Source organism: Schistocerca serialis, chromosome 10 (genome assembly GCF_023864345.2).
Source record: "Schistocerca serialis cubense isolate TAMUIC-IGC-003099 chromosome 10, iqSchSeri2.2, whole genome shotgun sequence".
NCBI classification, from domain to species: Eukaryota; Metazoa; Arthropoda; class Insecta; order Orthoptera; family Acrididae; genus Schistocerca; species Schistocerca serialis.
The window spans coordinates 199499822-199571910 of record NC_064647.1 but is presented as its reverse complement, the minus strand read 5'-3'; positions in this window follow the sequence as shown (position 1 = coordinate 199571910).

The following is a 72089-nucleotide window of genomic DNA, read 5'->3' as shown; positions in this document are numbered from 1 at the left end:
ATTGGAATTATTATATTCTTCTTGAAGTCTGAAGGTATTTCACCTGTCTCATACATCTTGCTCACCAGATGGTAGAGTTTTGTCAGGGCTGGCTCTCCCAAGGCTATCAGTAGTTTTAATGGAATGTTGTCTGCTCCTGGGGCCTTGTTTCAACTTAGGTCTTTTAGTGCTCTGTCAAACTCTTCACGCCATATCATATCTCCATTTTATCTTCATCTACATCCTCTTCAATTACCATAATATTGTCCTCAAGAACTTCACCCTTGTATAGGCCCTCTATATGCCCCTTCCACCTTTCTGCTTTCCCTTTGTAATCTCCCCACGGAAAATTACCCTCTACCACGCAATAATTAATAATGGTCAATCAAATCATCCACATTTATTCACTTTTGAAAAGTATCTGATTGGATTTTCTAGTAATATATGCGCCGACAGCTCGTCGACGCCAAGGTATTTTTCTAGTACGTTTATTCTTTGGAATAACAGAGATACATATATGGATTCTCCATGGTTATTATAGACAGATAACTAGGACAGCTTCGGAAGTATCTGTTGGAAGATTGTCGGGTTGCTAAAAGAGACATATTTGCTCTTCTTCTCGCTAAAGCGAGCTATTAACGTTTGTGCCACTAGCAGGTTATTTGAAGAGAGAGAAAAATTGTAAATGCCAATTAAGTAAGACTGGGAATCAACAGAAAACGGAACATGTAATGGAGATGGATTGAATATACAATTTTCCTCAGAAATAAGGTTTGTGACCCTTTTATTCTAGAGTGAATGACGAATGAGTTCTCTGTCTGAATCATTGATGATTGCCTTGGCCCTGTAATTAGTGGGGAAGTTTCAGTTGTGACGAAGAGAGCCTGCAATCACTGAGATTTTATAAAATCGTCCAAAATGGCTTCGGACACATCTGAAATTCTAAATCTGTCGTAAAATGAACAAATTGTTCAAATGATCGATTTTCCCAACTGAATGCAGCGCTTAACAATAATAATAGATATAAAGATCTTTTACAGCAAGCCAGCCGCTGAATATTAAGACGAAGGGCTCCACCAGAGATTCTATTGGGCTGAGTTCACGTAATGAAATATTATATTTAAAACTGTATATAGATAAAGGACAGAGAGAGAGAGAGAGAGTGAGTGAATGAAATTAGAGAAAATACGCAGAATCCTCCATTAGTATAATTGTTTGCCTGTCATATCACGGATCAGCCTAAAGATAAAACAGGAGGCCCTTACTTTACTGTACTGGTTTATGTGTGAGAGACATTACACCAAGTTAGCGGCAAGCTGCATTCACATACTTTCATCATTTACAGTATAATCCATTATACCTTCTTTGCTTAGAACTGGTTTTCCATCGGAGCTCTTGATATTGATGCAAGTGGTTCCCTTTTCTCCAAAGGTCTCTTTAGTTTCCTGTAGGCAGTATCTATCTTTTCCCTAGTGATATACGCCTCTATGTCCTTACATTTGTCCTCTAGCCATCCCTGCTTAGCCATTTTGCACTTCCTGTCAATCTCATTTTTGAGAAGTTTGTATTCCTTTTCGACTGCTTCATTAACTGCATTTTGTATTTTCTCCTTTCATCAATTAAATTCAATATCTCTTCTGTTACCCAAGGATTTCTACAAGCCCTCGTCTTTTTACATACTTGATCCTCTGCTGCCTTCACTATTTCATCTCTCAAAGCTACCCATTCTTCTTCTACAGTATTTCTTTCCCCCATTCTTGTCAATCGGTCCCTAATGCTCTCTCTGAAACTCTCTACAACCTCTGGTTCTTTCAGTTAATCCAGGTCCCATCTCCTTAAATTCCCATCTTTTTGCAGTTTCTTTAGTTTTAGTCCACAGTTCATACCCAGTAGATTGTGGTCAGAGTCCACATCTTCCCCCGGAAATGTCTTACAGTTTAAAACCTGGTTCCTAAATCTCTGTCTTACCATTATATAATGTATCTGAGACCTGTCAGTATCTCCAGGGTTCTTCCACGTATACAACCTTCTTTTATATTTCTTGAACCAAGTGTTAGCTATGACTAAGTTATGCTCTGTGCAAAATTCTACTAGGTGGCTTCGTCTTTCATTCCTTACCCTCATTCCATATTCACCTATTACATTTCCTTTTCTTCCTTTTCCTACTATCGAATTCCAGTCACTCATGACTATTAAATTTTGTCTCCCTTTACTATCTGAATAATTTCTTTTATCTCATCATACATTTCATCAATCTCTTCGTCATCTGCAGAGCTAGTCAGCATATAAACTTGTACTACTGTGGTAGTGGTGGGCTTTGTATCTATCTTGGCCACAATAATGTGTTTACTTTGTTGTTTGTAGTAGCTTACCCACATTCCTACTTTTTTAATTCCTTATTAAACCTACTCCTGCATTACCCCTATTTGATTTTCTATTTGTAACCCTGTATTCACCTGACCAAAAGTCTTTTTCATCCTGCCACTGAACTTCACTAATTCCCACTATATCTAACTTTAACCTATCCACTTCCCTTTTTAACTTTTCTAACCTACCTGCCCGATTAAGGGATCTGACATTCCACACTCCGACCCGTAGAATGCCAGTTTTCTTTCCCTTGATAACAATGTCCTCCTGAGTAGTCCCCGCCCGGAGATCTGAATGGTGGACTATTTTACCTCCGGAATATTTTACCCAAGAGGATGCCATCATCATTAAACCATACAATAAAGCTGCATGCCCTTGGGAAAAATTACAGCTGTAGTTTCCCCTTGCTTTCAGCCATTCGCAGTACCAGCACAGCACAGCACAGCAAGATCAGTCAAACATCCAGACTGTTGCCCCTGCAACTACTGAAAAGACTGCTGCCCCTCTTCAGGAATCACATGTTTGTCTGGCCTCTCAACAGATACCCCTCCGTTGTGGTTGCACCTACGGTACGGCTATCTGTATTGTTGAGGCACACAAGCCTCCCCACCAACGGCAAGGTCCATGGTTCATGGGGGGAGGCTATCTAGCCTTATCAGTTTGTAACACCAAAATTAATTGTTATGAAGTTTATTTTCTCTATTTTGATGAATAGTTCCATTGACCGAGATTTGATGGTAAGTTTCCTATATGTGAAACAAGTCTACACATACAATATACAGGATGTTAAAAAAACTGAATAATTTGAGACATGACAGTACTCATTAGTATAAGAGAACAGGTCCAATAAATGGGGATCAAAAATGTGCACTCTCTGAGATAAGAACATTTGTTCATAAGAGAGCTCAGTGTGATGACCATCCATGACAATTTGGCTCTTAGTCATTCAGAATTGGGAATCACCCTTGCTTTGAAGTTGACCCTTTTGCCATGCATTGAAGATATGATCCTGTCGTGTATAAATAGTAAGGACTGGAGTGATGTAGACCATTTCTTCAAGTGTCCCCATAGCCAGAAGTTCTGTGGTCTGGAGAATGAGGAGGCTCCTATTTGGCACCACTCTAACCAGTTCTGTGGTTTTGAAATGTCGGTGGCAGTTTTACACCCACACAGGTGCAAAATTGTGCCAGTGTGCCATTATGTGTGAACATCATCTGTAGTCCTTGCTGTGATGGCACATCCTCAAGCTCTGTGGACAAATACATTACTGACAAAATGAGCCCTATTTAATCTCTGTGGCAGCATACATGGCCATATTAATCTATCACCAAGAACACCTGCCTATAGGTTGGTAGAGTAACTGTTCTGATGTCCACTTTCTGCCATTGGATGGGGACTTTAATCATCACATATGTGCTGCTTTGAAAATTAAAATTATTGTCCCTTATCAACTCCACCTCATCAGCAAATAAAATCTTAGATGCAAAAAGTGGGTCTGCACTACAATTTTGCAAGCACCATTGACAGAACTGCAGTCTGCCATGGTGATTTTGTGGCCTTAGAGTCTGCATCCACTGAAGATGGTGTGGATACATAAATTGCTCTTGAATTATTATTCAGACAGTAGTACAAACCACACTTCCGCAAATTACTGCACACTGATTTCTGGCTTTTCTTTCATTAAGTGTAGATATTCTTTCATCTCAGGTGTACTGACAGAGTGAAGCCTTCCACTGTTTACCATTTGGAGTGCTGGTGAATCAGTGCCTATAAGACACTGGAAATGTTGGCTGACCAATGTGTCAGGTGTTACTCTGAGAAATAGATATTTTTCAACATGGAGGGTACAGCCTTGAAGGCTCTTTCCATTTGCTAAATCATAGCAGAAGACCATAACCCTCTTTATCACTTGTGTAATAGTGGGATTCTATTGCTTATAAGTGGCTGGAATGCAGAAAAGAAAATGTATGGTACCCTCTGCATTTGAACCTACAAAGATCACAATGACAGTGAACACTGAAGTGAAGTAATCTGTGTAAGTATGTAGATAACACTACATATACCATGAGTTGTGAGCAATTTACTGTACAATAATACACACTAAAAGACTATACTACAGTGGAATGCAACTGACTGCAGACTACCTAATGCTTGGACTGACATGTATCCATAGCACTATGACATATAAAGACATCAAATTACTATTGATGTAATGGACGCAGCACCAAGCAATGACTGTGCTCATAGCCACAACCAAACATTTTTCCGCTTTTCCTACAAACCAGTGTTCAGGTCCCAGAAAGGATTATTGAAAGAGTTTCCTTGTTCCAGTGAGTACTACAGCTTCTCATTATATTTGACACTATTTTAATGGCCTGTAATTATCAGTATTATCAATATACAGATACAACATAAGTATAACAGTGAGAGTGTAGTAATAAACTTCACAAGGAGTGGTGTGTTCACCATTATTTTTTGTTTGTGATAATAGATTAAAATACATATTATGATGCATGGTTATTAGAGCATGTGACACAGAATTAGCCAAAGATTACATTAAATAAAGAAGCAATTGTCAGTAACATCAAAGTAGTGGGTTGGATGAGGGGAACTGACAGTACATAGCTCAAAAAAATACAAGATACCAATAAGAGTATGGCAAAAGTGAAGCCAAGAACATTGTGAAACAAACTGTTGATTATATCTTATGACTGTTTATGCTGTCTGTATGTTACAAACAATAACATCACTGAAAGAAGGCTGACAGTAACAGGTAATAGCCCATACTTTGTAGTTCTCTGCCATATGAATCGAAATCATTGCTGGGGAGGAATTTCAGAAACTAATTTTATTGAAATTCCCATCTAACATGGAAGTGACATGAATGTACCTTAGGAACATAAAGGAAAACTTCCTTAAATGTAATTATAAATATAACACACATATGGGATACATAACTGTTTTAAACATTCCTCTCTACTGTTCTCTGGAGCTTCTGTGGCATTGCATAAAGTCACAATTGTGGCTGTGGCCAGAATCCATGAACTCTTTTCACTGTGTAGCATGTGAGGCAAATTACATGATGCACTACTCCACAGATGTAATTGGAAACATTTACTTGTGGACTTAGATTAATTCTGTGATACAAATATTAAATGAGCCTAGCTTAGACATACAAGGTATGGTAAACATCTCACTTCTTCAGTGTCAATATTCAAAGACATGTAGCAATCCAACTAATTTCAGAAAGGTTCTGAAAGCTAACCACTGGACTGGAACAGGTGTGCTGCTAACATTCCATTACACCACTTTCAGCTGGCTCCTACAAATTTCTGTGATAGCCTGCACCACAGTAAACCACGAATACAGTTCAAAAGCAAAATGGAAAGGGTCACACAAACACACATCACTCAAATTTCCACAGAAATAGTTATAATCCATTCACTGAACACATCTGTTCAGCTGGGTGCTTGGCATCACAACATAATTTGAAGTCACTGCCTGTTGACAGTCTGCACATTTGCTAAACAGCAACTCACTTAGGGAACTGGATGGTTCCACTCGATATGCTCAACCGTGCATGGGAACACACTTTTGAAAGCTTTCAGTTTTCTATGCTTCAAGAAATAGCTCCATAGACAGTGAAGCATCACCCTGTTTTGACTTTTCAAGTGTGCTACAGAAGCATCACCTCCTCTCAAAAGAACACACAGTGTCTAAACTCCATGAGGACTGCTGGCCAAGTGCTCAATTTTGTGAGTTACAAACTGGCCCACAAAATTATTTAACATTTAGACCTTTCAGCCAGTCAGCATCAGGAGCAGAATTCAGGTATTTTCATTGCCCATATCCTGCTCCCATTTACTATTCTTCTGTAAGCTACAGCTTCCTGCCAGGACAATTATAAGTTTTTCTGCTGAGGTCATAATGAGGAAATTATTTGACATTAAGCTGGCCTACTGTGCACACACTGCCATCCATTTGGGAGGAATGTAGAAAGATCGACTTCTTAGCTGTAGGGGAGACAGCTTCCTTCCCTCAAAAACTGACCCTGTCATAAGCAATAGCCACAGGAAGAGCACACAGGTGTATCCAGGGAATGGTATGATACATTTTGTGTAGAAAAAAGTAAATAAATAATCTGTATATAAAGCCTTTATGTCATTCACTCTTTAATTCCTGGCCCTGTGGAATATTGGCAGAAAAAGGTATTGCTTTGTATATCAAGCTCAAATATAGAAAAATTAGTTGCCAGCTCTGAAGTTTGTATTAGGCATGAAACGAAGCTTCCATTTGAAGTAGCACCTCCAGCTCCAATAGTTTTCTAATGGAGATTTTACTGAAGATAAAGGCTCAAAGTTTTAACTTGAAACTCAACAAATCAAAACATCAAGTAGTGGCTGCAGCACCAGCTCTACTCCCCAGACAGTTGAGAGACATTGCTGCCTCCAGAGCTGTTTCAGCCCACCACAGGGGAATGACCACTGCTGTTAAAAAATCAGGAACACTGCACAAGTGGCTTTCAGCTGACAGTTAGAGGTGCAAACAGACTTTAAAACCAGTCTTTAAGTGCAGTCTATCTTGCAACGCCTGTTACTCTGTGTGTGACACAGTCTGCAGTTAACAGCTGATCCTGAATCTGAAAGCCTATCACAATGAATCATAAGAGAAGCATGATGCAGAACTACTTCAGTGAAGTCAGCACAAATACTACATACTCTAAGATTTTCCAGAGGAGGTATTCAAAACCAAATTCTATGACTACATGTTTGGTGGACAACCAGAAGCCCACAGTCCAAACCCAGTCCATGATTGATGTCAATGTGGTATGCACAAGAAATCTGTGTGTGAGAGAGTGAGGCACTGTAGGATTTTGTGATAGTAATTTTTAAGACAGCTAGTTGAAAATTCCGTAAGCAAAAAAATGCAGGGTTATTCTAAATGATGGACCCATTTTCAAAACTTTTTATGTATTCAAGTACAAATCCAAAATGAACAAGCCTTATACCAATGAAAAGAGAAAGTTTCAAAGTTTTTGGAGGGTGGCAGCAGGCAGGCAGTGATGGTTTCAGAAGGGGCCAGTAGAGTTCACATGGCAATAGCACAATCATTCAATTTCACTGTCATTTGTGAGTGAGATGGCGACTGTGGAGCAGAAGGTTTTCTGCGTTCTCGAGTTCACAAAAAGTGAGTTGCAAATTGCAGTGCAATGGGCATTTTGTACCAAGTTCAGTATTCAACCACCAACTCACAAAACCATTAGCCATTGCTTTAAGCAATTTAAACAGACTGGGAGTGTGTGCAAAAGAAAAAGCATAGGCCAACTGCATATGTTAGAGGATGATTTTCCACAGATTCAAGAAAGTTCTGTGTGTAGTCACAGTAAATCTGTCAATAGAGACAGTCAAGAACTTGGAATACCTCAACTAACTGTATGGAAAGTTCTGAAATGATGTTTGCTGTACAAGCCCTCCCACTTACAACTTGTGCAGGCCCTCAATCCCAATGGCAAAGAGCAGTGTCTCACATTTTGTGGTTATGTGCTAGCAAAGATTGAGGATGATGCATTTATACAGTGTTTATGGACCATTTATCTTTGTGGAAAGAACTGTAATGAAAATGTTGGCACAATGGCTGTTCCCTCAAGTTATGGAAGCTTCCAGGACTTCATTTTCCAACTGGATGGAGCTCAGCCCATTGTCACCGTGATGTACAAGGCTTTTTGAATGAGTCCCTTTCTCAGCACTGGATCAGTCACAGGGGACTTGAGGACCTGGCTCTACACTTCTGGCCACTGAGATCTCCTAATCTCACACCCTGGAACTATTTCTTATGGGATTCTGTGAAGGAAGCTGTTTACGTCCCAACTCTACCAACCACTCTCAACTATCTGCACAATCAGGTCACTGCTACCATGCCATCAGTAACAGTAGATATGCTGTCACATGTGTGGAACAAGTTTGAGTAACATGTCAATGTTTACCATGCAGCCAACAGTGGCCACATTAAACAAATATAACATTTATCACATGTCTAATTATTAAATAATTACATACATCAAAAAAAGTTTTGCATCACCTCGGTTCCCAGAACTCCTGAAGACAGATGTTGACTGTGGATATCATATCACAGATACAGTCCCTTTGACTGTTCAGAGATGTCACTAGACCGACCCAAAGATGTAAACAACCATGCATGAGCAGCACCTATTAGACGGAGGGGGTCTGACATCCGATCAGTTCCAGTCATTCCACCATGAAAGAGGTACACGGCTTGTGTTGTCTGTAGTTCAACCATGCCTAGATGGTCAATACCATGGTTCAATCACATCTGCATTGTTGCTTTGGGCCAGGAAAGGCTCTCAACAAAGGAACTGTCCAGGCATCCTAAAGTGAACCGAAGCAATGTTGTTCGGACATGGAGGAGATACAGAGAGAAAGGAACTGTTGATGACATGCCTTGCTCAGGCCACCCAAGGGCTACTACTGCAGTGAATGACCACTACCTACGGATTATGGCTTGGAGGAAACCTAACAGCAATGCCACCATGTTGAATAATGTTTTTCATGCAGCCACAGGATGTCGTGTTATGGCTCAAACTGTGTGGAGTAGGCTGCATGATGCACAACTTCACTCCCGACATCATGATGAGGTCCATCTTTACAACCATGACACCATGCAGTGTGGTACAGATGCGCCCAGCAACATGCCGAATGGACTGCTCAGGACTGGCATCACTTTCTCTTCACCGATGATTGTCACATATGCCTTCAACCAGAAAATTGTCAGATACATGTTTGGAGGCAACCTGGTCAGGCTGAACTCCTTAGAAACACTGTCCAGTGAGTGCAGCAAGGTGGAGGTTCCCTGCTGTTTTGGGGTGGCATTATGTGGGCCCGACATACGCTGCTGGTGATCGTGGAAGGTGCCGTAATGGCTGTACGATACATGAAAGCCACCCTCCGACCAAAAGTGCTACCATATCGGCAGCATATTGGCAAGGCATTCGTCTTCATGGATGACAATTCACACCCTCCATCATGCACATCTTGTGAATGACTTCCTTCAGGATAATGACATCGCTCAACTAGAGTGGCCAGTGTGTTCTCCCTACATGAACCCCATCGAACATACCTGGGGTAAAGAAACTTCCTGGCAGATTAAAACAGTGTGTCCGACCGAGACTCGAACTCAGGACCTTTGCCTTTCGCGGGCAAGTGCTCTACCATCTGAGCTACCGAAGCATGACTCACGCCCGGTACTCACAGCTTCGGTAGCTCAGATGGTCGAGCACTTGCCCGCGAAAGGCAAAGGTCCCAAGTTCGAGTCTCGGTCGGGCACACAGTTTTAATCTGCCAGGAAGTTTCATATCAGCACACACTCTGCTGCAGAGTGAAAATCTCATTCTGGAGTTCAAGTTTTGCTTCACATATCTGGATGACATACTCATTTTCAGCAAGTCAGCTGAAGAACATGAAAATCATTTATCCATGGTTCTTCAGACCTTGAACTCCAACGGCGTCGAGGTCAACAAAGAAAAATTCCAGCTGCGTCAGCTTTCCATCAGTTTCTGGGGTTACACCATCTCCAACCAAGGAGTGCAGCCTCCCAAATCTCACATGCATGCCATCAGTTCACTTCCACCCCTTGCTACCTGCAAAGAATTCCGACATTTCCTGGGCACAATAATTACTGCCATTGTCACCTGCCTTCTGCCGCCGCTGTGCAGACCCCACTGACAGACTCACTGTCGGGTAAACAGACTTCAGGACTCAAACCCATTCGCTGGACTGCACCTATGCTGGAGGCTTTCAATGCATTAAAGGCTTCCTTAGTTCATGCCGTGACACTCGCTCACCCTGACCCCTCGGCTTAGTTGTTCATTACTACGAATGCCAGTGATAGCACAGTGGGAGGGGTGCTACAACAACGCAAGGCTGCAAGGCAGACAAGGTTTCCCCTCTTCATTTCTTCTCTAAAAGATTATCAACAGCTCAGAAGAAATACTCTGCTTTTGATAGAGAACTTCTTGCAGTCTACGATGCCGTCAAGCACTTCCACCCTGACGTGGAATGTCACTCATTCTTCATCCTCACGGATCACAAACCACTTGCAGATGCAACCCCACTGAGGGCCCACCCACTTGGCGTTGCCATCACTTTGATCTATTTTCCCAATTCACAACTGACATTCACTACATCAAAGGCACAGACACCACTGCCGCATATTTTTTTCGCGGATCAATACTATTTCACTCCTCATTGACTTATCCAACCTGGCCGCCCTAAAAGCCTCCGACGAGGAATCTCAAGTTCTCCTCATGTCCCCATGGACTCTCAAACATCCCTTTTGTTTACTAAAGCTAAATTCACCGGTATTGTGGACGAGGTGTGGTGCGACTCTTCTACCAGTACCTTAGGCCGTTACTCCCACCCACCCCTACTCCAGCAGGCCTTCGACACTCTGCATAACCTCGCTCACCCTAGCGTCTGCACCAATACATGGCTCGTCTCTGATCGTTTCATTTGGAAAATATAAAACAGGACTGTCAGACCTGGGCACGCAGCTGCATCCCCTGCCAATGCATCAAAATCAGCAGCCACACCACCCTACCACTGGGCAAGTTCGACATCCCTCCAGGATGATATCATCATGTACATATCAATCTTATCAGTCCTCTTCCACCATCAGAGGGCCATGGGTACATTCTATCCACAGTTGACCACATGTCCCGCTGCATAGAGGCAGTCCCCTTACCTAACATCAATGCCGAGACCGTGGCCAAGGGTCTTATCTACTCATGGATCGCTAAGTTCGGTTATCTGACCACCACCACCACCGACCAGGGTTGGCAGTTTGAGTCTTCCCTGTTCACCATTTTATGTAACGTCTGTGGCATAAAGAAAATTCACACCATAGCCTACCACCCACAAAGCAATGGGTCAGTGGAACGGTGGCACCGCACTCCAAAAATGGCGCTCAGGTGCCACGAGTGCCTCTGGTCCGAAGCACTTCCATGGGGGCCAAAATAAGCGGCTGTCAGTTATACTCAAACATACAACTTTATTTATTTGACCAAACATTACAAGAACCAAGAAAATTTTTAAAAAACACAGCATTAATTTTTGAGACTTAATTACTGGCTGAATGTGCCATACAATCTGATGCCTTAAAGGTAAGACCACTTTAATTTAAAATCGGCTGAAAGCCAATAACTTAAGACTCAAACCAAAATAATATATTTAAAAGGCAGACGGCCTTATCTTATATCAGGTCTTTCAATTAGGCTGAAGGCCAAAACAATCCCATGTCTTAAGACTCAAACCAAAATAAATTTTTAAAAGCCCAAAGGCCTTACCTTAAGACAGTTCTTTAAATTAGGCTGAAGGTCCAAAAAATCTTATGCCCTAAGGCCAAAACAACCTTAATTTAAAAATCAGCTAGAAGCCATACAAACATAAACAACAAGAACCAATAAGAAAAGGCAGTACACTCAACGGCACTCGGAAGTTTTCGAGGGTCGGCCTGGAATTCAAGAAAAGGCAGTACACTCAACAGCACTCAGAAGTTTCCGAGGGTTGGACTGGAACTCAAAAAACTAACACTCACTTAGGTGAGAAAGGCAGTCGGCCCAACCATTCTCAATCTGACGACAACCAAACCAACAGTCAACGGACCCATCGACAAGATAACTTCCACTGCAGCCGACCAGCACACAACAGGGAGTTCAATGGAACAACGTAGAAGGTATTGGCACCCACAACCAATTATACCTTGAGCTGTCAAACTACACACCGTGCTGGACAGTGACAACACGGTGAGGCAAATACACTGCCTGAATTTACGTCAATGGCCAGGGCAGGTAACTGGAATGTTAATGGCCACGATGCAGAAGATTCCGCTGGTGCACTTCAATTCAAAATAACCAAGTACAGCTAAACTCCACCTGGGGTGGCTAAAATTTGACAACTTGAAAGCACAAGTTGTTGCTCGCAGGAATGTCCCAAAAGCTGACAACAAAATCCAAATGACACAATGTGAACAGTTGTGACTTGCCGGTAGATTAAGTCAAAACTCAACTTTCATGCCCAGGATCGGAGAGCCACAGACCTCATAGTAATGGCAACTGCACTACACACTGCGATCACTTCTGGACTCCACCAGCGGCCTCGGCCATACTACATGCCGTGGAGATTTCCCCACTGCTCCATGCTAACCAACCAACTGCCCAGGCCCGAAAATGGTGAAAGGGCCAAATATATGCTGGCGGATGAGATGACCAACTGAATGACCCACCAACAGTCATCCCGCTCCAATCTCCCTCCGTCGTACAGTTCATGTGTGTCGCCAGTGGTGGGTGAGCACTGGCTGTGTGTGCCTCACCGGCGCTCTCTCCCTGACTTCACTGCTGCTGCATCCCGACTGCACTGCTGGTCCATCTCCAACTGACTGCCAGACACACATTGACCCAGAAAAATACTATCGGTCTCTCCAGAGATGGTGCGACAGTGCACTTATCGATATGTGCTGCTGCTGCCGCTCACGGGCAAGTAAGGAAGTTAGTGATACCAGTAAATGAAATAAGATAATGAGGTGGCAGTACCATAATAGAAGATGACAATCAATAAATAGCATGAACTGGGCACAGCTCAAATATGTTACAGACTATAATGCTTATGAGCGACAATAATAGCATGTCAGAAAATGAACAGGATAAGTGTATTTTGTAATTTTATTTGTATTTTACTATGTTATGTGTACAGTATGTGGAAAGGGCACTCCAGAAACTTTATGTGAGGCAACTGTATGAAAGACACTCAAAAACAAAGTATAAAAACATATGAAACCTGGCTGCAAAGTGTTAAGTGTACATGTGTTAAAACAATATGTGGGTGTGCATGTGGTAAACTAAAAATGGCAATACTTCATGTAACATGAATTTTCTGTGCTCAACAACATCGTAAAAGCAGCAAGGAACTGACTTTGTCGATGGATGTTGAATGTACGGCTGGTCTCCCCACTGAATAAGTGAGAGCGACAAGGTGAAATAAATTCCTCGGGTTGGGCCGCTGATATGGAAACCAGTTGTCACCACATTGATGATTTCAAAAAGGATCACACTGAATTTGTGCAGTGAAAGCCACTGTAAACACATGACATAGACACTCTCGCCATGTACTGGACATGTGAACATGAACTGTGACGATAATGGATGTCTGACTGTTTGCCCATATTTTGCACTGTGCAGATCCTGACTGACAATAATGGGACTATGCGGTTACAGCATGCACTTTGTTCAGGATAATTCCAATGGCCAAAAATAAAAGTTATGCCCATACTGGTCAGGATGATCAAACCTCAAGAAGGGAAATAAGCTGAGCCACTGTGCACCTCAGTATGATGTCAGTGCATGGAGTGGGGTGGGGAGGGGGGGGGGGGGGAATTGTATTGAATCATATCATTTCTTTGTTCATTTCTTTTCTTACATGTAAGCTTTATGTTAACTGAATGAGTTACAGATACCACCAAAGATAAATTAATGAGTTGTTTTGTGGCAAGGATAATGTTCTGATACATCGTTAAATATCTATATGAAACAAAGTAAGAAATACAGTTTTCATTTTATTAATTCCTATGCCTTCACCCCTTTTCTTTTGGGAAGTAGAGCATATGGACGTACACTTGGATCCATTGTACCAGCATTGTTAATAATGTGTATTTTAACTGTTCACCAAAAGTATTATAAAAAAGTTATTAGAAAAGGAACATTTATTCACATGGTTATAAGTTCAACTCCTATCTGTTCATCATTTCACTCACCACTGAGATCCTGCATCAAGAGGTTTGGTACAGACAAGAATAATTATCGCCATATCCGGAGGAGTGTTGCATCGACATTGAAACACTCAAGACTAAACATAATGAAATTAATGTGAAGGTAATGGCTCAGACGTGATAGGCACCTATTGAATTTGGTTTACTTACACTAAAAATATTGTGCTATGTGTGTTTAAGAACTTATAGACAGACTCACAATTTCAATGGTTGCGGTGGATATTTGGTACCGCACTCTACTGGAAGCAGCAGTACATAATGCAAATTATGTTTATTGATTATGAATGTAATGATATTCATGGTCTGTTGATACTCATATCAGTTAAAGTTCACTCAAGATTGTGCACAGATTCATAAATTACCTTCAAAATTTTCTCAGCTATTCTTTCCAATACATTTTTCCAGTTAGTCAAGCAATTATTCATAAATTTCCATTTCCACCTCCTGATTCGTGTACCATTTTCAGCTCTCCACAAACCCAGGAGAATGGTGTCCTACAGGCTCCAAATAAAATATTCTTCTTTTCTCATTGTTGTTAATAGATTTGTGGCCTCCGTCAGACCTTTGGTCACCTCTGCTTCATATACGGATGATTTCTGTATTTGTGTTAGCTCCCACTTGGTGGCCTTTGCAGAGCAACAGCTCCAGGTTGCCATCCGGTGTGCCTCTGCATGGACACTCTCACATGATTTCCAGTTCTGTCCACTTACATCCAGGGCAGCACATCTCTGTCACCGTACTAAAGTCCATCCTGAACCGGAGCTCTACCTCGAAGCCCAATACTTGACTGTGGTCCTCCAGTTCCATTTCTTGGTTCATCTTTTTGACAACAACCTTACTTGGTTGTCTCATGTGCATCATATGAAGGTTGGCTGTTTTCGTAAACTCAGTGTCCATTGCTTCTTTGCCTGTACCCCTTAGGGTGCCGAGTGCTCGACCCTTCTCCGTATTTATTGGGCATTAGCTGTGTCTCGTCTGGACTATGATTGTCAAGTTTATGGGTCCCTCTTCCACACTGCTTCTGTTGGAACCTGTTCACATTTGTGGTATCTGTTTAGCTACTGCTGTCTTTTGCAATAGCCCTGTCGATAGTCTTCTGGTTGATGCTGGGAACCCTCCCCTGTCAATTCAGTGATCCAAGCTCCTACTTTTCTACCCATTGCTATCCATTCTTCCCCTGTTTGCTCCTCTTATTCCATTCTTTTCATGGCTTCAGTGTGCCACCTGTGCATTGCGCGCCCTCAGCTGAGTTTACCGGATGGACTCTGTCTTGCTTCTTCCACTGTTACTTCCATCTCCCCTCCTTGTCCTCTTCCCCACATTCTCTCCTCACCACTCCCCTTGGTTAGTTCCTTGGCTTGTGTTTCAGATGGATCTCTTCTGGTGTCCAAAAGCCTCCTTTGCTAAAGTGGTGTTCTGTTGTTTGTTCTGCCTGCTTTTATGTGAGTTTCAGATTGGTAATGTTTTTCACACCAATGACTTTAGATCCACCAATCACATGTGATACGCCTTCACATCTTCTGTTAACACAGAGCTTCATCTCTTGCCTGCCATGTGTGGAGTGTTTACTGTGGAATTGAGGGCCATCTATTGGGTCCTCTGCCTTATTAAATGATCCTTCCTTCCTCAATGAGAGGCCTTCAGGCTATTGCTTGGTGTTTTTCCTGCCACCCCTTGGTCACACTCGATGTGACCTTATAGCTGATCTTGGCAATGGTGCTTGTTCCATTGAATTCCTTTTGATTCCCAGCCATGTAGGTACTCCAGGTAATGAAATTTCAGATCGTTTGGCATGGGGAGGGGGGGGGGGGGGGTACGGTGGTGGCGGCCACCTATCCCTCATTCTCCATGACCCCTCTGGGGTCAGATTTGTGGCTTTATGTCAAATAAATTTTTTCTCAGTCATGGGTCAACTTTTGGGGGACTACCATTTTGTCTAAGAAAATTTGTGCAATCAAGGAGACTTGGATCATGCAACATTCTTTCCTCTGCCTCTCCTGGAGGGAATCTACCATTGTCTGCTGTCTTCCTATAAATCACACTAGGAAGACCCATGGTTTTTTACTCCACAGTGAACCCCCTGCCACTTTGTAGTTGCAGGGTCCCCCTCATTCTGACCCATATTTTTTCCTGCCTTTTGGCCCCTCACACTAAATATTCCCTCCCACCTTCCTTGTCCCAGGTGTTAGTAGACGACCTTCTCGTGGTTATGTCTGTCATTGGTTTTCTTTCTCCTAGGTTTAAGTCCTTGAAATCTTATATGGAACTGGAGTCCTTCAATTATCATTGGTGTTGGTTATGGAGGCCTTGGCCGTGCCTGCACACCAGCCAGGTGCTCCCCCCTTTTTTCGTATGTTTTCTCTGATCATTTGTGCAGTTTTGTTTCCCCTTTTCATCCACTTCTTCCCCTGGTGTAGTCCTCATTGTGTTGTATCATGATGTGGTAAGGGGATGGAGACAGGTTGATGGCAGTGCTGGTGCCCCAACATGCATAGCATTTCTGGGGCACCCCTGGTCTCACTGTTTCTCCCCACCCCCCATTCCTGTTTTTTTCTCATCATTCCCTGACGTTCCTTTTATCCCTTTGTTTCTCCATTTTCCCTTCCCCTTGACTGGATTGTGCTGTTTGTGTTGTTCCTCCCTTGGTTTCTGCAACCTTAGGTCTTGAGACCAATGAACTAGCTGTTTGGTGCCCTCTGCCAATTAGTCAACCAACCAGCCATCTTTTGTAAATATTTCTGATTTTGTTTTCTTGCCATCAGTTTCAGTTTCTGCCTCCTCCATGACTGTTTGGACACTAAATTTGGTACCATTAACAGCTTTTTCAAGTGATCTGAATTTTTGTTTATTTATTAGGGTTACATATTCCAATCTTACCCTCCCACACGTCACCATTAAAGTTCTCATTCTTTGCACAACTTTTGAGAATTATTAGAGGAGTAAGATTACAAAAGAAGAACTTATTACTTATCTTGATTATCTCATTGTTGTTGTAGGTGACTCAAAGTCTTGCCTAGAAGTACTTTCTTGCAGCTGAATTTCTCGATTTCTTAGGTCCTTGATGACAAAATAACTGTTGAAGAGTTGCCTGTTGCTGTTAGTATCCTTTTATTTTATCCCATTCTTCCAAATTAACAACTTTCACATTCAAAAAACCAGTAATTACATTGTTGTTGACAAGTTTAGCAAAATACGTGTGTTTCCATCAGAGTCATGCCCAGCGCTTCATTCATTCTGCATTACTCATATTATTCCAAAGAGTTTACAAAACAAAAGGTGAATTATTGCTAAAGTATATCATTATTTCATAAATAAATCCAGAAATGAATTTAATAATTGGTGTTAGATTGTGCAATTAATAATGTTAATTTTAAGGATGCCATACATTTTGTAATTTCAAATATTTTTAAAAGAATAGTAATTTCAACTGTTAGTAGATATCGATTATAACACATTAATTTCTTTTTCATACATTTGAGCTTGAAATATAATACAGCATATACAAAATCATATAAATTCCTTTAACGAAACAGCTGAGATGATTTTAAGCTATGCGAGATTTGAGATTATAGATGGATCAGTGATCTCTATAAAGAAGGTAATGTTAGAGAAGGATGCTTCATTACAATAACCCCCTCATAAAATTTTGAAACACAGTGTTTACAATATTTTGTGACAGACTATAAGGTTTGCCAAACAGTGTACAAAATGATGCCCAGGATAGCAGATAAATATGTAGAAGTACCTGATACATAACATATTACAGAGAACGTAAGAAAAATATCTACTATAAATTCATAATCTATAAATATATCAGGATACGGCATTCAGATTTTCAGATCTGTGGAACATACTGTCACAAGACAAATAACGCAAGGTCAAAACTGCAACATCACACGACAAAACTATAGAAATAAATACAGAGACAGTGTAAATTACTAGAAATTGAAAAAAAAGTTAATATCTATACAATCAAACCTTCAAAGTCTTCAAAAGAGAAGAAAAAAATTTCAGAGCCTAAGTGTACAATGAGTGAGCCAACTCAAAAAACTCGCAACAGGTACAGACCAGCAGAATATACTCGATAATGTATAGGAATCAATCAGCTATATAAACTGTGGTGTCACCGCCAGACACCACACTTGCTAGGTGGTAGTTTTAAATCGGCCGCGGTCCATTAGTACATGTCGGACCCGCGTGTCGCCTCTGTGTGATCGCAGACTGAGCGCCACCACAAGGCAGGTCTCGAGATACGGATTAGCACTCTCCCCAGTTGTATGGACGACGTAGCTAGCGATGCACACTGATGAAGCCTCGCTCATTTGCAGAGCAGATAGTTAGAATAGCCTTCAGCTAAGTCAATGGCTATGACCTAGCAAGGCGCCATTAGTAACATTGCATGTATCTAAAGAGTCTCACTTGTATTGCCACAATCTCCAGATGTACCAAAAGGATGGATTAAAGTTAAGTATTCCAGAAGCTACGTACTTTTCTTTATAGCATTCATAACGTATCCTGTTTCAGACCTCACGCACCCTGCTTTGGCTTAGCGCGTGCCTTTCGGTTTCCTCTCATTGTGTCTAGGCTGTCTTGTCTAGACACAACATAAACCATAGTATTTAAGAATATGTTGACTCATGAAAGAACAAAATAATGGAAAAGTATTAGGGCCTAAGTTTACAATGCGGGGATCGACCCATGAATCCAAACCTCATCGGGTACAAACCAGCAAAAAACTTCAATACAACAAAATGAATAAAGTTCATAATCATATCAGTAAATTCATACATATGCAAAGAGTAATTGTGAGAAGCTTCTAGCTTCAATCAGTGGTTGTACGCTCTCCTTGAGAACACACACAGAGTTGCGATGACCAGGGATACCCAAAACAGAGCTAAGTGTGAGTCTGTCCACAACTCAAGACCCAATCAGATACAATGTTACAATATTCAGGATAAATTCAGGTAAACCTAGTCATAGTTAGCTTGGAATGATGACACTTACCCAGTAGCTTGACAACCAAAGTCATAGCATGAAAGCAAACATGTATAAATCTTGTTACATTGTCAATAATAGTAAATGCCTTCCACACTAACCTATGTACACATAGGTTACAATTAAAAAAGAAATATATAGTGATTGAAAGTAATATAATGATTGGAGAGTCAATCCCTCAATAAAAAAAATGCATTTATGTTGAATAACATTGTCTTTAGCAGTCTTGTCTAACAATTTACAAATATTAGTCACAACACATATCCAGTTAGCAAATGCTCGAGTCCATACCCAGCACCCACAATCTGTTGCAAAATGACTGGTCCAGCAGGGTACAGCCATACAGCAGCGTGGGGAGTGAATCTACCCACATCTTTCAGCTTATTCCGAGTTACCATCACACACTTCAATGTATAGATAACCTCCTGCCTAGCATTCACATCAAATCCTGAACCATTGTTTTGTGTACTAAATATGCTGTTCAATACCTCCTTCACATCACACAAGATATTGTATGTTCACCTTAGAAACTTTTACATAGTCAATTATATGGCATTTATTACAGGTGTGACTAAAAGTGTTCACATATGAAACATTAATAAACAAAGTTAAATGGAATTAAAAAGTGTACACAGATATGCTCAGATACTATTCCTAACCTTTACAGCACAAATTATGAATATTGTCCTGTTTCAAAACTGTAAAAAGCTCTACTCATTTAGTCTCATGGCATCTATACATTTAATTCTAAAGCACAAATCCATTGCAGAACACAATTATAGAGTGTATCATAGACTTTAACCCAGTTAATAGATAAGACAAAACTTCAAAAATCACATCACCTTACATACTAAAATCCAGAAAAAAACACAGTTATATAGTCTTATGAATCTACAGATAGATGTAAACTCAGTCAATGGATAAGATAAAACTCTAGAAACTAGATGATATTACATATTAAGTTCATGACAATGGGAGAAGAACAAACAAACAAAAATTAGATTCTTATGGATCATGTCTATATGCTTTCAGTTCAGTGATATTGCATACTCCAGACGTCTTCTTAGATTTTGGATTCACAAGTCTGTATAAATTTGGATGTGGATTTTTTAAGAACTTCAAACGGTCCAGTATAAATATAGAAAAATTTCTTTATCTCAGACGTCAACACTTTAGATTTCTCTTTGGTTTCCACCAACAAAATATCTCCTACTTCAAACTTAGAAAATCTACTTTTACCATCATGTCTCTGCTTTCTCCTATCCCCCTGTTTTTTCATCACCTCTCTAACACATTCTTCACTCTCTTGTGGTGACAGAATTTTACATGGTGGAAACTCAACATTTTCAGAAATAAAGTTAGCTGGTGTATGATTAAACATGATTTCAAATGGAAAAAACCTATTGAATAATGTTGTAAGCTGTTCATAATATCCTCAAAGTCACTGGCATAATCTATCCAACTGGTATGATTCTTACTACAATATGTTCTAAACAGTCTCCCAATCTCTCTCATATATCTTTATGCAGGGCTACTCAAAGGATGGTACACCGAGGTTAGAATATGTCTTATTTTTGTGTGATCAACAAAATCTTTCTAAGCTTGTGATGTAAACTGAGAACCATTACCAGATAAAATTGTTTTAGTAATACCCACCTGAAAAAAAATATGTTTTCAAACTTAGAGATGATTTGCTTACTGGTAGTTTTCTTGAGAGGAAACAACTTTATGAACTTCAAAAATATATCAACCACCACAAAAACATAACAAAATGTATTCTTAGGTAAAGGTCCATAAACATCCACAGACATGAGATCTAGGTTACTATTGGGCAATATGTTTTGCATTTGGCCTCTACTTGTTTGGTTACTTACCTTCAATCTTTGACATCTGTCACAGCTGGCAACCTTCTTCTTGACTCTTCTTCCTAAGTTGTCAAAATAGATGTTTTCCTGAATATTTTGTATGTATTTGGTTATTCCACAATGACCAAAACTCTTATGTGTAAAAGTAATTGAAGCATCAATACATTGTTCCGGCCAACATAGTTTCCAATCCCCTGAGTCAGTCTTGTCTCCTGAATAAAATACCCTTATGTACCATATAATACTGTTCTGTCTTTTCTCCTCCTTTCTTACCCATCATGCTCTTAACCAATCTCCAATTTTTATCATAATTTTGATATCTATGGATGTCTTTGCAAATTTTCAAGATCTCTTTTCCCACTTTTACACCTTTCAAGTACATTCCACCATTTCTCTTACTTACTACAACTAAAGGATTATTGTAAGCACTCCTACTTCTCTCTATTACACCCCATATTTCCATTTTCTGAATTTCTTTCTCTACATCTTTCCTTTTTGAAAATGGTATATTATATGATCTGAGAAAGAAAGGTTGATGATCTTTAAGGCAAAGCATGCACTGGTAGGCTTTTACCAAGTTTTTCACTAAATTCATTTCTAAACTAGAATAACAATTTTCTGGCCTGCCGGGGTGGCCGAGCGGTTCTAGGCGCTACAGTCTGGAACCGCGTGACCGCTACGGTCGCAGGTTCGAGTCCTGCCTCGGGCATGGACGTGTGTGATGTACGTAGATTAGTTAGGTTTAAGTAGTTCTAAGTTCTAGGGTACTAATGACCTCAGAAGTTAAGTCTCATAGTGCTCAGAGCCATTTGAACCATCTGAACAATTTTCTGTTGTTCCTTTTGTATGTCATCGAGAGTCATAGCTTCCCTTACTTTAGAATCCACTACACTTTCAAAATACTTATCCTCAGTCTCATAAAAATCTATATCATCATCAAATACCTGGTACTCACATTGGTTCACAATGTTTTGCAAACAGTTACAACTTTTCCCATAGTTTAAGATACAGAAATTAGTTTTCGCGTAAGTATTACTTTTAGGTTTCAAAATAAACAATACTTTAGCATTGCATCCAAAACAAACCTCAACTTTCACTGTCCAATCCACACTGAGAATTATATTTTCTTCAGGACTTGGGATCACTAGGCTTCCATGTTCAAAGATTTTCCCTTTTATACTAAATGGTAAAAGTACTTGAGATTTTACCAATTTGTTTTGCTTACCTGTAGTTCCTCTTATCTTTGCATCTACAATGAGCATTTCCACAAAATTCTTTCTATACTGGATTTTGTCTCTAAATTGTTCAGGTATAGCACAAATTGAGCTACCTGTATCAATCAAACAGTTCCCTTCCCACTGCTCTATCTTAATCTTAATGTAAGAACATCCAAAATCTGAATTATCATCTCTGTTATTAGACACTTCATGTAAAAGATCACTTTCAATTTCATCAAATGCTACATCTACACTGTTTTTGCAAGGTTTAAACAACTTCACCGGTATCATAACATTACTTTGGTTACACATGTTGTCAGGTAAAGATTGAACACACTGGAATGGTTCCATAGCACAATTAACATCACTTATTACAGAAGGAACACAAAATACCTTATTGCCAAAATTACACTTCCTACTTAGATCTTCTTTCACTTCATTCCATCAATTTTGATACAAATATTTTGACTAACCACAGCTAACTTATTCTAGAACGGAAATTTATCTATGTTATCATCTATATGGTCCCAAACAAATTTCATAAAAATTTCACCTTTATTCTCTAAGCTTACAGATAACCCGCCTTTACTGTTTGGATCATTACTGTGCATGACATTAATGAAAAACTGCTTTGACTGGACTGGTATTCCATGACTCTCAGTTACATCATAACAAACATCACTTACCTTACCTGTATTCACAAATATCTCTGAAACTTCATTATTCTTAAACTCCAGTAAAACCTGATACTCATCATCATCATCATCATCATCATCATTTTGATCATTATATTCTTCCAAACTACTTAATGAATAACATCATTAACAAGACAAGTCTCGTCATTATCAAAGGCGCACACCTCACCTACATTCGTTTTCAATAAGCTACCAGTCTCAGACTTATCAACCTCAGTCATTTCACAGCTCTCTTTCACATTTATGTTTAAAAATACCACCTAATTCAGATCCAATACAGTCGTCACTTGCTTTACACATATCAATAACACTGTTTCCTGACCGAGAGAAGAAATCATTAGTAGACACTACATCAAAATTCTCATTACTCTCACATTCTGGTTTGTGATTTGTATCTACACTATTTTAATTAAACACAGTATTCGAAAACTTTTAATCAAAACATAAATGAGAAATCTGAAGTTCCTTCTGTTCAATTTCAAATACCTGTGTTACATTAATATTGTCTAAATGTACGTTTAAATTGGGGTTCCTGTACTTGTGTTTCCTCACCCCAAAACTTTGGACCTTCAGTGAGGCAGACCATTGTTTCCCAAATAGTTGCCTCTATGATTGTTTCTCCTATTATGTTGCCCATGGCTATCCCCATTATTCCTGTTCTGCTGAGGTTCAAAATTTCTGTCTCTATTACCATGTTGACCCTGGATAAAGTTACCACCAGCTCTGTTTCTGTAGTTGTTACCATTTTGATTTTGATTGTTATGGTACATGTCTCTTTTCTACTCCCCTATCAAGCCTGTCAGCATATCGTAAAAATTTTTCTAGACATTCGTCAGGTCCATGTACTAAATCCCACTGCAACCTTCCTCTGGTCACTAGATCAGCCTTAATCAAGTCCATCCATAGGGGTTCGAGGCCTTCCTTGAGATCTTTTCCCATCCACCTGTCTTTCCAAATTTAATTTGGCTGTTCTAGTTGGCTCCATTCTCATCACATGCCCATACCATCAAAGTCTAGATGAGCCAATTCGATCTAATAGGGATGTCTTTACTCTGGCTTCTTTCCTCACTTGCTCATTCCTTAACTTGTCAATCTTAGTCTTCTGGATGGTGGATCTAAGAAATTTAATCTCTGATGCTTGCAGCCTTGATGATTCTCTTTTTGAGAGGGTACATGTTTCAATCCCCCCCATGAACCATGGACCTTGCCGTTGGTGGGGAGGCTTGCATGCCTCAGCGATACAGATAGCCGTACCGTAGGTGCAACCACAACGGAGTGGTATCTGTTGAGAGGCCAGACAAACGTGTGGTTCCTGAAGAGGGGCAGCAGCCTTTTCAGTAGTTGCAAGGGCAACAGTCTGGATGATTGACTGATCTGGCCTTGTAACAATAAACAAAACGGCCTTGCTGTGCTGGTACTGCGAATGGTTGAAAGCAAGGGGAAACTACAGCCATAATTTATCCCGAGGGCATGCAGCTCTACTGTATGGTTAATGATGATGGCGTCCTCTTGGGTAAAATATTCTGGAGGTAAAATAGTCCCCCATTCAGATCTCTGCGCGGGGACTATTCAAGAGGACGTCATTATCATGAGAAAGGAAACTGGCGTTCTACAGATCGTAGCGTGGAATGTCAGATCCCTTAATCGAGCAGGTAGGTTAGAAAATTTAAAAAGGGAAATGGATAGGTTAAAGTTAGATATAGTGGGAATTAGTGAAGTTCGGTGGCAGGAGGAACACGACTTTTGGTCAGATGAATACAGGGTTATAAATACAAAGTCAAATAGGGGTAATGCAGGAGTAGGTTTAATAATGAATAAAAAAATAGGAGTGCGGGTAAGCTACTACAAACAGTATAGTGAACGCATTATTGTGGCCAAGATAGACACGAAGCCCATGCCTACTACAGTAGTACAAGTTTATATGCCAACTAGCTCTGCAGATGACGAAGAAATTGAAGAAATGTATGATGAAATAAAAGAAATTATTCAGATAGTGAAGGGAGACGAAAATTTAATAGTGATGGGTGACTGGAATTCGGTAGTAGGAAAAGGGAGAGAAGGAAACGTAGTAGGTGAATAAGGATTGGGGGTAAGAAATGAAAGAGGAAGCCCCCTGATAGATTTTTGCACAGAGCATAACTTAATCATAGCTAACACTTTGTTCACGAATCATAAAAGAAGGTTGTATACATGGAAGAATCCTGGAGATACTAGAAGGTATCAGATAGATTATATAATGGTAAGACAGAGATTTAGGAACCAGGTTTTAAATTGTAACACATTTCCAGGGGCAGATGTGGACTCTGACCACAATCTATTGGTTATGAACTGTAGATTAAAACTGAGGAAACTGCAAAAAGGTGGGAATTTAAGGAGATGGGACCTGGATAAACTGAAAGAACCAGAGGTTGTACAGAGTTTTAGGGAGAGCATAAAGGAACAATTGACAGGAATGGGGGAAAGAAATACAGTAGAAGAAGGATGGGTAGCTTTGAGGGATGAAGTAGTGAAGGCAGCAGAGGATCAAGTAGGTAAAAAGACGAGGGCTAGTAGAAATTCTTGGGTAACAGAAGAAATATTTAATTTAATTGACGAAAGGAGAAAATATAAAAATGCAGTCAATGAAGCAGGGAAAAAGGAATACAAACGTCTCTAAAATGAGATCGACAGGAAGTGCAAAATGGCTGAGCAGGGATGGCTAGACGACAAATGTAAGGATGTAGAGGCTTATCTCACTAGGGGTAAGATAGATACTGCCTACAGGAAAATTAAAGAGAACCACTTGTATGAATTTCAAGAGCTCAGATGGAAACCCAGTTCTAAGCAAACAAGGGAAAGTAGAAAGGTGGAAGTATGTAGAAGGTCTATACAAGAGCGATGTATTTGAGGACAATATTATGGAAATGGAAGAGGATGTAGATGAAGATGAAATGGGAGATATGATACTGTGTGAAGAGTTTGACAGAGCACTGAAAGACCTGAGTCGAAACAAGGCCCCGGGAGTAGATAAGATTCCGCTAGAACTACTGACAGCCTTGGGAGAGCCAGTCCTGACAAAACTCTACCATCTGGTGAGCAAGATGTATGAGACAGGCGAAATACCCTCAGACTTGAAGAAGAATATAATAATTCCAATCCCAAAGAAAGCAGGTGTTGACAGATGTGAAAATTACCGAACTATCAGTTTAATAAGTCACGGCTGCAAAATACTAACGCGAATTCTTTACAGACGAATGGAAAAACTAGTAGAAGCCGACCTTGGGGAAGATCAGTTTGGATTCCGTAGAAATATTGGAACACGTGAGGCAATACTGATCCTACGACTTATCTTGGAAGCTAGATTAAGGAAAGGCAAACGTACATTTCTAGCATTTGTACACTTAGAGAAAGCTTTTGACAATGTTGACTGGAATACTCTCTTTCAGATTCTGAAGGTGGCAGGGGTAAAATACAGGGAACGAAAGGCTATTTACAATTTGTACAGAAACCAAATGGCAGTTATAAGAGTTGAGGGGCGTGAAAGGGAAGCAGTGGTTGGGAAGGGAGTGAGACAGGGTTGTAGCCTCTCCTCGATGTTATTCAATCTGTATATTGAGCAAGCAGTGAAGGAAACAAAAGAAAAATTCGGAGTAGGTATTAAAACCCATGGAGAAGAAATAAAAACCTTGAGGTTTGCCGATGACATTGTAATTCTGTCAGAGACAGCAAAGGACTTGGAAGAGCAGTTGGATGGAATGGACAGTGTCTTGAGAGGAGTATATAAGATGAACATGAACAAAAGCAAAACGAGGATAATGGAATGTAGTCGAATTAAGTCGGGAGATGCTGAGGGTATTAGATTAGGAAGTGAGACACTTAAAGTAGTAAAGGAGTTTTGCTATTTGGGGAGCAAAATAACTGATGATGGTCGAAGCAGAGAGGATATAAAATGTAGACTGGCAATGGCAAGGAAATCATTTCTGAAGAAGAGAAATTTGTTAACATCAAGTATAGATTTAAGTGTCAGGAAGTCATTTCTGAAAGTATTTGTATGGAGTGTAGCCATGTATGGAAGTGAAACATGGACAATAAATAGTTTGGACAAGAAGAGAATAGAAGCTTTCGAAATATGGTGCTACAGAAGAATGCCGAAGATTAGATGGGTAGATCACATAACTAATGAGGAGATATTGAATAGGATTGGGGAGAAGAGAAGTTTGTGGCACAACTTGACTAGAAGAAGAGATCGATTGGTTCTAAGGCATCAAAGGATCACCAATTTAGCACTGGAGGGCAGCGTGGAGGGTAAAAATCATAGAGGGAGACCAAGAGATGAATACACCAAGCAGATTCAGAAGGATGTAGGTTGCAGTAGGTACTGGGAGATGAAGAAGCTTGCACAGGATAGGGTAGCATGGAGAGCTGCATCAAACCAGTCTCAGGACTGAAGACCACAACAACAACAACATGTTTCAATACCATAGGTCAATTTGGGTATGAAATAGCTATTAAATATCATCAGTTTGGCCATGATCCCATAAAAGTGATCTTACTTGTTGATAGGATTCAGATTGTTTGGTGATTTCATTTCTGACCAAATTATCACTGGTGATTACACTTCCAAGGTAAGGAAAACTGTCCACACACTCTATTTGGTGGTCTCCTAGTTTGTCACTTGCTGGTTGTCCATCTCTGTTGACTGCCATCACCACTGTCTTGGTCTTGCTGATGTTGAGGACATATTTCTGAAACTGAGATTTCCATTCATTGGGTCTAATCTGTACTTCCTCTTCAGTTTCAACCGTTATCGTGATGTCATTAGCAAAGGCAAATGCATGCAGTTCAGCTGACTTCTCCTTGACATTCTTCATTATAGTATCCATAACAGTGATGAATAATAGTGGGGACAGTGCACTTCCCTGCTGAACTCAACTCTTGGTCCCAAACCATGATGATCATCCTTCCCCAATTTGTACACAGTTAGTACAGTCTTCGTACAACATGTGAATTTTTCTCATTAATCCTTCCGGCACATTCTTTTTCCTCAGGCATTCAGAGATCTTATCTCTTATAACACTATCACAGGCTTTTTCTATATCCAGGAATATAATGACCAGGTTCTTGCCTTTATCCCAACACTTTTCCATCAACATGCCAGTGCTAAAAATTAGATCTATTATTGATCTGTTACTTTTGAAGCCATATTGTTCCTCCTCCAGGTATGGTTCTATGATAGTTTTCAGTCTCTTTTCTATGATCTTCTCAAGTATTTTTAGCCCATGAGACTATAGGATTATTCCTCTATAGTTGGTGGGTTTCTGCCTGCTACCTTTCTTAAACAGGGGAGTTATTACATCCTTGCTCCAATCTGCAGGTATTTTGTTATCTGCCCATATGACATTGAGTACTCGGTGCAGCCATTGTATGCCTTTGATACCTGCATCCTTTATCATAGGTGCATTCACTTCATCTGCATCTGAAGATTTTCCTTTAGGCATAGATTTTAAGGCTGCATCTGTTTCTGTCTAGGTGATGAGAGTTTCCTCATTGTAAATGTGGATTTCCAGTTCTGTATTTGGTTCTTCAACAGATCTATTTAATAGGTGGTCAAAATTGTTTTTCAGGACTTCTCTCATGTCACTTTCTGTCGTAACAAGATTTCCATTTTCATCTTCAAGTACTTTCATAGTATTCATTGGTTTCTTTTAATCTCTGATAACCCTATACAACAGTTTCTTATTGCCTCTACTGTCCTCCTCCTATTTCTGAGTGAATATCTTCAATGATTTAGTCTTTTATTCTATAACTGTTCTTTTAACTTCCAGTTTCTTGATTCAGTACATTTGTTCAGGGTTTCTGATCTTTGCCTCATCTCTAATAAATTCCAGTTTATTTTTCTCCCAATCCCTGTCTTTCTTGAAGAGATTTCTTTCTCTGATTACTGCTCTCACACTTTCATTCCACCAAGGTGTTTCCTGCTCTCTTGTCATCGTACTTGTCTTTCCACATACTTCTTTGGCTTCCTTTACCAATGTGTACCTTAGTCTCATCCATTCTACTCTCCATTTTTCCTTTCATCTCTTGGTAACAGGATTTTTATCTGGTTCTGATATTCAGTTCTCTTCTTTGTTTTCTGGAGTTCCCATACTTTGATTTTTGGCATTTTCTTTATCTGTAATTGTAGTGATTCGAGATTTTCTACGTAGATTCTGGAACCACTTGACCTGCTGCCTCAAACATGAGATGTTTTAAAGATAAGTTTGAGAGAGAGCCTATTTACTGCACAACACATGTCTGTGTGTGCAGGATGGACATTGGTCCTGGGAGGACAGGAGCTGTGACAGACAAGTGACGCTGACAAGTGTTTGCCGCTCGCTCCGTAGAACCTGTATGGAGGGTGCAAGGAGTAACTACGTATTATTCCTTGGTGGTCCAATAATTGTAATTGTTATAGACAATTGAAACATGATTTATCTAGAAACTCATACTTAATCTTGGTGTTAGACTTGCTAGAAGCAAGACCTGTTTTTGAATTTCTGGTGGTTATTAAACTCACCACATTGTAATTATATTTAATAGTACATAATGGTTACGATGCAGTTGACTTGCAAAAGCTTGTGTGAAACTTGTGGAAATGAAAATATACCTGAACTGAACCGAAAGTATTATGAGGGTACCGAGTAATTTCAATAGAGAGAGAGAGAGAGTCTTTTTTTTAAATTCTTCTAACCAGCATTATTTCTTCAGAGAAGAAGTTATGGAGATCAACACAGCTGAGTACCCAGAGAAGAGGATTGGCTAAACGTTTCAAGTAAGTCAACTGTAGTAAGAGAAGTGTGAAGTTTGGAATCCAGTTTTGCACCGCTTATCGTGTCATCAAAACCGTTAGAACGTGGCGACCGACATGGTCAGGATTCGAAGAAAGAGGAATTTTGAAATGAAATCGATATAAGAAGATATTGTGAGTTGCCATAGCAACCAATAGTAACAAGACAGGGAAATTGTTTTGCAGAGTTGGATTCTGCATAAACGGTGAAAAGGGGTGAAAAGTAATAAATACTGTACAAGAGAATACGCAAGGAAAATCTCAACAGCTTAGATTAAGAAGAGTTACAACGAGATCTATTCAATGATGAAGATTCAGTTTGGAGAGTAAGCAGCCCTCCCACACCTTGCGGAGGCATGGACCCCGTAACCAGCAACCGATGCCAGCTGCGCCAGCTGCTGCTCACCAGTGCTGACTACAAATCTGTTCACTGGCACCAATGCTGAAACCAACCTTCGGAGCTGCCGGCACCTGTGCTGTTCACCGGCACTGATTCCACACTGGCTCACCGACACACCCTAAACCTCTATGCCAGGTGAGTGAAAGACAATAATTATTTGAGTGTGAAGTTAAGGACACTGTTCAATAATAGACTGTTAGTACAGTTATTATACTCAGAGGTGAATTTTTTTAAATGACCACTAGATCTAAAAGTAAGAGGAATATGGATAAAACTCATAAAACTGGGGAAACATCAGAACCACACATGGCCACGATAGTGAGAAAAGAAATGCCAGACTGGACTGAGGTGGCAAATTTAATTAAAGCACTAAGCCTTAAATTAGACTCAGTGAATACTCAATTGAATGCTAGATTAGATGACCAAAGTGCAGCTGCAAATGCTCAAATTGCAACTTTAAGTGAAAAATTAGATGCACCGAGTGCAAAATCAGCTACTTTAAGACAAGAACTAAGACTCAAGTTAGATTCAGTAAATACTCAGTTAAATGATGGATTAGATGAACAGAATGCACACTCAGCTGCTACAAGAAAGGAACTAGGTGCTACTTTAAGTGAAAAACTAGAAGCACAGGGTGAGGTTTTAAATGCTAAGTTCAATGCCTTAATGATGAAGTGGAGAGTTTGCAGTTAGATTTAAAGAATGAATTAAGTAATTCCCTGACTATCCATGGAAACCAACTGTTCACTGACTTTAGTCAGACACAGAGTAACCAATTTCAGGACTTAGTTAAAAAACTAGAATTTCAAATTGAAGATAAATGTAATAATGTAGAATATGAACTTGGCAAAAAGTTAGGATCATTTCAAAGTGCATGCAATGTTACATTTGATGCTGTAAAGCAGAAGTTGCACACCTTGAAAGAGGATTTGGAAAAACAGGATAAATTAATACCTACGGTCCAATTGCAAATTGCAGGCATGAGCATTTGAGTAGATGACGTGGAATGAAATGTTAAAGAGAAACTAGTCACTTCATACATAGTAAATATAAGTAATCTGGAGGAACAGGTAGAGGAAATAATCGACTGAAAATTTGCCGAGAGGGTAACTCCTGACAACATTTCTTCAAATTTAGCTTCAGAACTCGATGATACTAAGAGAGGCATAGATAATTTATGGGAAGAATTCAAACTTATCCAGGATAAGGTAGAGAAGAAGGTGACTTCTCCTAACATGGTGTTAACCAGTCAGGTAATGACCAACCTACAATGGGGGGCAAATTCTGGACTATCCAGACAGTTTCCAAAGTTTAAGCCATTTTCTGAAATGATTTAACCAAACCTTGCCAAAAGCTGGCAAGATTCAAAGAAGATCAAATTTGTGTTAGGGTACATTTTAGGAGAAGCTTCAGAGTGGGGCCCAGTGAACATAGAGAATTTTTTGTCTTGGGCAGACTTCCAGAAAAAGTTTAAGGAGAAGTATTGGTCAGCTAGTGCCCAAGAAAAATTAATATCTGATTTGTGGTACCTGAAGTATTACAACAGTATGTGAGGCACGATGAGAAAATATTTTGACTGGCATTTAACATGTGTGAAGTACTTAGATAAGTCCATGGGGGAAGAAGCGTTAGTTCGTTTACCCATTTACGCCAGGAAAGATATATTGTGTAGTGGGTGGAAAACCGAAGAAGAACTGTTGTTTTTTGTGGATGCACTCGATGCCTTGAACAAGAACCGTAACGAGAGCATACACCAAAATGAAAATCAGACTTATAAAAGGAATAGTAATAACGATTTTAGAAAACATGAGGCTAATTTTGCTGGAGTATACCAATGTAATAGGAGTAATGGTAACGATAATTACCAAAAGAAGCATCCAACTTCAAATATAGGCCCAGTGATGTTGAAAGAATTTGTACCAAGTAGTAATAGAGTACAAAGTCGTATCATAATACCCCGATTCGGTAACCAACCAGTGATTACCGATAATGAGGAAAACGTAGTGCGATCTGGATCCAGGGCCAGGGCCCAGGTTGTAGAAATTCATTAGGAGGCCTAGTCCATAATAAGTATGTTAATTTCATATATAAAATACCAACCAAAGAGTGGTTGTTACTGGAGGACCCGAGCTTAACTACCATTAATCCAAAACCAATAATAACAGGAAAAGTAGAGGATTTTGAAGTTAACATATTTATAGATTCCGGGAGTGAAGTGTCACTTATTTCCAGCGTTTTCTTTAACACATTACAAACTAAATGTGTAACAGGAGTGTACATAGTTGGTATTACTGGAACAAAGAGAACAGTTGTAAAACACAAGGCCCATGTGAACTGCAACATTGAGAATATCCCATTCCATCAGACACTTTTAGCAATAGAAAATAAGAATAGGGATGTGTTATTTGGCCTAGACTGGCTATCAGAATTTAATGTCATATTGAATTTTGAGCATAATTTTCTTTATTTTGGAAAAGGTGACTACAAATATTGTGTAAAGTTTGTGACGGACAGCTATATTGGTAAACAAACAAATGAGAATCAATGTTTATGATTAACAGTGACAGCAAAATTGTCACCAGAGATTAAAAAGGTAAGTTACATGTCACATCATGTTGACATACAGGGCAAAGTAAATGAGTTGCCAATATTAACCAGTGAACAAAAACTAGATTTATATAAAATTATGATGCAATATGAAGAATTATTTTCCAACTGTCCCGGTAGCATTAGCAATTATGTATGTAAATTTAAAATCAGAGCCATATCCAATGCTGGTAAGTTTAAAAGAAGCAGTTAAGGAAGAAATTGACAACATGATTGACAATAACATAATAGCACATAGCTCTAGCATCATGAATAACCCCTTGGTAGTAGCAAAAAAGGCTACAGGAGGTGTGCAGTTAGTACTAGATGTGCATACTTTGAATAAGCATATAGAGACAGAATGAGACAGACCCATTAACATCCATGAATTATTGTCCAAATTTGAAAAAGCAAAGTATTTTAGCATGATGGACCTGACTGCTGGATTTGGCAAAGTTGATTACATCCTGAATCAAAGAAATATACTGCGTTTCTATTTGATGGGAAATTGTATCATGTTAATGTGTTACCATTCATGCTAAATATCTCAGTTACTGTGTTTATATGTGCACTGGACGAGGCATTAGGAAGGGAATTGTTAAAGGATTTAATAATATATCTAGATGATATACTTGTAACCTCATCTACCTGAGAAGAGCATTGCCTGACCTGGAGTAAAGCTATAAAAAGGTTTAAAGGAAAATATATTATAGTAAAATTATCTAAATTGGACTTTGCAAGGCAGGAGCTTAAGTTTTTAGGGCATATCGTAGGAGTGCTGGGAATTAGACGACATCCAGAATGTATAAAGGCAATTAAGGATTGTCCACTCCCTAGAAACATAAGACAATTGAAGGGATTTATTGGAATGGCTGGGTACTATAGACGATATATACGAAGTCAAGAGCTGAATGACCCAAGACTTTTACGTTTATTAAGAAAGGGAATGCTGTGGGTCTGGGACCAAGAGGTCAATAATGCATTTGAAAATGTAAATAGAGCACTGGTTGAATCACCCATATTACACCGTCTGGTTATGGGTGAGCCATTTAAAATTCCAACAGATGCATCCAACTCTGGTATAGCAGCAGAACTTTTCCAAGGAGAGTGGGATCTGGAATGTACAAATCACAGATTTATAGCTTTTGCTAGCCGGAGTCTTGACAAACATGAATTAAACTATACAGCCACAGTAGTATGGGGTATCAGAAAATTCCAAACATTAGTATGGGGGTCAGAAATACATGTATATAGGGACCACCAAGCTCTATCCTTTTTAATGATTAGTCAGTTATTACATAATAGATTAATGCAGTGGATGTTGTCACTACAGGAATATGACATTAAAATACAGTATGTAAAAGGTTCTGAAAATATTGTACCTGATGCTGTGTTTAGTTTACCTGTATGCATGAAAGAGTTAAAATGTACAGATGGGCCCAGCGCAATTTTTGTGATTAATTTTTTTACCATAGAATATCCACATAATAGGGTACAAACATAGCTTGAAGAATTACTGAAAACATCCATCATGAGACCTTCTTTACAGAAATATATACTATATGTAACAAGAATTCCTTACCTCTTAAGCAAGTAGGGAGGTGGAAAATCATAGGGCATAATTTATTTTGGAGAGACAGTATAACATCTCGACGGTGGCATTTATGCATCCCGAAGTTGATGAAGGACAAGATTGTGTGGTATGTTCATACTGGATATGGACACTTCAGAATAAAGAAATGTATTGTGCACATAAATAAGTTCTATTATTTTAAGAAACTAGGATATAAAGTAGCATCTTTAATTAGAGGTTGTGAAACCTGTCAGAAGGTAAAATGCTCATGTTACGTACAAAATGTATCCAATCAATCCTAAGGCATTACACGATCTTACAGCAGTGGATTTCTTAGGACCAGTTCCAAAAGGGAAGGGAGGAGTATTGTACATTTTTGTCCTCATATAGTGTAAGTTGAAGTATGTTAAGTTGTATCTTATTAAGAAAGCAAATACACCAACCATGATTCACTGTCTGCAGCAATACTTTCTCGAGGTAGGCAAACCAAAACGATTTATTACAGACAATAGCCCACAGTTTGTTAGTAATAAATTTAAAGAATTTTTAGTGTGGGAAGATGTTCATCAATTATTAATCTCCAACTGTAATCCATCTTCCAATCCATGTGAAAGGGTTATGAAAGAAACTGGGAAATTATGCCACACCTATTGCAGTGAAAAACATACATCATGGGCATCAAAAGGTAAGGACTTTGAGCTTATTTTAAATGAATTACCACATTTATCAACTGGATTAACACCTTTGGAAGTAATAGGCAAACCCTTTTTGGGAGAACCCCCTATTAAATGTTTTACTTGGCCGGAACAACCTACTGTGGATTACAAACTTAATCAGACAATAGTTTCTAAGAACTTGGTTGGAAGGACACAATAATGAGTAAGTAGACATAATGAGGAAGCTATCAAACATCAATACAAGGTCAATGACTTGGTTCTAGTAAAACAGCATCTTCAGAGTTCTGCCCTGAAGTGGGAGACACATAAATTTTTCCTAAAGTATGAAGGACCTTACTGAGTACATCCCAAAGCCTTAGTTTTAGTAGGTCCTACAACAGGGTCAGAAAAAGGAAAATACAATGTAAAAGACATATAGTTGTATATCTTCCAGGGATGTTAATGTTCTGTGTTAACAGGCAGGCAGAGTGACAACTGTCGGATCCCTAGTTGTTTTTGGTGTTTCTTCTGGAATAACATTTTCCTGCACAGAATTTCCCCAACTTCTTACATTATCCCCCTCCTTCTTACACTATCCCCCTACTTCTTACACTATCCCCCTACTTCTTATACTATCCTATTATCCATCGTTAGAGAAACATACCAGTGTGGAATTGGGATAACGTCACCCAAAACTGCTCTTGGTATGTGATTAAGTTGTCCTCAGTAGTTGGAGGATTGTTCCCACTAATAAATGTGATGAAGTCATCCTCGGTTGTTGGAGGATTGTGCCCCTAACTATTTGGAAGAAGTCATCCTCGGTTGTTAGAGTATTGTGCCTGTTAAGTATTTAAGTCATCTTCACACTCTGCTCTGGTTTCGATTATAATGTCAACAGCAGCTGATGTGGTCTCCATGTGTAGTTAGGTCTTATTTTTGCCTAGCCAGCCAGTCTCTCCCACCACCCACTTATGGGTAGGTCTTATTTTAGCCTAAGCTATTCTTTGAAAGTAATCTCTTATCCATTCTGTCTATGCAAACCTGGGTGCAAAGGTCTTAATAAACTACAAAGGATATTATATTAATAGAAGATCTGATATTGTATGAATAATTGCATAATTGTGATAATATGTTACATAATTTCATACTTAACGCAGAATGTTTTTTTACCTTTCACAAAATGTGATGTAAATGGGAGGGTTTGTATCAGTTTTGAAAGGGGTGGGTAGTTTAAGTAATAGCATGATTTAAACCAACAAATAAATCATGACTAACACTAAACACACATCACACCTTCCAAACGACCCTTGTAAACAAGTGTGAATCTTCATCATTTTCCATTCCATAGGGCTTGCTAAGATTTTTCTTCAGGGACCTCAAGAGTGAAGGTGAGAATGTCTGTTCTGTACGAGATGATTTAACACCATACCTCCTTCCGCTTCTCACTCAAGTACCGGCGTGGTAGGGATCCTGGGGAAAGGGGTGGGAAGGGTTTCCTGTCTCTGGCGCTATTTTCTTCCTCTTCTTTGACCTTAGCAACCATTTCTACTTTTTCCTGACTTTCTTCTCATTTGAGTACCTGTCTATCTTTCCCTCTTTACATATTCATGTACTTCTATTGCTGAAGTCCTTATTATTTTATGTGGTTTCCAATAACCTTCAACTTATTTCATATAAGTGGGCTGAAAAATCTGGATACACAGACACACCAAGTAGGAAGCATTAGTAATAAAGGAGAGCAGAAGCCAGAGAGGAAGGGTTTGTGATAATTGTTAAGGAAGGTCAGTCTGATAAATATTCTGATGACCGGTAGGATAGTGGGACTCTTATTACCCAAGCAAACACATTTTGTATGAATAGTATATAGAGGTAGAGTGTATACCAAGAGTATAAAAGTTGAAAAGTCCAGGAGGACTCTAGGGTACTAAATGAAGTATTAAAAAGAGAGTGTAAAGCATGAAATAGATTTTCTATTTTTACCAGAGGATATTTAATTATTGTGTGCATAAAGATGTATACTCAGGTAATGAACCTAGAGGCCTAATCATAAAGGATAAGGAGGGTGCACGCAGCATTTATTGGATACAAAGGGCAGAGAGGCAGACCTAAGAAAGGCTGACCTATACCGTGAGGACAGGGATGCCAAGAAGGGGATTGCCCCGTACTATAGGAGAATAGGAATTAAGAGGGGTGTACCTACTGAAGTGGAAGGAGGAAGTCCATTCACAGGGTCAACCCATGTGAAAGGTATAGATACTGATCCAAGGGGAAAAGGACAGTATCATGACAGAAGTCACACATTTTATAGGAATTATTGTGGTAAGTTTGAATTCTATATTTCACTAGCATTATTATGTTTTCTGAGTGTCAGTAGGAACACTTTTATTTTGCCCAGAGTTCCTCCAGACTACAGATTACTATAAGTAATGAGGTCATTACATACTATAGAGGTAGTACAGAGTATTAGAATAAAGGATGAAACATTCAAGGGTCCATGACACCTGTAATTTACAACTGGAAAAAGAGCAGAAAACAAAAATTTTGGTCCTCTCAATTTTTAGATATTAAAAGAGCTAACTCCAACGTGGACTGAAAGGTTCAAATTTTATAACTGTAGTAGAATGGAAAAAAGGGATGACCAAGCAATAAGAAGAAGAGTATTTAAGATTATTAGTAGAAAAAGATGTATTGTTGAAAAATGAAGTGTTATCCTATGTGATATCAATGTACAAGGTAATTATGTATAAAATATCATGTGTTCAATCTAAGGAAGGGGATATGTAGTGATTTGAGAATTTCCACATAAATTCTGGAACCACTTGACCTTCTGCCACCTCAAACATGCAATTTTTTAAAGATAAGTGTGAGAGAGAGCCTATTTACTGTGCAACATATGTCTGTGTGTGCAGGATGGACATTGGTCCTGGCAGGACAGGAGCTGCATCAGACGATTGACGCAGACAAGTGTTTGCTACGTGAGCCATAGAACCTGTACAGAGAGCAGCAAGGAGTAACTACATATTATTCCTTGGTGGTCAAATAATTGTAACTGTTATAGACAATTGAAACATGATTTTTCCAGAAACTCTTACTTAATCTTGGTGTTAGACTTGCTAGAAGCAGTATATCTGTTTTTGAATTTCTGGTGGTTATTAAACCCACCACAATGTAATTATATTTAATAGTATATAATGGTTCCCGATGCAGTTGACTTGCAAAAGTTTGTATGCTTATGTGAAGCTTGTGGAAATGAAAATATACATGAACTGAACTGAAAGTATTATGAGTGAGGGTACCAAGTTTTTTCAGGAGAGAGAGTTTTTTTTTAACCAGTGTTATTTCTCCGGAGAAGAAGTTGTGGAGTTCAACGCAGCCAAGTAGCCAGAGAAGAGGGTCGGCTCAACTGTATCAAGCTATCTTATGGCTCTGTCTCTTCTCAAACCAACTGTTTTTCACCACCAACCCATTCCTCATACAGAAGTCAAGGAGATGCTCACCTTCTATATTTCTCCTACCATATCCATGGGATCCCATTACATTCTCATATCCTGTTCTATCTGTCCCAATCTGTGCATTTAGGTCTCCTATAATGATCGCTCTCTGTTTACTAATGACTTGTTCCAAATCTTCAAGAAACTGGTTATTATACTCTTGACAACATCCAGTTTGAGGTGCATACACCTCTACTAAAGTTAGTTTTTCTTTTCCCTAAATGTACAGTCATCTTTATTATTCTCTCACTAATGTACCGAATGTCAGTGACTCCTAGATCTTTATTCGTGATGAAACCAACACCATTCTTCATCTATTTCTTATTTCCATTCCAATACAGTGTGTACTGTTTCCTTAATTTCTTCATGCCTTTCTCTTTCCATTTTGTTTCACTCATCCCCAGTATCATTAATTTTCTCCTTTCCATAAGGTCCACTAGTTCTTCACATTTACCCTATTTGTATAATTTGGACCATTCAAAAAGTCACTTTTAATTCTCCCTTGTTCAGCTTCTGACCGAAATTTATTTAAAAAACTTTTTTCAAAACTTTGATATGTCTCCCATGGACTTAAATTTAGATTTACCCAAGATAAAGCTTCACCTTCAAGACATCTTTCAACAAATTTAATTTTTTGATCATCACTCATGCCTGACACATAGTTATCTCTACAGTGGTGTAGAAAATCCACTGGATGGAAATTGCCTCATGGAAAAACATGTGATGAAGCAGGCTGGGATATCTTTACATGCCCTCTTGTTTTGCCATCTGCCTTCTTAAATTTGTTTTTTCAATTTTAACTGATTAGCATTAACATATGTGAGTATAACCTGCATTTTCATAAAAGAGAAAGACTGGCCAAAGTTTTAAAGACTATAACAGCAGATCTAATTTTGTGCTTAGTTTTATGTATGGAATTCATTTTCTAATTTATTTTGACTATTACTAGTTAGTATCTTTCATTATAGTGCAAAATCAGTACTTGTTTCGTAACTTAAATTCTATTCTTGATATATAAACAAATGTAAATTATGTACTAATTATAAACATTAGGACTAACAACTAATAGTATTCTTAAATAATATATTTGGATCCATTCGAAAACATGTTGGCAAATCCAGCCCTTTATTATCTCAAAAGTAATTAATAGTTTTGTCCAAAATATTGTTATGCATAAAATATCACATGTTCGATTTATATTTGTTAATTTCATCATTTAAACAAATAATTTGGCTTAACCCTTGGGGTAGAAGAAACTGTTAAAAAGATGGAATTTTTTGATGTCTTCACTTAATTTAGTGAGTTCAATTTTAATTGTAATTTCTGTAAATTTAACTTTGAACAATGTGTAGTTTCAGTACCCATTATTGTGAGGATATATAAGTGCCCGAACTTTTGTCCTGAGACAGTCAGTCCAGGGCCAAGTTTCAGATGCATCCACTTAACTGTGAAATAAGTGTTACACAATTAGGCCATGTGTTAAAACAATGACAGCGTCTGCTCCATATATACATTTCTATTCTTCAAGAACTGTGAACTTTGTGGTTAGGTTTTCACTGCTCGAAGATGTTCAATAGCAAACTATTGTAGCAGTATGCAGAGGTTTGCCTGCAAACTATTAATGAGGCTTATGGAAAGATTAAACAATAGTGCACTGGCCATATATAACTGTGTATTATTATGGGGGTTGTGAACAGTAAAGCACTGTAAAAGCGAATGTACATCTGTCAGCTACATTTAAAGTAGTCAGTGTTGTACTTTCACAACCCATTTTCCAGCCAGTGTAGCAATGCACAATGTTGACACCAAGGACAACAAACAAAGAAATAAAAGGAGGAATATTGTACATAACCACAATAAAATAGGACTCGCAAATTCTGAATAGTGAAATGAACAGTGGTTTACAGTACAGTGATGCAACAGCCAATCAGCACTTGGATTTCATGGCCACAGTATGAGAGCAGCCACTCAGTGAGTGGGTTCTATGGAAGCAGCCATTGAGTACAGAAGCAGCCAAGCAGACGCAGGCAGTCACAGCTGATAGAGATAAACAAGATGCCTAGCTGTGAGAATTACAGCTTGCAGTAGACGAAAAATTGAGATGACAACTGCAGCAGCAGCAGCAAGCAGCAGACGAGTAATTAAAAAACAGGATAATTTCATAGCAAAAGCTGTTTTGTATTAAGTGATACATAATATGTTGCCTTAACAAACAAGATAGTGTGACTGAGGACAAAGCTGTAGTGGTTAAGTTGTTAAATAAACAGAAAGAGTAAATAGGGACTAATTTGCAGGACAATAGTGGTAACGGAAAAGTTGAAATTATGTTAAGGCAAATTATGAGTATTTTGAGTAATGTAGGTACAAAAGAAGACATTAGTAGGGTGGAAAAGAAAACTGGTAGCATTGGAACTGACATGGTTATCTTAAAAGAAGAACTGAAGAAAGAAATTAGAAAGGAAATTAAGGTAGTTAGTACTACTCTTTCATAATTAAATGAGACATTTGATGCAGTAGTTAAAGACTGTGATAATACTAATGAGAAATTCACATTGAGTCATAAATGTGTGGAAGAGAGAAAGAAACTTTGTGATGACAATTGTAGGAATGTGGAGGTTTCCAGTAAACAATGTTCTGAAAATAGGGTTAAACTTGAGAACCAAATCAATCAGATTAAAAATGATTCAGAAACTGGGGCAGAAACCAAATGTGCAGTAGTGGTAGAAGAAAAACTGGAAAAAGTAAGTGAAAATGTAGATTCAAAATTGGCTAAAATAGAGAAAAACGTGGAATAAGTACAAAATCTAAAGCATAGAGAAAGTGACAGTGGATCTGACTCTGACAATAGTTTTAACGATGATAGCAATGATGAATCCAGTAGTGATGAGGATGAGGTGTTTGAATTTATAATTGCTAATGATGGCAATGTGTTAAGTAAAGAAAGAATAAAGGATGATAATATTAGACGTAACGAAGAGTTAGAGTTCGAGAGTGGTAATAAGAAAGAGGACCATGCTATCTGTCATTTGACTGTGTCTGATCATTTTGGTAAGCAGGTTGATAGTTTTTCCAGGGAAAACATTATTGAGGATTTGTTGTATGAAGAAAATCATATGGTAAGAAAAAATGAAGCGTGGTATCGTCTAATAACAGAAAGTGTACAAGGCATACATTTCAAATGTTTACGGGACAGTGGTAGTGATTTGAATGTCATTTCACAGTCATATATATATATAATGTTGTGTTAGTTATAAGCAATGGAATCATAAGATGAGAGAAGAAAGTACATTGGTACCATGGTTAAAGAATTTATGTTAAACAAAGAGGTAAGGTAAACTGAAGATGAAAGGCTCAGCATGTGTGGAGGATAATTAACATCTGAAGTAATCAGCTCATTTAGTGCAGCAGCAGAGGCAACACGCAGTAAAAATAATCTTAAATATGAGGTCTTAATATTAATTGTGGTATAATAGAACTGTTTGTGTTCAGTGCAGGTAGTATATGGAGATAACTATCTACCTATAGAAGTGTGTCACAGTATAGCCTTTTCTGACATTAAGAAATTATAACTTCAAACATAGTTTCCCAGAGTAATGTGTGTAAAGAATAAGCAAGATTTGTATGTATATCACCCTTCAGGCTAGAATATCATGCAATTTGATGGAATACAGTGAGATAATAGTTTTTATAAGTGAGGATTTTGTCTGATCAGTAATGAGACTTAAGTTTGCCTTAGCTTAAGGATCTGTTACTTAAAGTGTTTTTCAGTAGAGCCAATTTTGCATTAGATAAGCAGAGTAGGTGTTTATTTATTAGATAATGAAATAATGAAATAATAAAATAATGAATAATGTTAGAGTCTTCATGGTTAGGGAGCCTGTCTCTGATGTAGGGATATTTTTTGGGAATGCACTCCACTAGGTAACGAGGTAGGAAAGGCAAGTAAAATAAAGGAGCGGACAGACATGATTGAGCAATGAAAAAGATAACTCTATACAAACAAATTTGGTGTAACTGTATTGATGATCTAATTTTGAACTAGGCAACATCGGGTAATGTGTATATTGTGCAATTCATGACACTGGCAGCTGGGAATGAGAAAGTAGCAGAAAGAGCAAAATTTTAGTAAGGTACAAGTCATACAGTGCTGCATCATTGGATCTATAGGTTTCTGAGGAATTATGAGCTTAAAGTGGTAAGACTGAAACAAAGAACAGTAATTTTGATGATAAATTTCATTTTGTATTATTGCAAAGTTGAGGAGATAGTGCCACAAACATGATACATGAATTGGAGTGGCAATCATTAAAACAAAGGCATTTTTCATTGTCATGATATTTCCATCACCAGTTTTCTCCTCTGATGTGAAAACATTCTGTTGTCACTTACCTACATAGGGCAAAATGATCATCATGATAAAATAAGGGGTTTGCGCAGAAAAATATAAGTGCTCATTTTTTCTGCAGGCCATTTGAGAGTGGAATGGTAGAAAGACAGCTTGAAGGTGGTTCATTGAACCCTCTGCCTGGCACTTTATTGTGAACAGCAGAGTAATCATGTAGATGTAGATGTAGATGTAGATAAACTGATAAGTGTGTTGCTAGACTCATGTGAATATTCTGACAGGTCAACTATTTGGTAACATTTTGTGATTTTGTGAGGATTTAATTTTCTGGTTGAATGAGAGTATTACTCAGGGTTGAGTGGAGTAGGGCAAAGATTTGGTACAACTTCCACCCCTTAACCTTGATTTGAATAGCAATTAAGTTATGTGATGGTGACATTTTTTTTTTTTTTGTGATGTAATGATTAGTAAATCTATGCTACTGCACATCTTGAGTTTTTGCTATTTTGAAAATACTAAAGAAACAAAAATCTTTCAAGTTTAACCAGTCTGACAGTTACGGCTTATTAGAGTAATGTTTTGTAGAGTAATGTACACTTGATTTAAAATTTTTTTTGGTTCACATGTTTTATACTATGTTCAAATTTAGTGCTAATCATTGTAATGTTATGAAAACTATGTATTTATTTATGATGTAATGACTCATCATTTGGCATTAGTGTTAAACAATTTTATTTCTTACACTTAAGTTAAAAGTAAAAGTAAGTGTACTAAAGTAGGGTATTTTGTCTGATTTTTTCATGTGCTGTGGCAAAGGAGAACCACCACCAAGAAACTGAGAGCAGTGCATTTCCTTGCTAAGTGCCACATGGACCTGTTGAAGGCATGAAAAACTTGGTGAGAAAGTGTGTAAAAGCTCATTAAAAGTGCGAAAGTGATTGTGAAAAATACTAAATATTGAGCAAGTTAAATTTTCTACCTAATCCTCAGTGTAATTTAGTTTTTTGCAACCCATGAGGATTTATTTTGGTTAGCAAGACGTGACTCGTACAAAGTGTATGTTTTTTAAAATGTAATCTTTGTTTATCCATAAAGGACATTACTTATGATGAAGATACATAATTTCTGTTAAAAGTATAACTTGTAGATATTTTGTGCAATTGTACAATTGGATGGGGATTTTCATATGGCCAGTTCATATAAGTATAAATTTGAAAAAAACATATGTACTGTACTTTTTGATATTATTTCTTATGTAATATTTGTTTGTGTGTAGATTTTAAACCCAATTTCTGGGGTCACTTGCAGTCATTGAATTTCCCAGTTAGCTATTTGCAATATCTATCTGGTCAATCCAATGAAGGGGTTGTGTGACATAGCAAGCTGAGATATTTTTAGATCCCCTGTTGTTTTGCCATCTGCCTCCTTAAATTCGTTTTTTTGATTTTAACTGAACTGATTACCATTGACATGTTATTGTTGTTGTTGTTGTGGTCTTCAGTCTGTAGACTGGTTTGATGCTGCTCTCCATCCGACTCTATCCTGTGCAAGCTTCTTCATCTCCCAGTACTTACTGCAACCTACATCCTTCTGAATCTGCTTAGTGACAATGTCCATTCCATTCAACTGCTCCTCCAAGTCCCTTGCTGTCTCTTGACAGAATTACAATGTCATTGGCGAACCTCAAAGTTTTTATTTCTTCTCCATGGATTTTAATACCTACTCCGAATTTTTCTTTTGTTTCCTTTACTGCTTGCTCAATATACAGATTGAATAACATCAGGGAGAGGCTACAGCCCTGTCTCACTCCCTTCCCATCCAATGCTTCCCTTTCATGCCCCTAAACTCTTATAACTGCCATCTGGTTTCTGTACAAATTGTAAATAGCCTTTCGCTCCCTGTATTTTTACCCCTGACATCTTTAGAATTTGAAAGAGAGTATTCCAGTCAACATTGTCAAAAGCTTTTTATAAGTCTACAAATGCTAGAAATGTAGGTTTGCCTTTACATGAGTATAATCTGCATTTTTATAAAAGAGAAAGGTTCGCCCTCAGTTTTAAAGAGCATAACACCAGATCTAATTTTGTGCTTAGTTTTATGTATGTTATTGATTTTATAATTTATTTTGACTATTACTAGTTGTTGTTGTGGTCTTCAGTCCAGATACTGGTTTGATGCAGCTCTCCGTGCTACTCTATTCTGTGCAAGCTTCTTCATCTCCAAGTACCTTCTGCAACCTACATCCTTTTGAATCTGATGTGATTCGATTTTTTATTGGTCCAGTTTTATCATATAGCACAAATTGAACAATTGATATTGGACAGGTCAAAGATAAGGTACAATAATCCATAGTATTAGCAAAATAGTAGGCAAATTAAAAATCGTACCTATTACAATTAATTTTGTTGTGTATTCAGAAATTCTCTGACAGAATAGGAACAGTGCTTTATTAGAAACGCCTTTAGTTTAGCTTGAAATGTTGGATGAGTAGCATTTTTTATTTCCTCTGGTATCTTATTGTGTAGTATTACACCAATGTTAATTATGCTCCTCTGATAGGTGGTCGTTCTGTGATATTTTTGATGTATATTTGATTTCCCTCTGGTACTACAGTTGTGTACATTTTTGTTTTGTAGCAGTTTGTCTGTTTTCATGAGGTAGTCCCTAGTGAACAAGATAGTTTCATAAATGATTAAACTTGGAAAATTTAGAACACCAAGCTCAGTAAAATGGGATTTACAGGACTCCATCTTTTTAAGGCCAGAAATTATTCTTAGAGCTCTTTTTTGCACTCTAAAAACCTTTACACTGAGAGCTGAGTATCCCCAGAAAAGGATCCCATATCGGGCTACTGAGTGGAACTGTGCATAGTATGCCTACAGTACTGTTGTTTTGCTTGTTGTAGCCTTAAAAATTCTTAGGCTATAGCACACAGATGATAATTTTCTAGACAAGGTATTTATATATGTGTCTCACTTTAAGCCTTGCTGAACCCATAGACCCAAAAATTTTGTGACACATTTTCTAGAGGTTAATTTTTTTAATTGTGCTTGAACAGACATTTGATTAGTTGGAGGAATTAAATGAAAATCGACACACACAGTTTTTTTCAATATTTATAATGTGCCTGTTTTTTGTGAAGCACTCACAAAGTCTTTTCATATAATTTACAGATGTGGACTGGAAAGTTTCTGGACTGGATCCAGCGAGCAAAATGCTGGTGTCATCGGCAAACAGGATAGTTTTTGTGGGACTCATATATTCAACAAAGTTGTCCACATAAATCAACAAGAGTAGTGGACCTAAGACTTAACCTTGTGGTACACCATATTTTATTGGTAATTCGCTAGAGAGAAGGGAGTTGTTTCCTGTTTTATTCGTTTTGTTGAACTCATACTGAAGTGATACTTTCTGCCTGCAGTTTTTTAGGTATGAACACAACCAGCTATGTGCTACACCTGTTACTCCTCGTCTTTCTAATTTTTTGAGCAGAATGTTATGGTCCAGGAAGTCAAAGGCTTTTGCTAGATGTAGAAAAATACCTGCAGCTAATTTATGTTGATCAAAAGATTTTAAAATGTGCTCTAAGAAATCGAAAATTTCTGTCTGTAAATTTAGACTTTCTAAAACCATGTTGTTGTGCCATAAGAGGTGCATATTTATTTATGAAACTTAAATGCCTGTCATAGAAGAGTTTTTCTAGAATTTTTGAGAAGGAACTTAACTGTGACACAGGTCAGTAGTTTGATATTTTTTCAGAAGAACCTTTTCTTTCGCAGTAATGAAACTTTTGCTATTTTAAAAATGTCTCGAAATACATCAGTTTTTAAAGAGAGATTGAAAATTTTTGCCAAGGAGATTTCTTTGTATTCATCTCTTGGTCTCCATCTACGATTTTTACCCTCCACACTGCTCTCGTGTACTAAGATGGTGATCTCTTGATGCCACAGAACATGTCCTACCAATCGATCCCTTCTTCTAGTCAAGATGTGTCACAAATTCCTCTTTCCCCAATTCTGTTCAGTACCTCTTCATTAGTTACATAATCTACCCATCTGATCTTCAGCATTCTTCTGTAACACCACATTTCAAAAGCTTCTATTCTGTTCTTGTCTAAACTATTTATCATCCATGTTTCACTTCCATACAGGTCTACACTCCATACAAATACATTCAGAAAAGACTTCCTAACACTTAATTCTATACTCAATGTTAACAAATTTCTCTTCTTCAGAAATGGTTTCCTAGCCATTGTCCTCTACATTTTATATCCACTCTAATTTGACCATCATCAGTTATTTTTCTCCCCAAATAGAAAAACTCATCTCCTACTTTAAGTGTCTCTTTTCCCAATCTAATTACCTCAGCATTACCCAAATTAATTCGACTACATTCCATTATCCTCATTTTGCTTTTGTTGTTGTTCATCTTATATCCTCCTTTCAAGACACTGTCCATTCAATTCAACTGCTCTTCCATGTCCTTTGCTGTCTCTGACAGAATTACAATGTCACTGGCAAATCTCAAAGTTTTTATTTCTTCTCCATGGATTTTAATTCCTATTCCAAATTTTTCTTTTGTTTACTTTACTGCTTGCTCAATATAAAGATTGAATAGTATAGGGGATAAGCTACAACCCTGTCTCACTCCCTTTCCAACCACTGCTTGTCTTTATATGCCTCAACTTGTATAACTACCATCTGGTTTCTGCACAAATTGTAAATAGCCTTCTGCTCCCTGTATTTGACTCCTGCCGCCTTCAGAATTTGAAAGAGAGTATTCTAGACAACATTGTCAAAAGCTTTCCCTAAGTCTACAAATGCCAGAAACGAAGGTTTGCCTTTCCTTAATCTATCTTCTAAGATAAGGTGTACGGTCAGTATTGCCTCACATGTTCCAACATTTCTATGGAATCCAAACTGTTCTTCCTCGAGGTTGGCTTCTACCAGTATTTCCATTGGTCTGTAAGGAAATTGTGTTAGTATTTTGCAATCGTGACTTATTAAACTGGTAGTTCAGTAATTTTCACACCTGTCAACACCTGCTTTCTTTGGGATTAGAAGTATTAACTTCTTCTTGAAGTCTGAAGGTATTTCGCCTGTCTCATACATCTTGCTCACCAGATGGAAGAGTTTTGTCATATCTGGCTCTCCCAATGTTATCAGAAGTTCTAATGGAATGTTGACTACTCCCGGGGTCTTGTTTCAACTTAGGCCTTTCAGTGCTCTGTCAAACTCTTCACGCAGTATCATATCTCCTATTTCATCTTCATCTACGTCATCTTCCATTTCCATAATATTGTCCTCATGTACATCGCTCTTGTATAAACCCTCTATACATTCCTTCCACTTTGATGCTTTCTCTTGTTTGCTTGGAAATGGTTTTCCATTTGAGTTTTTGATATTCATACAGGAGGTTCTCTTTTCTCGGAAGGTCTCTTTAATTTTCCTGTAGGCAGTATACTTTATCTACATCCTTACTTTTGTCCTCTAGCCATTCCCACTTAGCCATTTTGCACTGCCTGTTGGTCTCATTTTTGCCAGTCTCATTACTGCATTTACATATTTTCTCCTTCCATCAGTTAAACCCAACATCCCTTCTGTTACCCAAGTATTTCTACCAGCCCTTGTCTTTTTACCTACTTGATCCTCTGTTGCCTTCACTGTTCGATCCCTCAAAGCCATCCATTTTTCTTCTTCTATCGTATTTCTTTCCCCCATTCCTCTCAATCATTCCCTAATGTTCTACCTGAAACTCTCTACAACCTCTGGTTCTGTCAGTTTATCCAGATACCAACTCCTTAAATTCCCACTTTTTGCAGTTTTTTCAGTTTTCATCTACAGTTCATAACCAATAGATTGTGGTCAGAGTCCACATGTGCACCTGAAATGTCTTACAATTTAAAACTTGATTCCTAAATCTCCGTCTTACCATTATATAATCTACCAGAAACGTTCGAGTATCTCCAGGTCTCTTCCATGTATGCAACCTCCTTTTGGTTCTTGAACCAAGTGTTAGCTATGATTAAGTTGTGCTCTGTGCAAAATTCTACCAGGCGCCTTCCTCTTTCATTCCTTAACCCCATTCCATATTCACCCACTACTTTTCCTTCTCTTCCTTTTCCTACAATCGAATTCCGGTCCCCCATGACAAATTTTCGTCTCTGTTCAATATCTGTAAAATTTATTTTATCTCACTGTAGACTTCTTCGATCTCTTCATCATGTCTGTAGCTAGTTGCCATTTATACTTGCACTACTGTGGTAGGTGTGGGCTTCATGTCTATCTTGGCTACAATAATGTGTTCACTATGCTGTTCATAGTAGCTTACCCATCTTCCTACTCTTTTCTTTTTTTTTTTCGTTATTGAACCTACTCCTGCATTGCCCCTATTTGATTTTGTATTTACAACCCTGTATTCACCTTACCAGAAGTATTGTTCCTCCTGCCACTGAACTTCACTAATTCCCATTGTGTCTAACTTTAACCTGTCCATTTCCCTTTTTAAATTTTCTAACCTACCTGCCCAATTAAGGGAACTGACATTCCGCACACTGATCTGTAGAAAGACAGTTTTCTTTCTCCTAAGGACAATGTCCTCCTGAGTAGTCCCCACCTGGAGATCGAAATGGGGGACTATTTTACCTCTGGAATATTTTACTCAAGAGGACGCTATCATCATTCAACCATATAGTAAAGCTGCAAGCCCTCAGGAATAAATATGGCTGTTGTTTACCCTTGCTTTCAGCTGTTCACAGTACCAGCACTTAAAGGCCTTTTTCGTTAATGTTTCAAAGTCAGATCAGTCAAAGGCTGTTGCCCCTGTAACTACTGGAAAGGCTGCTGCTCCTCTTCACGAACAACACGTTTGTCTGGCCTCCTAACAGATACCCGTTCAATGTGGTTGAACCTACAGTACGGTATGGTTATCTATATTCCTCAGGCACACAAGCCTCCTCACCAATGGCAAGGTCCGTGGTTCATAGGGGGGTTATTACTAGTTAGTATCTTTCATTATAGGGTGAAATCAGTAATTGATTTGTAACTGAAATTCTATTGTTGACATATAAACATTAATAAATTTTGTGCTAATTATAAACATTAGGATGAACAACTAATAGTATTCATAAAGGATCTATTTCGATCTATTCAAAAACATTTTAGCAAATCCAGCCCTTAATTAACACGAAAGTAAATAATAGTTTTGTCCAAAGTATTGTTTGCATACTTGTACTTGCTAATTTCATCATTTAAACAAATAATTTGGGTTAACCCTCTTGGTAGAAGAAATTGTTAAAAAGATGGAATTTTTCGATGTATTCACTTAATTTAATGAGTTAAGTTTTAATTGTAATTTTTGTAAATTTAACTTTGAACTATGTGTAGTTTCAGTACCTATTACTGTGGGGATATATAAGGGTCTGATTTTTGGTCCAAAGATAGTCAGTCCACGGCCATGTTTCAAACAAGAAACCTGTGTTGGTTAGGTCAACAATAATGTATCATCTTAACTGTGAAATAAGTGTTACACAATTAGGCTGTGTGTTAAAACAAGGACAGTGTCTGCTACATACCTACCTTTCTATTCTTCAAGAACTGTGAACTTTGTGGTTAGGTTTTTACTGCTTGTATATGTTCAATAGTAAACTATTGTAGCAGTATGTGGAGGTTTGACTGCAAACTATTAATGAGGCTCATGGTAAGTTTAAACAATAGTGCAGTGGCCATATATAACCACATATTATTGGGGGGGGGGATCGTGAACAGTGAAAGTTAACTAGTGTGAAAAGCAATTGTACACCTGTTGGCTACATCATTTGAAGTAGTCGGTGTTGTACTTCCACAACCCATATTTCAGCCAGTATAGTAATGCAGAACATCGACAACAAGGTCAATAAATGAAGAAATAAAAGGAGGTGAAATGTCACAAACTTTTAATATGAATGTTGGACCACAAAATATCAATGTTTGAATGAAGGTTTTTGTGAATATGATTTTCCTGAACTAATGAAAATTTTGGTCTAAAACATTTACATAAGTTAGCACACTGTTTTCAACATATAAAAGTTTTGATCTAAACTACTACAGTTCTGTACCATTCTTTCTGCTATGGTTTTCTGTTCGACTATGACATCATCAACATTCTTTGCTTGTTGTGCAGATTGGGCCACAAACTTATTTTTCAAAGCAATTAATTTATTTTATAATACATCGACTTTTTCATTCATACTTTTTAATTCCTCTGACAATCCATTTTTCAGTTCCAAAATCTCATTACTTAGTTGGTGTATTTGGTATTGTAACCTGTTTTGAGACTGTTATGTTTTTATTTCTGTTAACTGATCATTGGCCGCACTAAAATTGCTATTGTTGTCAGTCTTCATTTCCTTTAAGTTTAACAAAATCAACTGCAAAGTATTGTTTTTCACTCTTTCTTTGCTTTCTACATGTTTGCTTGGTTCAAACATGTCTTTGCTGGGTCCTACAGCTTTCATATCTATAACACTCCTCATCTCTATTCATTTTGCTTGCAATCACACGAGTCCACCAAGAAAAATTAATTTCACAAATGTTTCGTACTTATCTTTTCTGATGTTCTTCATCATAGTTCTCAAGTCCTCTTCCGATTCATCTGGTCTGTCATTGTTGATATCATATGAAATTCTCTTCACTATTGATATGACTCTGTTGGGCAGCAGTCTGGTCTTCTGATTGGAATTTTATAGCAATAATAGACCCAGATTACTATTCTTTCTTCTTCTGCAACAGACAAATTTCGTTATCAGTCAACAGATCCTGGCTGATGCCACGATTTGTAATCTTACTCTCCCACACATCACCATTAAAGTTATCTTTCTTTGCATAACTTTTGATAATTATGAGAGGAGTAAGATTACAAAAGAAGAACTTATTACTTATCTTGATTATCTCATTGTTGTTGTAGATGGATCAAAGTACTGTCTTGGAGTACTTTCTTGCAGCTGAAAATCTCGATTTTTTAGGTCCTTGATGACAAGATAACTGTTGAAGAGTTGTCTGTTACCATGAATATTCTTTTATTTTACACCATTCTTCTCAGTCATGCTGACTTAACAATTTAAATGATTAATGGAAAATCTCATACAAAGATGTGAAACAAATACTAACAAGGAGATAGAGGTGCTGGCCAGTACTTAGCTCAGTACAGCCATTAGATACACAAAAAACAGAACCGAAAATTTACGTTCCTAGCTTTCAGAACAAATGTTCCTTCATCAGGGAGGAGAGAGGGGAAAGAAAGGGAAGAAGGGAAAGTGGATTCAGTTACTCACAACCCAGGTTATGAAGCAACAGGGAAAGGAAAATAGAGAGGGTAGCAAGGATGGAGGCATGGTTGTCAGAGGTGTGTGTGTGTGTGTGTGTGTGTGTGTGTGTGTGTGTGTGTGTGTGTGTGTGTGTGTGTGTTGGGGTTTATGGGCGCTCAACATCGAGGTCATCAGCGCCCTTGTCAGAGGGAAGTCAAACATATTCTACTGTAAGTACTGTGCCAGCTTCAAACCAAAGAGGATGCATACAGAAGTAAGGAGGTATACAGTATAAAGATAAACACAACTATGTAGGATGAAAAGAGGCATGAATGGCTAAAGAGGAAAGGGAAAGAGGAGAAGACTGAAGAGTAAATGGGAGTGAGGTTGTTTAACGTAGGTTTAGTCCAGGGGGATGGCAGGATGAAAGGATGTGTTGGAGTGCAAGTTCCCATATCCGCAGTTCAGAGGGACTAGTGTTGGGTGGGAGAAGCCAAATGGCACATACGGTGTAGCAGGTTCCTAGGTCCCTAGAATTATGCTGGAGGGCATGCTCCGCTACTGGGTATTGGACATCTCCTAGGCGGACAGTTCGTCTGTGTCCGTTCATGCGCTCAGCCAATTTAGTTGTTGTCATACCGATGTAAAAGGCTGTGCAGTGCAGGCATATCAGCTGATAAATGACATGTGTAGTTTCACACGTGGCCCTGCCTTGAATTGTAAAAATGGAACCCATACAGGATCACTTTGCTGTCTGCCTGTCTGTCCATCTGTTAAAGACAGCTTTTTCTACGGAATCAGTAGAGTTATCAAGTTGAAATTTATGTCAAGTAGAAAGGTCTGTGGTCCCTGGTGGTGAAAAAAAATGTAAGCTTCCAGGCCAATGGTACCAAAAGTCACAGCCATTAATGCCATATTTTGATGCTTGCAAACTCACTTATGAAAAGTGGTAGATGAACTACCTATGTACATAATTAAGTCTGTATGGGACCCTTAGGGCTTGAGTTCTACCACACTTGTCCGTGTTCTTAAGCCGGCCGAAGTGGCCGTGCGGTTAAAGGCGCTGCAGTCTGGAACCGCAAGACCGCTACGGTCGCAGGTTCGAATCCTGCCTCGGGCATGGATGTTTGTGATGTCCTTAGGTTAGTTAGGTTTAACTAGTTCTAAGTTCTAGGGGACTAATGACCTCAGCAGTTAAGTCCCATAGTGCTCAGAGCCATTTGAACCATTTGTCCGTGTTCTTAGTTATATTGATAACATTCCGCTACATTAGTCGATGAAGGCTTCATTTGTTGCTTTCTTGAGAGCCAAACACATTTCATTTGGATCACTCTATCTATTAGTCCTTCGTGTCGATTTACACCTATTTGCTGTGCTCTTGTTTCTGTATTGTATCAAAAGCTACTTTCTAAATTCTACAGCAGAAGAGATACTGTCTTATCTTCGAATTATTTCATTTGAAACTCAACAACTAGAGGAACTCCAAAAGAAGAAACATTTCTTTGAGTAGATGGGTAACAAATTTAATTCCTAGAAGAGAAGAATGGAATTTCAATTCCGTTCATGTTGCAGACGTGGCCTACCAAAGCCTCAAGGGTGAGTTTAAAGCAAGAGCTACTACCACTATCACATAACTGGTTGAAGAGGTTGATAAATGATTTCCGTCTACTGGGGTATCTTGCTGCATACACCATACAAGAATGAACTGCATTCTTTCTACACTCTCCTTACACCGTGAGCATATTGGTTTCTTCTGCATTTGCAAATCTCATCGTCCATTCGCAACCTACTGGTTGGGCTGCCACACACTGACCGACTAGTAAGTCGCACTCAAGACACACACAATCACACTATAAGCAAACATAACAACATCGAGCGTGGCAACTACGAAGGCTGAATGGCACGAACATTAGTCAGTATGGAAACTTTTCAAAATGCGGTATCTGATTACAATTAAGTGTAATGGTGTCAGAAAGGTTGGAAATCACTACTCTAGAATAATTATGGCTTCCTTATACGGCGTAAGAAATGCTATAAGCTGCCCAGTTATATAGTGGTCACAACCTACCGTTTTATCGGAGACGCCTTCCTTATCTAAAACAGAGTTCACTGAATCAGTCTCAGAATGTACAGACTGAAGCATCCCCCAAGTATTTCAACGAACTGAAGCACATTGCTTTAAAAATGAATTCAATCTCGTACAGAGACCTCTTCTCTTGAAGTAAGAAACCATAGCCCTAACTGAATTAAGAACAGCTAGTACATCTGCGATATTTTGTTTCAATAGCTGTTAGCTTAGAACGTGCTTCTGGACCTTGTTTACACTATGAGCCATGCACGGAAGATGGAAGACGTTTGTTTATACGCGTCGAGAGCCTTAACAATATTACTACTCTAGCCTGCGACAGGCGTAATTTTGGCAATATCTTCACGCGAAACACGTGCAGTTTCTGCTCTACCTTTTAACTTTCATCGAATGTTTGTTCCAATTTTTGGGCAGTCGGGTAGCGCCGAACACATTCGTACAATTCCATTCAAATTGCAGCCTCAGTTTAAGTAGTTCATTGCGACAGATATGTAACACCCACTTTTGTAATCGTCTGTTCATAAACCAGATAAATCAGTTGTACTCGCAAAGATACCAGAGTGTAGGGCAACATTTTGCTGCACTTCCCTAGCTATTGTTACTCGAGAAGGCGTGTGATTTTTAATACCCACTGAGCGTGATTTTCTTCCTATTTCAGTCAATGCTTGAACTATATTATGAAATCATTTCTTCTCCACACTTATTAATGGCCTCATGTCCTTAGCACACATTTCCACACACTTGTCAGCCACTAAGTCTTTTTCAGAATATTTATGCAGTGAGGAAACTGCTATTCGATTATACAGACATGTCTTAACATACTCGAGGCTATTGAATGGGTGCTTGACAACCTTTTACAATATTTGCCGAGCGAGACGCCTACCGATTTATCTGAAGCTGACTCATAAACACACGAAAACTTTGCCCTTACTGGACTTGAGTTCTGCTTTATGACTGGAATACAGAGTGAATCACTTAACTCTTGCACGGCAAGTATTGCGGAAATGGAAAGTGCTATTGATGTGCGGTATTCACAGAATGGATTGGCAAACAGAGGCTCGTATTGTTAGCCAATCAACAGATTGTAACTGACATTAACAAACTTAAAGTAGGGAAAATTACACTACTGGCTATTAAAATTGCTACACCACGAAGATGACATGCTACAGACGCGAAATTTAACCAACAGGAAGAACATGCTGTGATATGCAAATGATTAGCTTTTCAGGGCATTCACACAAGGTTGGCGCCGGTGGCGACAGCTACAACGTGCTGACATGAGGAAAGTTTCCAACCGATTTCTCATACACAAACAGCAGTTGACCGACGTTGCCTGGTGAAACGTTGTTGTGGTGCCTCGTGTAAGGAGAAGAAATGCGTACCATCACGTTTCCGACTTTGATAAAGGTAGGATTGTAGCCTATCGCGATTGCGGTTTATAGTATCGCGACATTGCTGCTCGCGTTGGTCGAGATCTAATGACTGTTAGCAGAATATGGAATCGGTGGGTTCAAAAAAATGGCTCTGAGCACTATGCGACTTAACTTCTGAGTTCATCAGTCGCCTAGAACTTAGAACTAATTAAACCTAACTAACCTAAGGACATCACACACATCCATGCCCGAGGCAGGATTCGAACCCGCGACCGTAGCGGTCGCTCGGTTCTAGACTGTAGCGCCTAGAACCGCACGGCCACTCCGGCCGGCTCGGTGGGTTCAGGAGGGTAATACGGTACGCCGTGCTGGATTCCAACGGCCTCGTATCACTAGCAGTCGAGATGACAGGCATCTTATCCGCATGGCTGTAGTGGATCGTGCAGCTACGTCTCGATCCCTGAGTCAACAGATGGGGACGTTTGCGAGATAACAACCATCTGCACGAACAGTTCGATGAAGTTTGCAGCAGCATGGACTATCAGCTCGGAGACCATGGCTGCTGTTAACCTTGACGCTGCATCGCAGAGAGGAGCGCCTGCGATGGTGTACTCAACGACGAACCTGGGTGCACTAATGGCAAAACATAATTTTTTCGGATGAATCCAGGTTCTGTTTACAGCATCACGATGGCCGCATCTGTGTTTGTGCGACACTGCAGTGAATGTACATTGGAAGCATGTATTCGTCATCGCCATACTGGTGTATCGCCCGGCGTGATGGTATGGAGTGCCACTGATTACACGTCTTGGTCACCTCTTGTTCGCATTGACGGCTCTTTGAACAGTGAACGTTACATTTCAAATGTGTTACGACCGTTGGCTCTACCCTCCATTCAGTCCCTGCAAAACCCTACATTTCAGCAGGATAACGCACGACCACATGTTGTAGGTCCTGTACGGGCCTTTCTGGGTACAGAAAATGTTCGACTGCTGCCCTGCCCAGCACATTCTCCAGATCTCTCACCAAATGAAAACGTCTGGTCAATGGTGGCCGAGCAACTGGCTCGTCACAATACGGCAGTCACTACTCTTGATGAATTGTGGTATTGTGTTGAAGCTCTGTTTGACTCAATGCCTAGGCGTATCAAGGCCGTTATTACAGTCAGAGGTGGTTGTTCTGGGTGCTGATTTCTGAGGAACTATGCACCCAAATTGCGTGAAAATGTAATCACATGTCAGTTCTAGTATAATATATTTGTCCAATGAATACCCGCTTATCATCTGCATTTCTTCTTGGTGTTGCAGTTTTAATGGCCAGTAGTGTAGAATGTAAACTGCGTCTGTTGCAGGATTCTAGTGCGAGTCGTTTACGAGCTATCGTATTTTGAAAAATCCCCATGCCGGCACTTGTTCAGTACATATGGCAGCACACACTAAACAACAACATAAGTGCATACACTAGTTATGTAGATTCTGACCAGTAAGGAGACAACTGACCATCAGAGGCTGTGTTCAAACTGACCACCGGCAGCAGCAATACCCGCTTCCAGTCTGGTATGGGTTGACTGCTGTACGCGTGCTAGCGTTTCAGCGGAGATGTCCGAGCAGGCTGCAGTAACACGTCATTGGATATCATCGGGTGTAGTAGGTATGTCCTTGTAGACAGCCTCTTTCAGTTTTCCCCACAGAAAAGGGTCTACAGCTATCAAATCTGGGAAACGGGCCAGCCAAGCTACAGACATGTCCTCTGTGTCCAGTCTAACGATTTGGAAACAACTCGTGAAGACGTTCTGTGGTACTTCGTGCACTGCTGGCTGGACAGCCATCATGTTGATACCAGAGGTCACTCCTAGTCTGCAGAGGAACGTCTTTTAGCATCCGTGGAAAATGAGCTGTTAGGAGGCTGCCATACCTACGTGGGTTCAGTGATCCGTCTATGAAACATGGGCCTATTGAGTTACTGGTTCATTATCCCATACCACACGTTTACATTCCATGGCCGCTAATGTCCCGCCTGAGGAAACCATCGGGGATTGTCAACAGACCAATCGAGCATGTTTTGGTGGTTTACCTGGCCATGATTACTAAGCAACATCCATGGTACATCTGCAATACGGAATTTAATACTATTCTGATAATCATTTCCATGCAGCTGCTGATGGAGGGAGATGTGACAGGGGTGGAATGTTTGTCGATGGAGAATGTGTACGACACTTGCCTGACTCATGCCACTTCCTCGTGGGATTGTGTGGGTGCTAACGTGCGGATCAGCTGCAACAACAGCAAGAACAATAATTTCCCCCTCTTCTGTCGTCACTTGCTTCCTTCTTTTATGTGGTCTAGGTGTTACACTACCACTGTCACGCAACTGGTTGAAGAGGATGATAAATAATTGCTGAGATGGTTGACGTTGTTATGCCAGAGACAAGGTAACCCCTGAGGGCCGGCAACCCGTATTACACCACAGAGGACAGGGTTGTCTATGTGCAAGGCATACTAAAAGTACCATGGTAAACACTGGCTATTTACATACAAGATAATGGAAACAGACATTCCGAGCACTTCTTCCTGCAGGGGGAGCTCGAGCCACGGCCTGCAGGAAGTATCACTACGCCAAAACATGATTCGCTGGAGACAGCTATTTAGGGGCTGGAACCAACCCCGAAGTTCACAGTCATCAGAGGGTTGGATCCCCTCATCGAAGGCGCCAGATTGCGAAGCCTGGGCTACTCTCAGGTTGGAATCGCCGCTTTCGAAGATTGCGTCTGTCTGTCTGTCTGCCCGTCTGCCCGCCGCTTACTGCTGTAGCTGTTCGTTCGTTCGTCCGTCCGTCCGCCTGCCTGCTCGCTGTCCGTCTCCGCCGCTACCGTTGCTGCCTGCTGTCCGTCCGTCCGTCTGTTCGCCGCTACCGCCGCCAGCCGGTGCTCGCCGCTGCCTGGTCGCCGCCGCCGCCGCCGTCCGACCCTGGTCTTCGGCCGTCCTCGTCTACCTCCGTCTTTGTCTTCGTCTGCCCCGGTTTGTGTCCTTTCCCTTTCGTTCTGTGCGTTATTGTTTCTCCCTGTCGTCATGTCTGCCCCCGCCACCACCGCCACCACTACCACCACCGCCATAGTTTACACTTCCCCTTCCGCCGCCTCCACCACTATAACGTGGTGTACCCAGTCCCACCCCCCTCCTTCCATCCCACCTCTTCTCACTCTCCCTTCGCCCTCGCTCTTTGTCGCCCCCTCTCCTGCTTCTTCCTCCCGCTCCTCCCGATCTGATCCTTTCCCCCCACTCCCCCAGCCTGTCACTGCAGCTCCGGCTAGGGTGGTGGCCCGTCAGGCCACGGTCCGTGCCCAGCTCTCCCCGTCGCCTTCGCCATCACCGCCGCCACCGCCACCGTCATCGTCATCGTCGCCGTCGCCTTCGCCTTCACCGTCACCGTCACCATCTCCGGCGCCGACTCCAGCCCCGGGACCTGCCACTCCCCGCCACATTCCAGTTGTTCCCATCCCCCACACCTCCTCCGCCGCCGTAAGCGCCCCAGTGGCACCCCTGCCTCGTCTGCTCCAAAAAAGGCTCCACCTCGTCCCCCTTCCCCCACCCCTGATGTCATGGATGTCTCCCCGCCCGTCCCTGCCCCCTCCTCCTCCTCCTCCTCTACCCCCTCCTCCTACCGCTACCTCCTCTCCCGTCCGGATCCCTCCCACCTTGAAACCTGGAACCTTACCCTCTTCCTTCACCGGAATTGTCCTGGTGCCCCCATCTCCCTCCTCACTCCTCGCCGTAATTCGGTACTCATCTCCTCCCCCAGCCCTACCCTCCACACAGACCTCCTTTCCCACATCCCTGTCACCCGCTTTGGCCCTCATGTCTCTCTCACCCCTGCTCCCTCACCACCTCCCTCCCGCCAACCCCAACCTCCGCGTCGCCCGCCGACCCTCACCGCCGTGATCACTTGGCTCAGTCCAGTGATCATGGAGGATGAGGTGTTGGCGGAGCTTCAGGCCCATCCCCATCTGGAGGTGCGTGCGGTTCGATGGATCCATAACTCTGCCGGCCCCACCCGCCTTATGCGGGTTTTTTCTGAGCACACCCCCTCCATAGACTGTCTCCTGAAGGAGGGTGCCCTCCTTTTTAACCAGCGTTATAAGGTTGACCCCTCCCGTTCCCCTCCTCAATCCCTGCGCTGCCAGAGGTGTCTGCACTATAACGCGCACCCCACAGCTGAGTGCCGCGAGGCCCCCACCTGACCGCATTGTAGGCAAGCGCACTTCCTCAGGCAGTGCCCTAACCTCCAATCCCCTCCTTCCTGCAATACCTGCAATCTTCCCCATCCCACCTACTTCCAAAAGTGTAAAGCCCGACCCCCTCCGACCACTCCTGAACTCACCGTCCCTGTCCGTACCCTGGACGCCCCCACCCCTCCTGGCAATTCCCTTCGTCCCCCCCCACCGCTGAGGACATCATCAGGTTCATCACCATCGTCCTTCAAAATGTTCATCCCTTTCAGCACCCCCACACCCTCCAGCAGATCTCCCTTGCCGCCCGTTCCATATTCCAACTAAAGATCTACGCCACCTACTCCAACAACCAGGCCCATTTCACCTTCTCCCGTCTTGACACCCTCGTCTAAATCCCTGTCATGGTGCGACAGCAACGTATCCTTTTCAACAATATCCGCTCCCTCTCCGCCAACAAGAATCTCTTCCTGCACACCCTTGCCACCCACCGCGTGGATGCCTTCCTCCTCAATGAAAGCTTCCTCCAACCCCACCACTCCATCCACACCTCACCCTATCTCCTCCACCGCTCTGATAACCCCCTCCCAATTGCGCGTGGCGGAGTTGCCATTGGTCACCACCGCCAGATCCCCGTTCAGCTCCAACCTCTCCTTCCCGACCCCACCGAACACCTGATCCTTAGTCTCTTCTTCCCCAGCCTTACCGTTACCTGCGACACCATCTATGTCCGCCCTAATGCCCCTATTCCCTTCGACTTCCTCTCCCACATTGACCATACCTTCTCCTGCTATGTGATCGCCGCCGACCTCAACATCCATAGTCGTTCCGCCGCCCAGTTACGGCTGTGGCATCGGTTCCTCTCCTCCCTTCAAGGCGACCTAATCCCCATCCCCCAGCACACCCGTCTCGAATCCAACTCCACTCCTGATGTTATCTTCTCCTCCCCCAACCTCCTTGGCCGCATAATGGTGGATGTCCTGGAGCCTATTGGTAGCGACCATCTCCCTGTCCTCCTCACCGTTTCAGACGGTCGTCGCCCTCGCCCCGACCCTCGTACTGACCCTCCCCCTAAGTATATCCACAACTATTCCTGTGCCGACTGGAATGCCTACCGGGATACCCTTTCCACCCAGGTCGATAGCCACCCCTTCACCTACCACCACCCTGACGATGTCACCCATGCCGCCTCCTTTCTCCAGAAGACCTTGTCTGAGGCCGTGGAGGCCCACGTCCCTACTGTCGCCATCCATCCCCACCGTCCTACCTTACCCCCACAGGCCGTTCTCCTCCTCCGTGAATCCCGTCGTCTCTACCGTGCCTTCCTCCGCACGCGTGACCCGGACACACTACGACGCCACCGGCAACTCCAGCGACACATTCGTAATTTGCTCGCGGCTAAGAAACGCCGGGACTGGCGACAGACATGCACCCGTTTGAACGCTACCCTACCAATCAACTCGTCCAAGTTCTGGTCGGCCTTCCGTCGCCTTACCGGAACTAAACCCTCCCCCTCTTATCCTCTTCTCCATGATGATCACCCTTTCCCTGACAACCTTACTAAGGCCAATCACTTTGCCTCCTACCTCTCCGATGTATTTTCCATCCCCCATGATCCCCAGTTCGATTACTCCCTCTTCCCGGATGTCCGCGATCGAACTGACACCTCCGTCCCTCCCCTCGCTCCTGGTTTCCAGTACTTGGACAACATTGCACACACGGAACTCAATGCCCCTATCACTACACAGGATCTCATTGCTACACTCCGCACAAAATGCAACACCGCTCCTGGTCACGATCGTGTCACCTACCGTCACCTTCGTGAAGCTCCTGTCTCTTTCCTCTCCACCCTGGCCAGGCTCTACAATGTAGTCCTGTCCACCGGTTACTACCACGACCTGTGGAAAACCTCCCGTATCCTCATGTTCCTTAAACCTGGCAAACCGCCGTCCACCGTCTACTCCTACCGTCCCATCAGCCTTACCTCGGTCTTCAGCAAGGTCCTGGAATCTATCCTCACCCAACGCATCCACCAGCATCTCCGCCAGCACTGCCTCCTTCCCATTACCCAGTGTGGCTTTCGGCTATCCTTCTCTTCCGACGACCTTCTCCTTCACCTCACTCATCTCCTATCGGAACAGCTTAATTCCCGTCGCTCCGCAATCTTCCTCTCCCTGGACCTCGAACGTGCATATGACTGCGTATGGCATTCCGGTCTCCTCTTCAAGCTCCAAACCTTCGCCCTTCCCATTAACTACATCCATCTGATCGGCTCCTTTCTCTCCCGCCGTCATTCCTATGTCACCATCCATAACACAGATTCCTACACCTTTTTCCCCTCTGCCGGTGTGCCCCAAGGCTCCGTCCTCTCCCCCCTTCTGTACCTTTTGTACACGGCGGACATGCCGCCGCCGTCAGCCCCCGTCCACCTTCTCCAGTTTGCCGATGACACCGCCTTCCTTGCCCTTGCCCCCACCCTACAGCGCTCCCAACACCTTCTCCAATCCCATCTTGACCGGTTCACCGCTTGGTGAACCAGTGGTTGCTCAAGGTCAATCCCTCCAAAACCCAGGCGATCATTGTAGGCAAAACCACCCCTTCTTTCCGCCTCCTTGATTTCTATCTCACCATCTATGGCCGTCCTATCGCCCTCACTCCCACCCTTAAGTACCTTTGGCGTCACCCTCGACCGTCGCCTCTCCTGGACTCCCCACCTCCGGACAATCCAAGCCAAGGCACGCTCCCGCCTCAGTCTCCTCAAGCTCCTCTCTGGCCGTACGTGGGGTCTGGACCCCTCCACCATCCTCCACACCTATAAGTCCCTCATCCGCCCTATCCTTTGTTATGCCCATCCAGATTGGATCTCCGCCCCCCTACCTTTTATAAATCCCTCCAAATCATTGAACGTCATGCTCTCCGCCTCGCCTATCGCATCCGTCTCCCCTCCCCCACGCGGATCCTGTACAATCTCATCCCCTTCCCCCACCTCCTCCTTTTCCTTGAAAGGATACGGATCCTGTACACCTCCCGCAAACTCGATCCTCCTCACCCGCTCGTCTCCCCGATCCTCTCCCATCCCCGCCCGCTGCCGCGCATGTATTCGCACGTCCCACCCGGTCTCCATCTCTCCACCCTCCTTACCCTCTCCCAAGGTGGCTTCCGCCAGCTCCCCCTCCCTGATGATGTCCTCCTCCCCTCCATCTACCCGTCCTATCAACTTTGACCCTGCCCCACCCCCCACTTCCGGTGTCCTTTCCTTTGGGCACCCTCCCTCCCTTCTCTTCTCTTCCCTACCCTTCTCTTTCCTTTTCCCACGTCCCCTCCCTCCACCCCTCTTCCCCCAGGTTTCCCCTCCCCCTTCCTCCCTCCCCCCTTTCTCCCCTGCCCGTGGCATCTCTGCTCTCCCCTCTCCCTCTCCCACTCCCCTTCCTCCTCCTCCTCTCTTGGCAGGTCCCCGGACTCGCACACGCATAGTGAACATTCGCGCGCCGGAGATCATCGCCATCAGTATCTCGTGTGTGTGCTTCGTTTTGTGTTTCGTGCAGTTACGACTCCACTGCTCATATGTGTGCCATCGCCGTTCTCCGTGTTTTGTGCGCCGTGTCCACAAGTGTTAGTGTTTTTATCGTCCAACGTGAACGGCTTCATGTTTATTGTGTTTTGTATCTCCATTTTTTGCCCGCCGTTTTTTGTATTGTCTGTATCACCTCTATGTCATGTTATTGTTCCACTTAAGGCTGAAGAGCAGCGTAATGTGCTGCTGCCAGCCCGCCTGTATAGGTGATTAAAATTACAACAAAGGAAAAAAAAAAAAACCCCGAAGTTCAGTTCACTCCGGATGCCGACCTCGTGGACTTTGACGGCTGAAGATTACGCCTTCGTCTCTGAATTGGACTTTTACTAGTGTGTGTGTGTTACCACGAACTTTTGTGGAAATTTAGAAGTGAACTTTTGTTTGCCTCAATTAGGAGACTTTTACTGGCATCGTTATTGTTAACTTTCTTTTGTTGTTCAGTCATCAACCTTGTAAACTTACATAAATAAAAGTTCAGTTTGTGAAAAAATGGCCAATGGCCAGTTACAACAGACGTCTATTGCGATATCTTGCCGCATACACAGTACAAGAACGAACTGCATTCTTGTTACACTCTCCATGCACCATGAGCAAATGGAGTGTTCTTGCATTGGTAAATCGCATCGTCGACTCACGACCTACTGCTTGGACTGTCACACACAGAGTGACCAGCAAGTCGCAGTGCACTCAAGGAACACGCAAGCACACTGGAAGCAAACATAACAACATCGCGCTTACCTACCGCGCAGGCTGAATGGTACAAACAAGTGTCGGCGTGGAAACTTTTCAAGAAACGATATCTCGTGAACGACTGATTCTAGAATCCTGCGACAAGCACAGCTGACTCCCAATTTACCATACTTTTTGTGTATTAATTTCAATAGGCATCGTTCCATTTAAAAAAGTATATGTTAGAACAAAAAAAATCACTTTCTAAGTATTATTACACTCTGTAGATTTGCTGACAATACGAGCCCCTGAGTACTAGCCCAGTTTATTTTGTTCATTTTGCTGGTCTCGCCGTTCCTATAACTGAGCTTCAGTGAATATATCTAAGCAGACATATATCTAGCTGTTCTGTAATGACGTTGGGCTGATCGCACAAACTGTTGTCAAGTGGAGCAGGCTGAACGGGTCCCGAGATGTTCGCCAGCTTGCGGAAACACACGTTGGCCTACCTCTGTGCTTCAGTACACAACATGTACCGTTGTGTCTCCACCACGGCGGGTTGAGCTGCTTTAATGGTCGCGGCGGAGAGAGAGGGGGGGCAAGCAAGCCGGAAGGAGAATTTCTGCACCTCTGGGTAACGTGTACTGGATACCGACAAGGACTATGGAAATTAGTTTTAGAGCAGTGCCCGACGTGATGGAGGGGGTACCCGGAATTAAACTACAAGGTGATAACACTTAAACTTGATAGGACCACAACAAGAAACAAGTGATCGTAGGATAATGAAACTTTGTGAAAATATTTATATAATTTACACATGTTGTTCAGTCGACCTCTGTTTACATATATTTTTTGTGAAAGCCAAAATCGCTTGATCTGAAGACCTTTATTCCAGTTACTAGTTTCGACAAAATCGTGCTGTCATCTTCAGATTGGCATTCTACTGTGTGAGAAGAAAATAGGTAGTCGGTAATCTGCTCAAGATACAACCATTGTTTGGGGCGACCCAAGTTTTACAAAAGCTTTTACATACGTTTGCATATATGTTCACATTCATGTGTCGTCCACGTGAGATCGCCGAAATGGTTTGCAGTTTTAACTCTACTGGTGCTATAGATTTTATACTTTTACCTTTTATTCATTTGACAACCCATCTGGGAGCACTCTGTTTTATAAATGACAAACCATGTGGAGTTTTTTAATGTATTTACACTTTGCTCTCAGAAGTAGTACCTGGAAAAAGGTCTTAAAATCATGCGATCTTGGCTTTCACAAAAAAATATATAAAATAAAATCTTCATTACGATATGTGGAAGACAAATGAAGAATAAACAGTTGGAAGAAACACATCTTAATTTCCAAAAGAGAGGATAACATTTGTTAATTGTGTACTATGTTTACGTTCCTGGTTACAAACGTTGCTCAGTGTGAAGACCATCTACTTTCACGACAGTCTGGAGGTTTGTACGGATACCATTTCACAATTGCTCGCAGAACTTTTCGGACGGTGGACCATGGAATGTCAAGCTGTCGTGACACAACTCGTGCACTGTTTGAAGATCATACATTGCGACCAGCATTGTCAACTGTGGACACAGTAACGTTTTCAACAACTTGTTGCACAATTGGTCGTCGGCCTATCCCGAGAGCCTTTCTCAAATCGCCCTGCTCACCTTGTTCAAAGCCACGTTGACTGCCTGACCTATAATGCACACTCATGCTTGCGTTTCAACCCTACATCACCGCAGCAGTACCGGAGTCTAACGACAAGTCATAACACCAACACTACGAACAACGCAAATCCTGCAGCACACATTCCTATAAGACTTTGTACCGATACGAGGTCTGTTCAAAAAATTTCGGAACTTTGTCCACAAAATTTTTCTACGCTTACCTTTTACTTATTGTGCATGGTTCAAATGGCTCTGAGGACTATGGGACTTAACTTCTGAGGTCATCAGTCCCCTAGAACTTAGAACTACTTAAACCTAACTAACCTAAGGACATCACACACATCCATGCCCCAGGCAGGATTCGAACCTGCGACCGAGCGGTCACGCAGTTCCAGACTGAAGCGCCTAGAACCGCTCGGCCACCCCGGTCGGCTATTGTGCGTGGTCTCCTTCGATTTACTCTCCTCCACAACTGATACGCCGCTCCCAACGCCGTTTCGACTTCCAGAAAGTCATCGTATGCCTCTTGCTGGAACGCGATGCGAATTTTCTTTTTTCTCGTGTATTGTTGCTAACCTTCGTCCTTCCAACGGGATTTTCAACTTTGGAAATTAAAAAAATGTCCGCAGGGGCCAGGTCTGGAGAATGCGGAGGATGAAGCAGCATAGCAATTCGCACTGATTTGGTTCTTTGTGCAATAGTCACGCACCAACAGGGATGAATGAGCAGGTGCGTTATCGTGATGCAACAGCCATGAATTGTCTCGCCACATTTCAGGCCGTTTTTTTTTTCTCACAGGCGTCGCAAACCCTCCGATACTACCGTCCCTATGGCATAAATTCATGATAAACTAATTCTTCAAAGTGAAAGAAAACTATCAGCGTAGCTTTTGACATTTGACCTGACCTGACGAGCTTTTTTGCTCCTGGAGAGAGTTTTCAGACCTTGGTCTCAATACCATAACCGTAGATTTACGTCTCTTCACCAGTTATGATTCTCTTAAGCACTGTCTCGTTCTCATTTGCGGAATCCAAAAGCTCTTCACAGATGGCTAGGCAAAGGTCTTTCTGGTCTTGACTCATGAGACGTGGGACGAACTTGGCGGCAACATGATGCATTCCGAGATGCAGCGTCAGTATTTCGCGACATGATCCAACTGAAATGTTACATTCTTCTGCAACGTCTCGGACAATCAGTCTTCGACTGGCATCCACAGTTTCTTTGATGTCCCTGACATGACGAAGGGCGTTCTGAACGAGGGTCATCATTAAAGCTTGACTACTATGGATTGTTCCTCAGACCGCTACAGTTTTTTTCTCGTGATATTTCACGAACCCCTGTGAGGTGAAGTAAATTCCTGTGTGTACCTTGCTATTGGATGGCAAGCTACGCGTGCAAGGAATCTCGCATTGTTGTTGTAATTAGTTCCTTATTTTTGGCCCTTGGGTGGTCTCACAGACGTGTTTGTGTGTCATGTTTTTGTTGAACGTTACCATTTCTCGCTACAACGGCCTTGCCGCAGTGGATACACCGGTTCCCGTCAGATCACGGAAGTTAAGCTCTGTCGCTCGTGGCTGACACTTAAATGGGTGACCATCCGGGCCGCCATGCGCTGTTACCATTTTTCGGGGTGCACTCAGTGTCGTGATGCCAATTGAGGAGCTACTCGACCGAATAGTAGCGGCTTCGGTCAAAGAAAACCATCATAACGACCGGTAGTGCAGTGTGCTGACCACACGCCCCTCCTATCCGCATCCTGAGCTGAGGATGACACGGCGGTCGGATGGTCCCATTGTGGCCTGAAGACGGAGTGCTGCTTTTACCGTTTCTCCGTGGTAAGGAAAGCTACGCCTTCCATGCAACCTTTTCTCTGCGAGACTGGTATGAGTGTTCTCATGGTAGTCATACAAATTCTCATGCCTACTCTTCAAACAGATCGATTCCGGAAAATACAACGGATGAAGACTTAGATGACACTGGTAATGGCCGTGATTTTGAGTATTATTGATCTCGATATTAATTAGGAGAAGGAAACTAAAAGTGATGAAGATGTTATAGATTATGACGGTGTAGAAGCGTATTTCTTCGGTAAGAACAGAAAGATGTTTTCGATAGAGGAAACAGAAGCTGCTACCTAACGTAAGAGCAAGGCAGCTCAACAATGTCTTGCAGCTGCCTGGACTGCTACATATTCCGACAAGTCTCAGAGAAAACTTACTTTTCTGGAGGTATGAGCATCAAATACGGAAATAGTTAGCTGAAAACAAAAAACATCAGCCTTGCGTTGTCCTTGTTTGAAGTGAAAAACAAGGTATCCGTGTCAAAAGTGTGGTGTTCCGATTTGGTTGGAGAACTGTAGGATGGTCTACGTGAAATGCATGTAGGCTGAAAGCAATTAAAATTTTATTCAGTGCCTGAGAAGAATACATAAGGTAATTACTTTCTTCTCGATTTTTAATATAAAAATTTGGCGAAATTTCTTCCTTGATAGGAGCAGGGGGTGGACTAATCGCTCTAAGGCTGAAATGATAGGTAGTGACTCCACATACAATTTGTCATAACACAAATGTGTTTTTCCATATAGTTTTGTTGCGAATCTGTAATACCATGTCCTTGATGATAATTTGTGAGTGAGTAGAGAGGTAACTATGTGCTGTTGTTTTAGTAACACATTAAACAAAAATAAACTGCAAATTTCGCTATGTTTTAGTTTTCAAAGTGTTTTAAATTTTGCACTGTTTAAAAAATGCAAATTTCTATAAAGTATGTTTCCAAGAAGTGTAACGATTAACAGGAAGTCATGAAAATATGTATTCACCAAAACAGTGGTTTTATACATAAAAAATAAAAGGGCGGTATGAGAGACCCGTCCATAGTAATTGTGTTCCTGTCAACATCCGTAGCAGCTAAGGGTTAATACCTGTCCGGCCATTTTTAAACTGTGTAAACCATTCGTAATTCCGACTACGGCTTAAGCACTCTTCACCGTAGGCTTCCTGCATCATTTGGTGTGTCTCTGTAAAGGTTTTCGTGAGCTTCATGCAAAATTTAATGCATACGCGTTACTCCTCCAACTCTACCACCGCGAAATTCGCAAACTGTGCGACGCAACGTTGTACTCAGTACACCACTGAACAATAACTAACAGACATACAACAATGGAACTTCCGGCAGTTACACATTAAACACAGGCGTGTGCAGGGATGCCAACCGCATTTCGCTTCAACACACCATTGGCGCGAAATTACGAATGTTGCAATATTATTGGATTTCAGATACTTTGCATATGAGATATTTGTCATAAAAGAAAAGGACAGCCAACGAGCTGTAGTTCGGAAAGATGCTAAGCATCACAGCGCGAGAGTAAAGAGACGAAATATTTTTTAAATGTGCGCCTATACCAAGACGCGTGTCCAGCGTTTAAATACTCTAAATAAACACTATGTCCCGCTGAGCGCAGATATTTAAAATCATTGCCGCAGCGCTTGATAGCAAGAAGCTGCGAAACAGAAGAAAGCACAATCTATCTTTTGTTAAGAAATATTCTAGAGACTTCATTATCCTTATTACTTTTGGTCGCCGACATGTTAAGACGTACTACATAGCATTGCTACAACTTGTATTTTTATTTTCTGTAAAAACTATGTGAAACGACGAACAAACGTTTCGGTAACTCGGGTGCGGACACGCAAGGACATTTAATTTTAAGAAGGAACGGACTGACAAAGCAGCGATTATTGGACTGCGCCATGTACAAAAAAAATATCAGATGTATGTCATGTATTTATTGTGTATTTGTCAATGCCTAGAAGTTTAAAGCCAAGTTGTTCAAAATACATTAATATTTTACGATGTAGTAATTTTCTTCTTATTCTTTTCTTTCACTAACCAAAAATGATGTTCATATTGTATATGAGCTTTGTTACAGGTTCGCTCTTTATCGCAGTGTCTCGATTGTATTTCGGAGACCACTAATGTGTTCAACTTCCGATCTGTTAATCTTTCTATCATGAAATTCCACTAATTTGCTTTCATTTCCATTTTTATATCCGCATAGGTCCATTAGGTATTTTAATCGAAGATTCTGATTTGCGTGAAGGCAATCCGGGTCAAAAGGTCAATTAGGAAAACCCCTTCGTGTAATCAATCCGTAAGTCCCCTGAACACAATCGAGAACCGACGCATTGGTGATCAATTAATAATCTCTCTCTATTTTTAAGTCGTACTAAAAAAACAACCACACGGGATAGCCGTTAGTACGCAATCTAGCGTTAGGTTACATTTTGTCAGTAAATATTAACAACCAAGAGTTACAGCATCACTATTATTATTTACTACTATTTCTTATACAGAATAAGCAAGTTCCTAAACCCAGAATGTCCCGTAGTTTTTTGAACAGTCTTCGTACAATAGTTTTCCGTCTTTACTGGCTCAAGTACCGAAAGTTTAGTTATAACCATGCTGTACATCTTACGCTACCCAGCATTGACAGAATGTCACGTGGCAGAGGACCCTGAGAATACGAAAGTGTACTTTGTACACCTGTTGATTGTCGATTACAATGTCGACGCAGACATTGTAGCTACTACAGACATTGTAGCTACTACAAAACTCATTTCCACGGACTTGCTGTGAATGACAAGCAATTTAATATTGTGCTGCTGAGTACAACACTTCACAGTCTGAGAGTCTAACAAGCAGGATTAATAGAAGAGCGACAGCAGATCGGGCTAAAAGCGGCGTGTCTAATCACTGAATCTTTCATAGGCGCCAGATCGTTATGGAGACACTCAACATAGTCCAGTCGCAGACGTTACAAGAGAGGCGTTGTGCATCACGTAGATCTTTGCTGCCGAAATTCCGACACGATACATTTCAGGAAGAACGAGGCAACATATTGCTTCCTCCGACGTACGTCTCGCAGAATGACGACAGCGAGAAAATTTGAAATGTTAGAGCGAATGTGGAGCATTATCGACGCCGCGTTCGGTAATCGAACAGGGAAGGACGGAAAGGTGGTGGTACCAGGGGTACTCTTCACCACACAACGGCATGTGGCCTGCAGGGAGCAGGGGCAAATGTGGATAGCCGTGGGTAAACGCAGTTTTCCGAAATTCCTTCACCAGGCAAGACGAATGGAATATTCCAGAATTTGAAACTCGAACAGCTGCTAGCTTGAGTTTCTTAGAAGTAGATACCTTAGGGGTTGCGAAGCAACTCAAATCGCTTGATAAGGGCGAGTCTTCAGGTCCAGATTGTATACCGATTAGGTTCCTTTCAGATTACGCTGATACAATAGCTCCCTACTTAGCAATCATATACAACCCCTCGCTCACCGTACCTACAGATTGGAAAATTCGCAGGTCGCACCAGTGTTTAAGAAGGTTAGTAGGGGTAATCCATCGAACTACAGACCTACATCATTGACGTCGGTTTGCAGTAGGGTTTTGGAGCATATATTGTATTCAAACATCATATATCACCTCGAAGGGAACGATCTATTGATACGTAATCAGCATGGTTTCAGAAAACATCGTTCTTGTGCAACGCAGCTAGATCTTTATTCGCACGAAGTAATGGCCGCTATCGACAGGGGATCTCAAGTTGATTCCGTATTTCTAGACTTCCGGAAAGCTTTTGACACCGTTCCTCACAAGCGACTTCTAATCAAGCTGCGGGCCTATGGGGAATCGTCTCAGTTGTGCGACTGGATTCGTGATTTCCTGTCGGGAAGGCCGCAGTTCGTAGTAATAGACGGCAAATCATCGAGTAAAACTGAAGTGATATCAGGTGTTCCCCAGGGAAGCGTCCTGGGACCTTCGCTGTTCCTGATATATATAAATGACCTGGGTGACAACCTGAGCAGGTCTCTTAGGTTGTTCGCAGATGATGCTGTAATTTACCGTCTAGTAAGGTCATCCGAAGACCAGTATCAGTTGCAAAGCGATTTAGAAAAGATTGCTGTATGGTGTGGCAGGTGGCAGTTGGCGCTAAGTAACGAAAAGTGTGAGGTGATCCACATGAGTTCCAAAAGAAATCCGTTGGAATTCGATTACTCGATAAATAGTACAATTCTCAAGGCTGTCAATTCAACTAAGTACCTGGGTGTAAAAATTATGAACAACTTCAGTTGGAAAGACCACATAGATAATACTGTGGGGGAAGGCGAGCCAAAGGTTGCGTTTCATTGGCAGGACACTTAGAAGATGCAACAAGTCCTCTAAAGGGACAGCTTACACTACACTCTTTCGTCCTCTGTTAGAATATTGCTGCGCGGTGTGGGATCCTTACCAGGTGGGATTGACGGAGGACATCGAAAGGGTGCAAAAAAGGGCAGCTCGTTTTGTATTATCGCGTAATAGGGGAGAGAGTGTGGCAGATATGATACGCGAGTTGG